General features: G+C 47.2%; 1 protein-coding gene, 1 long non-coding RNA gene and 1 other non-coding gene across 4 annotated transcripts in view; 2 read left to right on the top strand and 1 right to left on the bottom strand.

Annotated features, from left to right (window-relative positions):
* Positions 1–11,329, bottom strand: part of LOC135814135 (uncharacterized) — a 14,068-nt gene extending 2,739 nt beyond the window's left edge. The window contains exons 1-12 of the mRNA XM_065327201.1: positions 11,062–11,329; positions 10,025–10,116; positions 8,542–8,640; positions 7,913–8,198; positions 6,523–6,788; positions 4,217–4,339; positions 3,775–3,890; positions 3,335–3,410; positions 3,095–3,144; positions 2,583–2,678; positions 2,123–2,206; positions 1,607–1,694 (exon numbers count right to left, since the gene is read on the bottom strand). Of these exons, the coding sequence (XP_065183273.1) occupies positions 1,607–1,694; positions 2,123–2,206; positions 2,583–2,678; positions 3,095–3,144; positions 3,335–3,410; positions 3,775–3,890; positions 4,217–4,339; positions 6,523–6,788; positions 7,913–8,198; positions 8,542–8,640; positions 10,025–10,116; positions 11,062–11,155 (1,470 nt within the window). The 5' untranslated portion in view covers positions 11,156–11,329. The remainder of the gene's footprint in view (positions 1–1,606; positions 1,695–2,122; positions 2,207–2,582; positions 2,679–3,094; positions 3,145–3,334; positions 3,411–3,774; positions 3,891–4,216; positions 4,340–6,522; positions 6,789–7,912; positions 8,199–8,541; positions 8,641–10,024; positions 10,117–11,061) is intronic.
* Positions 11,330–11,484: 155 nt separating this feature from the next.
* Positions 11,485–11,603, top strand: LOC135816240 (5S ribosomal RNA). The gene has a single exon (XR_010553367.1). It is a non-coding gene; the product is annotated as a 5S ribosomal RNA (ribosomal RNA).
* A 5,758-nt stretch (positions 11,604–17,361) lies between these two features.
* LOC135814134 (uncharacterized) lies at positions 17,362–60,585 on the top strand. 2 transcript variants are annotated; one of them, XR_010553158.1, is made up of 4 exons: positions 17,362–17,538; positions 32,438–32,841; positions 37,687–37,740; positions 59,753–60,585. It is a non-coding gene; the product is annotated as an uncharacterized LOC135814134 (long non-coding RNA). The 2 variants fall into 2 exon arrangements; XR_010553159.1 differs by lacking the exon at positions 17,362–17,538 and adding an exon at positions 31,193–31,498.
* Positions 60,586–72,089: the final 11,504 nt, after the last annotated feature.

Here is a 72,089-nt window from a genome sequence, read left to right as displayed (position 1 = left end):
GTTTTGGTCCGAAAAGGCTGCGATGCAGCGTTCCTCCTTTATTCCCAATCGAACATGGTTGAACAAGCGGTCACGTGCTCCTGGGTGCCCAAATCACCTTGTCACCACGCCAGCAGGCGACAACTTTCACACCAAGGTTCAACTCGAGTGACAGGAGTGCACCCAAAAAAGGTCAAACAGGCTAGTAAGTTGTACCCTGCAGACACGGTGACCAGGTGACTGGTGTACGCAGGAGCACGTGACCGCTTGTTCAACCATGTTCGATTGGGAATAAAGGAGGAACGCTGCATCGCAGCCTTTTCGGACCAAAACCAGTCGACTCAGCGTCCAAAAGACTACAACATATGGGCCAATCGGGGTCATCCGTGCTTTTATAAGAACGAAATGGCGCTTATAGTGACATTTTGCATACAAATCCCCATCTCGTAGGGCGCAGTCACCCAGTTTCAGTGGAAGTGCGCGAGTTCGATTGGGATTCAAGTAGGAAGGGAGCGTCTCAGCTTTCTCGGACCAAGACCATTCGACTCAGCACCCCGAAGACTACAACTGGTGAAATTTTAATTTTTGCCTTAACCCTTTATTACCGGCCTGCAGACTTTCGATCATATATGATCGAAAGTCTGCAGGCCAGTAATATCTTCGTAACTCCATCATTTCTTGTGCGAATTCAACAATCGAAAGGTCTATTTGGTAGCGGAAACTCCAAGCTATCCAATGCAACAATCGCCGAAGAGTTACGATGTCGGACACCAGAGATATCGCGCGCCGTATTCTCACCTCGGCAAATTCAAATTTTTGATCGATCACTTCGCCATTTTTGGGGAAAACCCCTTTTCGTGTGCTCTTTGAGTGACTAACCACACGATAATGACGTAGTCAGCTGACGTTTGAATCGTCTCATATAAATTTGAGCGTTCTACGATGAAGGAGAGTGGAATGGCGTTGATGGGACGAATTTGCTTGCATATCAGGCTTGGAGACGACTTTGCTGTGTTACCGCGCCTGATTTGTGGCGACTGGATAATGGAGCTTGGTACCCTGGCGTTCCTCACGCCAAGAGCTTTCCAACGAGCTCTAGATTGTGGAAATCAAGTGAAGGAGACCAAAGTTATGACCTGGTGAAGTTGGAAATTGTGCTGAAATTTGTAATCCTGGTTCATGCTGTGCAAGTAATCCGGTAATAAAGGGTTAACTTCCCCTTTAACAAGGAGAAATCTGTCGTTAAAATAGAAATCGTTATAAAGAAATCGATACATATACAGTCCTATTGAGCGTTGAGAATGAGTGAGAATCGTTACCTTTCGTACACGTAAACTAGTCAATTTTGGGAAATCGTTATATATATGCGCCTCGTTGGAATAATGGCTTTTACAGTACATCAAGTAACAACAAGGACAGTTTGTAGAAGCCGGCACTCACAACAAATCAAACATGTCATTCCACCGACAGTGGTTTAGTCTCTGAAGTGATCCTGCTGATACATGTACATTAACATTGCCACATCACAGAACACTGCTGCAGAACGCTTGGGAGAATAGTGAATGGTGGCCTACTTGTAGTTCACAAGCATCGCCCTCACAATTACATCTCCCAACTTCGTACTTACTCGCTTCACCAAGTCATCGTCAAGTGTGCTGAAGGTGAGACCATGGTCATGCTCCTCAAGGTCATCATACACATCAGGAGCAGCGGGTCTGTGATCACAACAATATACAGCCATGAACAAAGTAACCAAAACCTGTTTCAAGAGTGCAACATTGGACGTCACCACGCTTCCTACAGATCTGCATGTGAAGAGGGCGTGCGCTAGAGAAGACATAACTTGAATTAACTTCACAGGTTCCCAATGATAGATCAATGACAAGAGGGTGACACGGAGAGAAAGTCATGATTGCATACGTACAGTGCTAAACGTTAACCTCAAGCAACAAAAAAGGATCCAAGCCATGCCCATGCAATCAATTACAACGGACCACGTGCAAACCTTGCCTGTTCACCAATACAGGAATGGAAAGGCCGGGCCAGGAAAGTGCCAGCAACACTCACTTGCACTGGCTTGATCATGTGCACACCAGAGCAGAACAAGGTACAGACCAACGTACAATAACACAGTAAACTGTACCTCGGCTCTTTGTGAAACACTGTCCAAGCGTCCCGTAGCTGGTGGGTTGAGCTGCCATCAATCTCTGCCAGACCGGCCAAGTACCTGACCAGGGCAGAGCAAGAAGACAAGACCTTCTCCGGTCAGATTCACAAGAGCATAGCCCAGTGAAGCAAGCATACCTCCCAGCAGGACTTCCAGCCTCACTCCTTCACGCATGCGCACAATTCATCAGATCCCATACACCCGCTGCCCTCAGCATGGCCAGGCAAAAGTTCAGTATGATTATCATAAAATCATGGCAGCAAGAACAACAAGAACAAGAGCAATGTGAAATCAGCAACAACATTCATCACGTTATCGCACTTGTCAACTTGAAGTTAGTTACCCAGGTAGTTTGATCACTGACATAGAAAGGAGTCGCAACTTATGCACCGTCCCCCAAAAGAAGGTGCTGAGATACTCTAGCTTGAATACTCACTGCATCGCTGCCGATTGTGGCTCAGCATTCAGGTCACCAGCCAGGATTAGAAGACCATCAAACTGCTTCATGTACTGCCATATCCTCACCACAGATCTGAAGATTAAAAAGCAAGAACAAAATCCAGCAGTTGGTATCATACTTGGCGACAAACACTTATCGTATGAACTGTGTATGCACTTGGCTCCAAATCCCACTAGTGCACTATACTCAAGAAAATTAGTATGTCCCAAATGCACATTAACTAGTCCAAAAAGATTCACAAGAAGAACTTTTGCAGTACACTTACTGCGAAGTACACTCCAGCAAATATGTTACATGTACCAGACAGGGGGGGGGGGGGGGGGTGTTTAAGCCAGCTGAAAAGCAGCAATGCTATGGTTGTCCCTAAAACGCAGTGTATAGCCCCGGATCCAACCTTGAAACATGTTCTATTATACATGTAGATGAAGCAGAATTAGAAAACTCAGACACAAAAAGGCAAGCACACACTTGGTCACTTAGGTACATACCTATTGCGCGCAACTTCACTTAGCGAAAGGTGGGTTACAAACAAATGTACCTTTTAAAACAAATTCCACATGCACAGACACAGAGACATGAGTGAGCAGATACACAACATACGTGTGTGTATGTGTGTGGGTACACAACCACTAATTAAATACACGAGATCATGAACTGTAGAACACCAAAGCTAGCCTGCATCACATTTAGCTTGCTGCTAAAAACACCCCGCACTTGGCGTTTCTTACCAAGCCGACTTGAGGTGTGGAGATCTGTGCATGGAGCAGAATACGCTGATGTACATCTTGGTCATTCTCCAGGTCCCTGTGCAAAGCCAGCGGCAAGAGATTACAGCACAGAGAGATATGATCAAATATCAGACTGAAGATATCGCATTTCCCCGAATATAAGTCGACCTTTTTCGACCTAAAAACGGAACTAAAAAGGGGGTAGTCGACTTACAATCGGGATTTAACTGCCATTAAACGGGGAAATCGAGGTCCCAAGTATGGGGCTTCGACTTATAACCGGGGTCGACTTATAACCGGGGTCGACTTATAAACGGGAAAATACGGTAGGCCAAGACAGATGCATCAAATAACCAAAGCCTGCACAAGCTGGATGCATAGCTACTGCTGGAGTGAGTGGCATGCAACTGGCATCAGAACTCACAGCAGTCGGTTTATACCTGGGTAGGAAGATGTAGTCACTGGAGATGATAGGAAACGCAGAGAACACTGCTGGTCCTTCTTCCACACGGCCATGAATTCCTTCCGGATACGTCATGGCTGCTTGGAACACAAACTGGTAGCGACACAGAACAAAAAGGCACACAAGTACGACGAAAGAGAGCGTAGAGGAAAATCAATTCCGACCTCATACCAGTCCACCAAGGCCACCGCAGTATGCATGGCTCCCTAAGCTTGAATATTCATCACCTCGCCCTTCTACATACACTGCACCCAGCTCACTTGAGTATTCGTATTAAAGGATTCTCCAAAGGTTGTTCGTCTGTTGAGGGGGTTTCCTGTTGAGCACAAGACTCGACTACTCACTCGACTACACCACACGGGGTGGGGTGGGTGGGGGGGGCTGTAACCAATGTCTCGGTGTTCTACTCATGCACATACCTGAAAGCCCTTCAGCTCAGCGGAGAGGTGGTCAACTTGGCTGGGCCCGAGATGTCCACCACGGCCGTAATCAAACCGTACTTCTTGGAAGGCAATGATCGCTGCACCAGACTGGCGCACAAGCTACAGAAACACAGCATTCAAGGAATATTGTTCTGTCAAGCAGTATTCATTGGTTTGAGGGAAAGAGGGTAGTTCACCAATTTCCACATTGCAGGGTACCGTAGGTGATACATAACCAGAGTTATCGCTCCCCCCTCACGTGCCTGCGGACTCCTGCATGTACACTCACACAATAACCACACAACTGTTTGGGGATAGCGTGCTTCTTGTATTACCAGTATGCCAAACTTGACACGCTGAGTCCCTAACTGCTATTTACTGCTCTAACATGAAGCCACGTCTGGTAGAAGGGAAAGAGAGAAAAAATGCTGGCCTTCTGCAAGCTACAACAAGTAAGAAGTGCTGGCTGTGTAAGGCCACACAACCACGAGGTCGGCCGGATGACGGTGAGCTTCCGGCACACATCTTGCCCTGCTGCTCCACCTGCGCATATCTGATTGCCCCTTTCAGCATGGGGCGGTTGCACGCGGTGCCTGCGCAAGCGCACTTCGAGGCTAACCAAAGAAAGTTGAGGGCACTCTTGTCTCCTGCTTGTTGGCACCGCAGCAACTCTTTGCCCTTGCGCCCTTTAAGTTTTTTTTGGTTTTCTTGTCATCATGGAGCTCTCGCAGACTCAATTGGCTGCCATTAAGGAGACAACGGCCACCGCAGTTTCTTCTGCTTTAGCTCAGCTCGCGCCAACCTCGCAGGAGCAGCACGCCGCAGCGCACCCCACACCAACGGCGGAGGACCAGGCCGCGGCGAGTGGTGTTCAAGGTACGTTTCCTGTGGCGACCAGGCTGCCTGCCCTCTTGCGTGGCCCACGTGTCGGTGGATATCACGCGAAAGATTAACAGTTTCGAGTATGTTGACCTGGCTTCGGTCCTGCCCAGTCATGTCGTCTCGTCTGAACCTCCGGCCAAGCGTATTCGCCTGGACGAGAGCGCAGATTCGGCAGTATGTATTTCAACAGTGTCCACACCAAGGAGGAAGATCGAGACACTCGCGGACTGGACCGAGGCCTGGTTGATGTATAGCATCATTGCCTGTGACGGCGCTCCTGGTCCTTGCGGTGACCTCCTGGAGCACCAGCTCAGGATTATCCAGGCCGCGCAAAAATACCGCTTTGCAAGTGTTCGACAACTTAGGCATTCCAGTGGCGGAAGGCGCAGAGAGACAAGGTGGCGGGTCCCAATAGCACGTCGGCAGTGCTCGCCTTGGAGATCGACACCATTGCCATGGAGATACGTCTCCCAGCGCCCAAACTGCAGAAATGCGGCACCGGTTTGCTAACTGGAGTACCACGCAGCATTGTTCAAAGCAGGAACTGCTATCTCTTATTGGACTCCTGGCATTGGCTGCAAAGGTGATTCCGGCCAGCAGGACATTCCTGCGCAGGTTTATTGATCTCAGCTCCTCGGCAACCGCTTGCAGGACGTCATAGCTCTGACAGCAACTGCGCAAGAAGACATTGTCTGGTGGCAGGAAATGCTCCCATTCCGGAACTGCAGTAAATTATAGTATAGTGTTGACCTGCACACAAATTCTACCTTTACTTCACCAATATTCGGCGCTGATTGATTTCCAACAGCGAGCAGTCAGCAACACTGCTCAAAAATACACAAGCATACTTGCAGGTAGAAGAAGGAAAGAGCACACAGAAATATAGGAGAGAGAGAGAAAGAGAGAGCGAGAGAGAGAGAGAGAGAGAGAGAGAGAGAGAGAGAGAGAGAGAGAGAGAGAGAGAGAGAGAGAGAGAGAGAGGGGAGCCATTCAGGTGAGATAGATCGGCAGATAGATATCGTAAAGGCCCGAATTAACGCCCACCCAGTATAATGCCCGCGTACTTGCCCAGGTGTCGGGTGTCAACTCTCTTGTCCCATTTTCTAGCCCACCTGTACGAGTACAGTACACTGTGCTAACCCTGTACATAGGATGGCATGTTGATGTGAAAATCAGTCTGATCTCGCTTATCCAACGTAACGCCCGGGCCCACATCAGCGCCCAGGCTCAAGTCGATGCCCATGTTCTAGACCTTCGCTAATGTTTCCGCCCAGGACCTTACTACAGGCCTCTACGGTAGGTAGATAGATAGATAGATAAATAGATAGGTAGATAGATAGATACAGTAGATAGTGGTGCATTATCATGTCTCGCTTTTTAATACATGGCAGTGCATTGAGAGAACATACTCAGGTACATACTCTTCCTATTCGTTTCACTCTCTGAGCGTACTCATCATCATATGCATCTGCCGGGTTGAAGTTCCAAATGTTGTAAGACAGCACGGAGAGAGTGGTGGCAGCGTGAAAGCTGGATGGAAGGTGCCCGTGCTGTTGACACTGTTTCCATGGCTGCAGTGAGGGCACTGGTTCGCCAGTGCTTGAGCCGGTGGCAAGTTGAGCAGCTGTTGACATAAGCGACGATGTACTTTGCCGCTCATCACAGCCCGACTCTGCACTGCAGGCACCTACAGAAGACCAACAGTGAATTGGCACGACGTTGGAGGAAAATTAATCATTCGGCCGATAATGAATATCGTGTAAACCCCTTTTCCTCCATGGGACACCACCACCCGCTGCAGCAATGGCAGAGCCACCACAAATTATACCTTCAAATAATCATACCCCCATATCTCTCTTATCCGGATCTCAAAATTACAATCACCTTGGTCTATCATGCAGGGTGAGTTCTAGTGGAAATTTCTACTGCTTCGCCAAATTTCGTGGAGCTACAAGTGACGTCAACTGCAAAATCTCTGGCCCTTCACCATTGAAACAGATGTGCTTCAGAGTTACGGACATTTGAAAGTTATGGGCAGTGCCTGGCGCAGGACCGCCCAGATGAGCGAGATATGAGTGGAGTTTCAGTCTGATTTCCATAATTGTGAGCTTAAAAACTATGCTAGAACCCAGAAAATGCGTAAGTTCGACTTTCCTCAATAGACCTTTGGCTCATTAGGTTGGATAAGAAAGGACTGAAAGAAGACTGATCGACTGATCGTTCCTTGGCGAACAATATTATACATGTATGCACTTGCGGTAAATGGTGTAAAATTCAATTCATTCTGCACAAGACAGAGCAGCGACCAAACATGATGGCGCGTCACACTAGTACCGTTGTGCCATAGGCCTATTAGGAATACCAAGACTACACAACCCCAAGAGTGTGCAACTGCCTGTACAACCTCTATATAGTGCTGCGACGCCAGAACTCACATCACAAGACATGGTTCAAAAGATTACGCTGGAAAACAGTGCAAAGTGACCACAAGAGAGATGAACCCTGTATCTATCATGCTCAGGGTGCAAATAATGTGTCTGGGTTTGTCACGTGATGCGAAGTTCATAGTTTTGCACGCTTTTGGGTGGACTGTTGGTGACAGGTAACACCGTCCTGTTGTAAGCCTGTCACGAAAGCTACAACCACACACAAGTATGCACTACCCAAGCAGACTGGAATACCGCCACGACACAAAGACCGGGTTAGAAACTTCACCAGCACTACGCACACAAATCAATCTGCAATACCTCAAGCACGAATATGGGAGTGCAAGAAGAATGCAAGAGAGAGCCGTGCCAGTAGACTACGTACCACCGATTGCTGCACCTCCTGTGCAGAACACACGGTGCTTGAACAGGTAGAACTTTTTACGCAGGTCACGGTTGACAGTAAAATGGTGTGTGATGACAAACGAGGGTGACTCGATACCACTTCCAAGATCATGAGCGCTTACGGCCGGCAAGGCCCAAGACAGCGTGAATTCGTAGAGGACACCAAAGAACATCTGCCGCCTGAATCTGTGCATCCTGCCATCCTTGCCCCGTCCCTGGTGCATGTAGAATGACGGAGTGGAGCCATCATGCGTTGAAATCAATTTCTACAGCAGAAAGCCAGCAAGTAGGGCAGCAACACCAGGCATAACACATTATTGCTGAGGTTCCTTGACGTGCTCCTTGCAATACTGACAATAAGTTCTACAAGTAATACAAGTACAGCAATCGGACGTACAGCAGTACAGCATGACTGCAGCAGTGCACATGACAGCCTACTACTAGTACTAGTATTAGAAACCTGTCTGTACAAACACACACGACATACATATCCATATGTATACGCTGGCATTGACATGCGAGTGAACTAAAGACAATAGTAAATACACATGGTCCTGGTGCGAGAGGGTGTATAACTCTCGACCAGCAGGACAGTACACAGGCACTCACTAGTTTGGTAACGTTGCTGGCAATGGCATCGCGTAGTAGCTGTTCATCAGTTGGTACATAGCCTGCCAGGCCACGCTTATCAGCAAGCTTCAGTGTTGCCTGCAACATGAGAGAACCACACTGGTACTGTTCTCTTGGTACAGCCTATACATGACATATCTTCAAGCCGCGGCTACTAGGTCGTTGACACAACCATTTCATAGGTGCGGAAGGCGTAAAGCTTCATCCTATGAATTGGAGAGCCAGAAACACCAGTGGATGTTCGCCATGTCCTACGTTAACTAACCTCGCCACATTCACCCTGCCAATAGCATGACGCCACTTGCTTGGGCTACCAGTAACAAGTCTCTGTAGCTCCAAAGGAACACGGTCCTTGTCTACACCACAACAAAACAAGAGTCAGCACTTCCAGTGTTATGGTGAAAAGGAGAAGGACAAAATGTTGCGAGTTATGACTAACTGTCCACCAACGTAACCAGATCATATACAGTCAGCGAGTGTGACAAAATGGCACAAAACTGACAAGGAGTACTGAGACATTCGGCGGGGTTCCCCTCTTGGACCTTTCCGAACCTGAGCCTTCCAAATTGGAAGGTTGTTGGTTTGCGCCTTGGAGAAGTGTTGGAGCTAGGTGTCAGGTCGCCGAATGTCTCAGTACTCCTTGTCAGTTTTGTGCCATTTTGTCGCACTCGCTGACTGTATAAGATCTGGTTACGTTGGTGGACAGTTAGTCATAACTCGTAACATTTTGTCCTTCTCCTTTTCACCATAATTTAATTGGCTCACCATCCGAGTTGAACTTCCAGTATTGATTCTCATTTAGTTGCGAGGCAGCCAATGGCTGTCCTAGGGTAGAGGAGAGGAGAATCCTAACTGCTCCACACCCCAGCTACATACGGCAGTGGGTAATTTACGTGTTCCCCCCCCCCCTTTGATTAGCAGACGAGCGCTGGGCGAGAAGTGACAAGCAACTGCCCACTTTCATTAGCAGTTTGGAGAAAGAAAGACGGACTTTCAGTCCAATAAATACTTGATGACTTGATGGTAGTGTGCCACCATACCAGGGTATGACAGGCACGGATTCACCCATCACTGTGTTGTGTACACTGTACATGCATAGTCACACTGCATCATGCCACACACGATCGTAATACAGTAAAACCTGTAACTAAAGACCACCGTGACTAGTGACCAGCCTGGTACTACAGATCACTTTGCCAGGCACGGACGGTCTCACATTCATATATTATTATGGTTGTGCAGTGCAAACCTCTAACTAAAGACCACCTGCCACTAAAGACCGCTTTCTCTGGCCCCAAGGGGTGGTCGTTAGTCACAGGTTTTACTGTATTGATGAAGGAATTTGTTTGCCTTTTGCTCTTGAAACTAAATCTGGAGAGCAATCTGCACAAACAGATTCGCAAACTGCCATGCAAATTCAAATCAACTTATTCCCCGTATTTAAGTCAGGTAAAGAACTAACATTTATAACAGTGCTTGCTTCGTCCGAAGTACTATACAACTGCTCCGCTTCCTTGACAAGAATGCCACCGTACAGCAGCTTGAATGTTGGCCCTGGGTAGGAAATGCAAGAATTAAAACAAAACAAATAAGCTGGGGAAAAAACTACGCAATCGACTACAGTACTGCCGAGCGCCCAAGAACGAACAGGCTAGGATTTCACACAGCACAGCATACCGATATAATTATTATGTGACTGTGGCTCAACTGTGCATAGACTTGTACATGAAAAATAAGAAAGGCCTAGGCTACGTCTCTGCCCCCCCCCCCCCCCCCCCCCCCGGTTCTTCGGCGCTCGACAGTCCTACATGTATGCAGTGTATGCCGAAACTCAGCCACTGTATTTCAGCCCTGGAGACTGGCCCAATCATACACATACACTCAGACGCCTCCTATCCGGACACCTCAGGTACGGGCACATCTCTCTACCGCGCACTTTCAGCCTGAGTTGCTATGGCAAGAATCGGGAGGGTTAATATTTTTAAACTCTTGTCACGGCCAAGCTGTGTAATCCACACATTATCATTCATGGATTTTTAATTTTTTAAGCTGTACATGGCCAATATGTGCCACATAAACTTCATCAAAAACTGATATGAACATGGCAGGTAGATGAGTTATCCTCAGCTACAGGCAAATCGGACATACGGGCAATGCCCAGTCCCAAGACGTTCGAGTACCATTGATCTGCTACCATTCAGGTTCTTTGGTGAATACTGAATACTGTGAATAGTAACTGGAATTACACTGGTACTGCACCCCCAATGATGTGCCACAAATGTACCTGGCGGTTGAAAATATATAGGGTCATTGGTGTTTGCTGTCACAGTATGTACTCAGAAATAAGACATTTCGAATGTGTAACTTGAGTGTCGACATGACATTGTCATGAAACTGTTCAGAATCACGAGCAAAATTGCGGAGAGCGATGAATGTTCTGGTGACCGTGTGATGATGCCTGTACTAGTTACACTAGTGTGCAACAACAACTTTACTTACCATTTGGGTTAGACTGATCTCCACAGAACACACAATAGAAAAAGTTGACTGTGATGAGAAGAAGAAGGGACGATCTTGAAGCAAGGGAAAACATTTACGACAGAGGCACTTTGCCCGTTTGCAATCTTGCCCTTCCCTTCGATCGAGCTTCACCTATGCCTATGGTGACGCTTCACATGATGTTAAAAATCTTGACAAGAATCAAAATGATAGGTACAAACCCAAACCTCATTGATCGTGAACTATTTTCTGTAGATGATGCTAAGATCTTGAGCAGCAGACTTTTCGAACTATAATTAGTATAAATTATTGTACATCAAAGCACGCAGTTGTCACATGTGCACGTAAGTGACGAGTCGTAAGTCGTTCTGTTGTGTACTCGAGTACAACAAAGATATGAACCTCCGTAGAGCAGGTGTCATTGTCTACGGCCATACCACGTTGAAAATACCGGTTCTCGTCCGATCACCGAAGTCAAGCAACGTCGGGCGAGGTTAGTACTTGGATGGGTGACCGCCTGGGAATACCTCGTGCTGTAGACTTTTTATTTTATTATTATTTTTTTATATTTTTTTTAACTTTTTCCCGCGTTCGTCGTTCGATCAGCGCTGCATGCAGGATGTAGAGTGCTCGTGGGCCTGGGCTGGGCCATGCCGCTCGGCGCTCGGACAAGACGGCCGGGTACGGCTGGACAAATTACAATGTTGTAACGAGACTCTCTTCGGCCAGCACTTCTTTTTCGATGTTGACGCGGCTGACGAAAAGGCCAAGTCAGGAAATTTCTAATGGTTTTGAGGTTTGCGGAGCGGTCAAGACAGTACAGAGGGCACTCCGCGGGTTGATGGCGACTAGCGACACTGCATCGATCCGACACATCCCGCCACTGGCAACGAACAAACAGGAGTGGAGAAGACATCCCGCCCTCAACCTGTAACGCAACTAGGCCTAGTCTAGGGTCCGCAACAGCTTGGATGTGTGGCTGCACGCCCAGAAGCAGGAGGCGAAACGACTCAGCTCTCTAGTTTCACTCTCCGTGACAGGTGAGTCCTAGAATTCCGCGGCGCATGTCCATATGCATGGCCTGTTCTTACAATGAGGCATAATAATTATGTCCTCTACACGGCATACGCGAAGCAAGCCACGGTCGCAACCACTATTTCGAATTCGCGAAGCATTGAAAATTTCATCGAAATCTCAACGAAATCTCAACAAATGACTTTGCCAGGACTGAGGTGTCAGAGAATGGATCAGTACTATTAGTATTACACGAGGTTGATGGCACCCGCAAACGGTCAATACACACACCACATACCGTATTATCTCTCTTATAAACACAGGTCTCCATTATAAGCACAGTCTCCATTATAAGCACAGGTCGGAGGGCTGTCGAGATTGCAAACGCACAGTCTCCAACATACTCGCTTAGCTTTCTTGGTTCTGAAAGTTGGAATGCGCTTCCTGCTGATATTCGCACAATCTCCTTGCTCAGAAACTTCCGTTCATCTATTCAACAATTCATAGGGTACCCTGTAAAAAGGCCCTAGGCCTGTGGGACTGCCCTATTCAAAATTTAATAATAATACGAAGTCTGAAGAAAACGTTGAACGGTCTCTGCTGGGATGACGACTACACCATAGCTCAGTGGTTAGAGCATCGCTGGCTACAAGCGAGGGTCCCTGGTTCGAGTCCTGGTGGTGACAGTCAATTTTTTCTTCAGACTTTTCCCGTTTGTCTCTTTCCCTCAAACCAGTTAATAAAATAATAATAATAATAATAATAATAATAATAATAATAGTCACAGTGATAATACTGGAATGCAGCTGTGCGCAGTCATACAGTCATATAAAACATAAAAAGACTTAAAGTGCTCCACGTGCGTGACTTCCACTTCCGCATCATTCTTTTTTCTTCTCTCTGTTCTCTAATCATGAAATCTGAGTTAAATTCCAATTTGTGTGTGTTACCGGTATGCAACTTTCTTGACTTTTTCATGGTTGAAAAAATATAAACACGGTCTCCAGTATTATCACGGTCTCCTCTCAGTCAGTATAAGCACGGGTGCGAGGTGGGTTGAAAAATATAAGTACCGTGTTTATACGGGAGATAATACGGTACGCACATACACACTTGTACTTAATTGTTAGATTGACAGCATGAAACAAGGAGCTGTCAATCTAACAATTGCGTGAACTACAACAAGGTTTATCTAATACTGGTTTACCAGTTTTGGATTATATCATACACTTGTACTTGCACAGTAAAACCTGTAACTGAAGACCACCGTGACTAGCGACCAGCCTAGTACTACCGACCACTTCCCAGGCACGGACGGTCTCACATTCAAATTGCAGTGTGACTAGCGACTACCTACTGAACGCGACCAGCAACCGCCTTTTCTTGCCCCAAAGACGATTTTTGACCCGTAACTAGCGACCGCGATATAGGAAATCAAATGTTGCTCGAAGCTCCTTCTTGAAATTTTGCTGGTTTTCCATGGTCCTGAAAGGATTTCGATACTACAGCTGAACAAACGGACGCAGGTCATTTTGACTGTGGAGTCGGCGTGGACTGCACTACACCTGCCAACATTGCAAGCGCTGTCAAGAATAAACATGATAGGAAACGTCTTGGAGAGCGCATCGAAAGCGCTCTCTGATCGATGTTACTACTCGGAGGAGAAACGAAGACTGAGCGGCTCTGTCACTCCAGTCATACAGGCGAATCGAGGTTGGCACCAAGGAATCCAGAAACAAAGCAGCACCACAAGGTCCTGATGCCTGAAGGATCGCGTTCAAGCGATTGAGAAGTCACAACAAGGACAGTCGGTACGATTGATCGCATGAACAACTTTGAAGCCCAGCGTAAAACGAAACTTCTACAGGGAACGTTTGACTCCTGGCTTCAGAAGTAGCAGCTGAATTTGATGCCTGCAAAAAATTAATCTTCTCTCTCTGTCTCTCTCCGTCTCTCTCTCCAAGTGTTGTTTGACCTGAAATAAGAATGGCATTACGCAAGTCCTGGGGAATTGAATTAGCTGCATTTTGACATACATATCATTACGGGATCCTTATATGGTCGCGCGGTGCAAACCTCTAACTAAAGACCACCTGCCACTAAAGACCGCTTTTGCTGGCACCAAGGGCAAGGGGTGGTCGTTAGTTACAGGTTTTACTCTACATATACTTGTACTTGCTCTCTGCCATGACTGGTCACGTGGGTCTCCCCTTGGGACTTTTGGGAGAGCAGAGAGAGAGACCCAAAAGGAATCTTGGAAAGATGACTCAATAGGCTATTGAACCGCCCAATGGCCGGCACCCCCTGAAATCCCCCAAAACTCTGGGATTTAACCCTTTCCGTGTTGGCCCCCTTTCCTCCAGCAAACTGCAGTTCCAGCGCACTGACTCTACTGGTGTCGTTTTCGCGCATAGGTCCGAACGAATTTGTCTCTCAATTCAGTTCACCTTGATGGATTTTCGTCAACCTGGGCTTGTTGGAAAGAACAAGACCAAGCGAATCCATCCTGGTAGCTATCATCTCAATATGCACGACGGTGCAACTTCTACGTCCTCTTGAAACTACCTCACGATGACTCGGAAAGGCACAGGAACTCGATCTCACATTCATTTTCGGTTACTTGCTCCAGTTCAGCCGATTTTCATGATTCAATAATAATAATAATAATAATAACACAGTTGCGCGTAATGGAACATTAATATTGTACAACACTAATGTTCGGTCCGCTGCTATCTCTTGATGAATCTTTCCGTTGTTCTAGTTCAGTATCATAAGTTGTAGACCATCGCTCTCCATGCCGGTTTGTCCCTTGCCCGCTCAGTCGCCAGGCCGAGATCCCGCACTGTGGTGAAAGTTATTCTGGCCTCTCTCATGTCCTCCACAACGCTGGTTGCCAACGTCCTTCTTGGGCGCCCTGGCCGACCTCGGGAGTCTTGGGTCAAGTAGATGTTCATGGCTTTGCGGGCGGGTGTGTTGGGGGACATTCTCAGGATGTGTCCTGTCATTCTCCTCCTTCGCTGTTTAATCAGGGTGGATACTGGGCAGGTTTCACAACGTTCATACAGGCGTTCATTGCTGACTTTGTCTTGCAGCTTGATACCCAGGATGCATCGAAGTTGCTTTCTGTGGAGCACGTCAACCTTGGAGAGGTTTCCTGCCGTCAATCCCCATGCCTCACAGTTGTATAGGAGACTCGGGAGGACAATGGCATCGTACAGACGTAACCTTCTCGTCTCTGTGATGTGCTCTCTCCTCAGCAACACCGTATACATCCGTCCGAAGGATGTTGACGCTTGACTCATTCGTCTGCCACAGTCATCCTCCTCCCCAATCAATGATCCAAGTTGCTTCGAAGTCTACCAATCGTGTGAGTCCGCTGTCAGATGTATCCACTCAGTCTTCGATTGGTTGACATTTAAGGACCCCGTACCGAGAGTGTCCGATAGTATAGGCAGACTGGCCTCCAGCCACTTGCGGTCCCTTGAATAGAAATTGATGTCATCCGCATATCCGGTCTCGTGGGGGAGTAGGTTGTCTGTTGCTGGTCTGCTTGGGAAGTTGGCTCTGCACTCACGTAGTGCAGCCTCGAGGTAGCATATAAATAGCACCGGACTGAGGCCATCCCCTTGTGGGGTACCAATCGTGCTGCAAAACGGTTGCGATGTGGCCGACCCAATCTTGACCGTTATTGTTGTATTGTGTAGCAGGTGATGTATAAGGCGAACTTCGTCAGGACCCGTAATATTCTTCATGGTGACCAGGAGTTTATCTCTGTTAATCGTGTCAAATGCTTTTGACATGTCTAGGCCGAGGATGTGGAAATCCCAACGGTACCGTATCGCCTTGGCAGAGAGATATCTCTGCGTCCACACTACATCTGCTGTGCTGCGACCAGCTCTGAATCCAGATTGCGTGTCGCCAAGGTACCCGGAGACTTGCCCGAAAATACGGCTGAGTACGACCAGAGCTCGGAGAGGAGTTTTCGTATGGTGTTTAACAGAATGATGGGACGCATGTTAGCGACTGGGCCCTTGGTCTTGTTTGGTTTGTTTAATGGAATTAGCGTTCCAGTACCAATGACGGATGACATATCAGTGCCGTTGTCGATGCAAGTGTTAATGAGGGAGGCGATGATCGGTCCCAGCTCGTCCGTGGCATATTTGAGCAATTCTCCAGGAATATTGTCTGGTCCATGCCCTGCGATTCCTCAAGCGAGATGCTGCCTTCGAGATTTCACTAGGTGTGATCGGGTTGTTCGGGTGGCGTGGAGTTAGTGGAGCCACTGGGGTGGTCGCTGGGTCAGCGAACTGGCTTGCAAAATGCTCCCGAACGCGGTCTGCTTTGTCAGTGTTCCTGAGCAATGAATGCCCATCCTGGGAGTGAACTGTAAGCGATGGCTTCTTGCCAGCTCTCATAGCTGACGCGGCAATGAACATCTTGGTGGAGTCAGGTGCATTCTCTACGTGCTCAGCCAGCTCATCTATTCTTTTGTTTGCTTCATCACGTTGAATTCTGCGAATCCTATGCGACAGCTGGTTTATTTCGTGTTTTAGCGTTCAAACTGCGCTGCAAAGCTGAGATCCACGTGCTTCCACTGGTGTCCATTACGCTTGCGCGGTGCCAAAGGGAAATCCCCTGGCACGCAACAGAAAACTGCGAACGCATTAACAACAAAATTCACGATCGCTCAGTGCCGTGAATTTCGTGTTCACACCGTCGCCGCTCCGTCCATCTTTCTCCTATCGCGAAGAACTTTATATTGCTGGAAAGCTGAGCTCAACACCTTTCCAACGGTGTATCGATTGTCGCTATAGACTTATTTTTGACGGCGTTTGTACACTGATCTATGCACTGCGATGTACTGCGCAAATCTCATGACGTCTATAGACGTCATGACATTAGTCGTTTGGCGTACAATGCGCATGACGTCTATCGACGTCATTAGCACGGAAAGGGTTAAACCCAGGTGCGTGCCTGTCCAGAAAACTCTTTTCAGCTACAGATTGCAGAAGAAGAGTTGAGCCCTAACTTTCTCCCCTTGTCACTGCAGATGGTCTTGCCAAACCGTCTACAATCTATAATCGAGAGCTGCCTGTGTCCTTGCCACTGGCATCCTAGGCGCATGGCAGACGCCCATTCTGTCCTGTGCCACACACGCGATCAGTGCGTGGGCTACATGCCGCTGTCATTCGGCCGCATGGCTCGCCAACCTGCCACCGCAGCAACAATCGTATACAGCGCCAGTGACCGTCGATGTGTGCTCTCACTAGCTCGAGCTCTGTTCTGCTAAAAATGCGGCATTCAAGGCTCGCCAGACGGTGTTGTGTTGTTGTCAATGAGACTCAGCACGTGACGTTCGGCTCTCTGGTAAAGATTATACCTGGGAGTCAGCATAGTGGAAGAGGAGGATTCAAGTTCATTCAAGAAGATGAGGAAGGGTCAAACAGGAGCCTACCGTGAATAGTGAGTAATAGATGAATGCATGCAAATGCTTATGCTATATGTGCATGTACACTACAGTGCTGGCAACTGAAACCCGACCCCCTTGGCGGCGCGGCGCGCCACCAAGGGGGTCGGGTTTCAGTTGCCAGCACTGTACATACATTGCGTATATGTGCACTGCAAAACACAGGAGACAAGAGACTATTACTGCTGTAAATTCCACGCGCGGAGCGATCATCTGATGAGACATAACCGACTGATTGCTTCTCAGCCAAGTGAAACAAGTGTTAAATTAAAAATCACGTTCTAATGTGATATGTAACTCGGATAATGAGCTAGTAACTAATGTAAAAATAATAGAAGAAGAAAACACAAGGAAACGAGTTAGGAAGCAGCTATCCACGACTGTAACAAGATAAAAAAGCAGTCAGAAAGTGCGATAATAGGGCACACAACTGACAGAGTATTGAGACATTCAACGACCTGGGACCTAGCTCTAACACATCTCCAGTGCGCAAACCGTGCAACAGCCTTCCAACTTGGAAGGTTTATGCCGGTTAGGTAGGACCGAAGAGGTATTGCTGACCCACCCAAGTTGTGTGGTGTGTTGCTTTGCTGCTTCAAACTTTGGTTAGACCGCAATGTCATGTTATTAACTGGTCTCGTCATCGTCCTGTAACAGTCGGCATTCTGTGTTGATGTGGGACTTAGCTTGGGCACATTTTCACTGTGCTCACCTTCCTAGCTTCGGTCCTACCCAACCAGTTGGGAGGCTGTTGGTTTTCATGCTGGAGGTGTGTTAGAGCTACGTCTTAGGTTGTTGAATGCCGTCTCAGCAGCCTGTCAGTGTTGTGCCCTGTTATCGCACTTTCTGACTGCTTATTATCTTATTACAGCCGTAGATAGTTGCTTCATAACTCGCTTCCATGTGTTTTATTCTTCTATTATATATCTAATGTGATAGGTTGCGTGAAAGGAATTCGGGTAGACACACCCATTCTCATAGCGCTGCAGATCCGCTATGGGAATGGGTGTGTCCACCCGAATTCCTTTCACAGATAAAGCTGCAAGAAGCCTCAGCCCTTGTTCAGGCGTGATATGTTTCACTAGCAAAACGTGTTTGTACGTGTTTACAATTAGTGGTGTGCGCGGGTAGTCGGGTACCCGTGCTACCCGTGAGGACCTCGGGTAGACGGGTACCGAATAGTACCCGAAAACCCGAAGTCGCAGATGACATCATTAGAAAGAGTAGAGAGAGAGGTATACAGTGCATGTGTGCAAATAATTCACGCATGTCTACCCAGTGCGTAAGGGAAGGGGCCGGTGTGCATTGTGGTCTTACCATGGGAACATTACCCGATCGGGTACCCGTGCTACCCGTGGAAACTACCCGGACCCGATACCCGAAGAAAATGCTACCCGACTCAGCCCTATTTACAATACCAGCCCAGCAATGATGGTGATAATGGTACTAGTGTTAGTTAGGGTAAATTGCTGAAGATTCATATGGTGCAATGAAGTTAGATGTGCTGACATCATAGGCGCGATTGCCAGGGGATATTTAAATTTGAGAAGTGATGGTAGAACTATACAGGTCAATATAGCCGGGTTACACACTCAATACATCAATTAACCCACATGCATGCACCTGCCACCGCACACCCAGGTGTGTGTGCACACACCCGCTAGGCCCTGTGGCCAAGCATAATAATATTATGTACACACGCAGGTATTCCACATTGCAATATGCTTGCAAAACTTGCTCGCACCAGCACACCAAGCATAGAACCTAGTTGTGGGGGTTTGCCATTATCTTTTTTTCACATTTGTCACTCTTTGAAATATCACCAATGATAGCAAATTGCTGTGTTAGCAAGAGCCATTGGCATTGGGCACAGCAAGCCAATACATGGCTCATAATTCTTATCACCTCATAACGCGCACAGCACGGCAATTTGTAACAAGCACAATTGGCAAATATGTCACCCGGCAACAGCAAACGGGAACATCGTTACAAACATGGTGCCCCGGCAAACTCAACGGGAACGCACCAACACAAACACGGCCCCGGCAACAGCAAACGGGTACGCCGTTACAAACATGGTGCCCCGGCAACAGCAAACGGGAACGCACCAGTACAAACACGGCCCCGGCAACAGCAAACGGGTACGCCGTTACAAACATGGTGCCCCGGCAACAGCAAACGGGAACGCACCAGTACAAACACGGCCCCGGCAACAGCAAACGGGTACGCCGTGACAAACATGGTGTCCCGGCAACAGCAAACGGGAACGCACCAATACAAGCTGGCCTGGCAACTTAAAACAGGCACAACTGACAAACTACGGTATCCAGCAACAGCAAATGGGTACACTGTTACAACATCAGTCCATCACATCAAGATGCCGCTGCCACAACATTGCAGCAGCAACACAGCAGCCATGTATACGTCCAAAGGAAAAGACAACCAAACTGCATTCGACTAGCTACTGCAGCGCACATAAAGGCAACAGTAGCAGCAGTGCAAAAAATGCAAATTACAGACCATACTCGGCACAGAATAATAATTAATGATATGCATCATGAGACCATCACTACGCATGTGCCCGCGTGGGCTAACTTGGCTTTGATACTCAAAGCCGGCATTTATCCCAGCACTCCCATCATTAGCACTGTTTTTCTTGTGATAGTATTACCACTTGTTCTGAATCTCATCAGTGGTCAGTGGTGCTAGGTCAGCAGTGTAGTAGTACAGTATGTGTGTGTGTGTGTGTGTGTGTGTGTGTGTGTGTGTGTGTGTGTGTGTGTGTGTGTGTGTGTGTGTCCCATATGGTGCAGTGGTATGTGCAGTCGATTTCCAATCGAGAGGTTGCGGGTTCAATTCCCGACGATTATGGTCGCACACGTCTTTCTTCTCTTTCTCGGACTCTTCCTGACTTTCCTTTCATTCTCCTGGGTGGTTACCAACAGCCAGTGTATGCCGGAGTATGTGGTGTGGTGTGTGTGTGTAGAAAAAAATGTAAAAATGAAAAATAGGGATTCACTGGCCAGAAAAAGTCACTTCAAACAGCTGTGTGGTGGATACCAGGCTAAAAATAGTGGCGGTCAATTCATCAGCCTTGCAAGCTGTTGAATGGTGTAATCCCAGCACAAGTTGCTATGTCTAACATAGCTGTTCGCTATCATCGCTTCCGCGATGGGCATGTCTGAGGTGAGGAGGAGGTGTGTGTGTGTGTGTGTGTTTGTCGGTGTGTGTGTGTGTATGTATGTATGTATGTGTGTGTATGTGTGTGTTCCAAATGAACAGAAGAAGTGTTACAGTGAAAACTCGTTAGGAAGAACACTGATAAGGCAAATGTTTGCTTAAGAAGAACTAGTATTCGTAACTCCATTGGATAAATCACTGTGTATTCACTGGGTATAAAATACGGATAAGAAGAACTCCCATTATTGCAAACAAATATCATCGGTCCCTTGGTGTTCGTACTAAAGAGGTTTGACTGTACTATAACTAACTTGAAAAACTCAGATGCTGAGCCAATAGTAATATGTAAAGAGAAAAGAAGTTGATTGTTCCAACTACAAGTAGGAACACACGCTTCTTGCCGAACTTGACACTTGACTGACTCACGACTGCCATCCGGAGCACACGAGGAGCACGTCGCACCTTCCAGTCGGCAACCTCGTAAAGAGAAAAGGACCTATTAACTACTAGTTATGACTAACAGTCCACCAAGGTACAGAGATAATATACACTCAGAACTTATCATGGAACTTTCTGCACCTGAGCCTTCCAAGTTGGAGGGTTGTTGGTTTGCGCTTCGTAGATGTGTTGAAGCCAGGTGTCAGGTCGTCGAATGTCTCAATATCCTTGTCAATTTTGTGCCTTGTTGTCACACTATCTGGCCGTACATTATCTCTTCACCTTGGTGGACTGTCAGACATAACTAGTAACGTATAGGTCCTTTTCTCTTTAAGAAGTGCTATTGACACTGTTTCCCGGGTGTGATTGTTTTAATCACACAATGACTACAGTGGAATACCACGCCAATGTGATATGCGGTAGAGCTATCACCAAAGAGAATTCATAGTGGTATGAGTGCACAGATTGTTTCAGTAAAAACGTTGTGGACGTACCTTGCAGTGTTCCTACAATATTCCTGGTTGTTTTGGTGTCCTAGTGAGTTTTGTATTCTGAGCATTGCCTTGCATTGCATAGTCATTTGGGGAAGCAGCTGCTGTACCCAGCTGGGTAGCTGAAAAATCTGTGTAATGAGGCAGGGATTTTCCAAGTGTTTTCGATCTTAGTGGAAAGAAGTAAGATATCGCCAATTCCAGGTGTCATCCGCCTGAATCCATCACAATGCTAAGAACGAGCAGGAAACCGGAGAAGAAAGGGGAACGGAAGGCTGCTGCGGACGTGGACCAAAGTTCAGCGGAATTGGCAAATGACCATAGTGTGGAGGAGTTTGAAAAGGCCTGCAGTCCAGTGGAGTCTGTGTTTCCAGCTTGCCAGCAACGAGACAAAGAATTCCTAGGCTTCAGTTTCGAGCACACCGCCAACTTCCGGTCGCTCTATTTGCTACGTCGCTATAGTATGCAATACATATTCCCGGATAGTGATGGTCTGGTGGACGAGGCAGAGCAACAACCCCAAGGTGAGAATAGTAACTACCGGCCACTTATTCCTGGGCTTTTCAGCGAGCCTGAAGTGGCACAAGGACAATCCACTTTCATAAGTGTTTTGCAGAAGAGGCTTTCGACATTCGATGGCCTATTTGAGGAAGTGTTTGGTAATGAGCCAAGTAGATTCCACGTGAAAGTACCCGCTCAGTTTCATCTAGTGTTGGGGAATGATATCCTAGAAGAGTATGGCTTGCAAAAACAGTTTGGATGCATGGCACAGTTCTGGCATATCTTCCACAGTCTACAAGATATTGTTGACAACATTGCAGCTCATGTACCTGAATCAAGGGAACATCTCTGTCAAATTGCTTCAATGGAGATGGTTGAGGTCTTGGAGATGTACTGTTCCTGCTATGATGGTGATCTGTTGCTGTTGAAGAGTGAGGAAGGACACGAGCATACGGATTTGAAGGAGTTTAGTGTGGCAGCTGCAGACCTCTTCAATGTCAGTGAGTTTTTACCATTCTTTGATGATGCGTACACAATACTGGCTCAATTCTTCCTCATCGTGGATATGTGTGTGGGGAAAGAATTGAGTAGTAGTGCTGTGTCCCGTAGTAGTGATGAGTGGAAGTCTGTTGTGTTGGAGGCAAAGAGAATGTTCAACCCATCGTTCTACAAATGTGATGTGAATGAGTTTCGCCGTCGAGCCGTGAAACCTGTACCACTACAATGCTCACACGTTCAGCCATCGAAGACAGAGCATCAGTCCATGTCAGTGAAACCAACACCACCATCACCATCACCACCCGGACCACCACCGTGTATTTCCACACACTTTATCTGTAGTGCACTGCTGCTACAGAACCTGGAAAAGATGTTCGCTGTGATTCAGGTCTGTGTTAGTTTTGTGTCAGTGAGTGCAGCCAATGAATCGGGTAGATTTGAGAGTGAATCAACCCAACCAACAAGTGTAGTGCATCGTCTCTACCAGGATGCTGCTGTAATGTTCTATGCTGTTTTTAGGCGTATTTGCATCCTTTTTGATCTAGGGTATTACACTGGATCTTGTCAGTTACAAAAATGCACATTGCCCTCAGGCGGTCGTGATGATGTTGATGGCGCTTTTAGCCTTCTTTATCAGTTTTCCTCTTATGACAAGGACCTTTGGGTTGTAGATGGAGATTCAGTTGATTCAGTGTTATTAGGAGTGGCAAATAGAATGATGAATTGTATTAAACAGATTTACTCATATTTAGAGCATGACATTGCAGAGTATTCTAAAATGCTTGGCGAATGTACAGCTGTGTTACCAGCTGATCAAAGCTCCGTAGGAAGGTATTTGGAACACGTCCGAGAAGCTGTCCGAAGGCCGGCTGAACCATTCCATCCACGGAATGAGACAACTGCATCTAGTTATCCGCAGTTAAAAGCGAAGTCTTCATCATCAAAATGTGCGTCTTCGTGTGCTGCTTCTATTGATGTACTGCTGACTGAATTTTGCCGACTTTTCAAGGCTGAGAAATTAGGCATGGACTCTGCAAGTACAGCATTGGACAAAGAAGCTGAAAATGCTGCTGCAGAGCAAAACGAGTGCTCTTTAGCCAGGGGACATTCATCAGTTCCCTATCGTGAGAAGTTGAGGAAATGTTTATCCAGTTCAAAATGAATGGTTCAGTATCGTTACCCACTTGTACTGGAAAAGTCGGTAGAACATGCAGACCACCCACTCACGTCTCGAGTTTAGACTAAACAGGCACTCTCAGTTACTCGCATCATGCACTTGTGCTTTGTCTCTTATTTTCAGTCATCCATTTCATATCACCTGTCTGCATCGTCAGCAACGTGTATTTGATATGCAGATAGATCACCACCAATGGACGTTATTATCACCGCCGCAATCAGTAAGGTTTACCTATGCTAGCCTCTATTTTGTTCGGCAATAACCAGCCTCTGTTTGTTGAGTTTTTTTGTTTTGTTTTCTGTTCTTTTGTATAGTTTTTTGTTTGTGATTGAAAAGCCGGTCTTGTCCGACTATGTGTCAATTTGTTATTGGCTACCCATTGCTTTTGGATTTGTATTGCACTACAACTTTAGGTTCAACTATTCGTGCGGACATAATAATCTGCCACCACCAATATTCATGGGATAAGTAAGATCAGGTTGAATTCGGATGGCGAGCCAATTTAATTATTTAATTATGGTAAAAAAGGAAGCAGATCTCTCCGTGGAGAGCGCTCTCCAAGCTGCAGGAGATAGACTAACTTGGCTTGACACTGTTGACAGATGCGTCGACTCTGCTCCTGTCTAACAGGTTGAGGGAAGATGCGAGCTGTGTTTATGATTATTATTATTAAAAAAGGAACTTAGAAGTTGCGACATCGGCGGTATTAGTTATGAACTTGGTTTTTCCAATGAAGAACACACGTTCCTGCCGAACTTGACGCTTGACTGACTCACGACTGCCATCCGGAGCACACGAGGAGCACGTCCCCTTCCACTTGGTAAACCTGCAAGAAAGCACCACTCCCTGCTCAATACACAGTGTTTCAGGGTATTGAACAGGGAGTGGTGCTTTCATGCACGGGTATCGGGTTCGGGGCACTTTTCCACGGGTAGCGCCCGGGTACCCGATCGGGTAATGTTTCCATGGTAACACCACACTGCACCCCTTCCCTTAGGGTGCGTTCTTAAATCCTCTCGGAAAAGTTGGAGACTCTCCGAAAAGTTCGAGAGCTGTTCTTATATCCTCTCCGACTTTTAGGAGGCTCTCCAAAGCTCTCCAAGCTCTCCAAGCTTCAGAGGTGGTTGAAACTTGGAGATTCCCGCGGTTTGGGATCAGCGCATGCGAACTACGACTAAAAGCCATGTGTTCATCATGAGTATACGCATTTTCCTTTTCGCATACGCACACGTGCATTACTACATTCATCACTCAAGATCGCGGCCCCTTTGGCGCTTCATTTTGCTTGACATGTGCAAAATATCTCCGAATTCTTCGAGACCCGTTCTTGAGTAATCCCAGTTTCTTCGACTTCTCTTTTCTTCTTCTTCTAGAAGCTAGAGAATATAAGAACGCACCCTAACTTGGCATTTCCCTAATCGGCTGGCCAAAAAATTCGCTGAAAACAGTGGTTTTGAAAAATCATCGATCTTTTCGCCGGATATGCAATTTTTCGCCCTGAATTTGCCGACAATCAATGTTTTGCTGCCTCTACAGCATAAAAATACAATTTCTGTAGCCATTTTACTGCAAGAGATGACTGTGACTTTAGGCATTCCCGAGATCGGTCAGCAGAAAAAGATGCCGACATCAATGGCTGTCAAGAAATCGCCGAAAATTGCGCCGAATTTAGAAATTTCGCACTGAATTCGCCGAAACTTGATGTTTTAGTGGCTCTATAGCGTGAATGTAAAATGTATAATGTTGTATACTGCAAGTGGTGATTTCAAGTACTGCATGCTTTGAGCCGAATTCTGACTTTGGGCACTTTTGCGTTCTGACGACTTGACTGTTCACTGGTTTGTCCGTCAGTTGTCAATTTCCTACATTTTCCTGCCTCAACGGACATGCCAAGAACACGGAGCACCTCACGGGGTGCAAGCGCTGCTGGCACTGACGCTGACGGTCCCCCAGCTCTCTACCCGTATCCGCAGCGGGCTGTGAATTCTGCGAATTCTCAAGACCATCGGAGAGCGAGGTCCCGTGTGATCCATGCTCATGGGCACATTTCAGCCAATGCGGACCAGGTGACTTCTCCTGCGCCGTCACAACCAGCTCCTCTCACCCTGAGCGACCTGACTGGTGTTATCCAGCCCCTCCTGGAGCGCGTGGAGCGTTTGGAATCCAACGTCGTCGCCCCTACCACCTCGCCCATTGCCGCACCAGCACCAGCACCAGCATCAGCTCCTCTCCCGCTGGGGCAGCCTTCCCCGATGCACTTGGCTTGCGCAGCCGGCTCTCCAGGACTCCCCGTCATCCCTCCACGGCTACGGGAACGTATCACACGAGGTGAGTTTGTCGAATTTGGGGACTTGTTGCCTGAAGCCATGTCCGGCAGTAGTGATGTCCTGCAGTTGTCGTTGGTGAACGGCAGGTCCGTTGAGCTGGTGCAGAGCTCGTCCACTCCCCAGCCCTCCAAGCGCCGAGTCCATGACTTGGCGACGTGGTTAGAGGCCTTCACCTTGTTCACCAGAGTCCTGGTCGATGCGTCGCCGGACCAAGCTCCAGATTTGCTGGCGTACCAAGCCAACATCATCGAGGCCAACAACAATTATCTGACCGACGCGTGGCTGACCTATGACCGTCGTTTCCGTGCTGGTCTTGCTGCCATGCCGCACCTGTATTCCTGGCGGCAACTGGACCCTAACCTCTGGCAGTCCTGCTTCACGAGCCGCGGGCGCCCTATCTGCTCGCGTTGTTCTCTCGTGCACCCATCTCCAGCCCCGCATTGCCCCTTTCGTGCCAGTCAGCCACCAGCCCAGCTCCTCGTCTCGATGGCCGCCAGATCTGCCGGAATTACAACAACGGCGCCTGCACATACCCGTCCTGCATACGGGCCCATGTCTGTCTGTCATGCCGCGGCAAACACCCAAAGAAGACTTGCACCCGAGCGGCCTCTCAGTCTTCCCAGTGACGTCGTCACTCCAGTCAACGTGCCTCGGCTAACTGCACTGCTAGCTGCTCACCCTGATGCCCTGTTTCGTGATTATGTATGTGCTGGCATGTTTAACGGCTTCTCGATTGGTCACACCACTCCTCTGGTATCATGCATTCAATCTGTCAATCATCCGTCTAGTCTCTGCAATAAACAATTTGTCACCCTGTACCTACAGTCTTGTTGCGATGCTGGGGAAACAGCTGGTCCGGTTGCTGAGCCGCCATATCAGCTGTTTCAAACCTCGGGTTTGGGCCTGATCCCAAAATCCAATGGCAAATTTCGCCTCATCCATGACCTATCCTCCCCCACTGGCCGCAGTGTCAATGATGGTATTTCCCGGGAGTCATTCAGCTTGGAGTATGACACTGTCGATTCGGCTATCTCCTATATCATGAAGTTAGGCCGTGGTTGCTACCTGACCAAAGTGGACATTCGAAACGCCTTCCGATTATGCCCTGTTGCCCCCTCTGACTGGCACTTGCTGGGTATCTCTTGGGATGGTCGTTACTATTTCGAAAAAGTCCTCCCGTTCGGCCTTCGGTCACCTCCGTACATATTTGACAAGTTTGCATCTGCCCTTCATTGGGTTCTGGAGGACACATGCCGCCTTCCCCATCTCATTCATTATCTGGATGACTTCCTGAATGTATCGCCTCCCAGTCTTCCTCTTGCCCAGCACCAGAAGTCACTACTGCTCGACCTGTTTGCATATTTACAGGTCCCAGTTGCACCTGAGAAGGTTGACGGCCCCTCTACGGTTCTCACCTTCCTGGGCTTAGAGCTGGACACAATGGCTCTGGAGATCCGCCTTCCACCCTCAAAGCTGACTAAGCTATCTACCACCGTGTCGGCCCTCGTCCAATCCGGCCGGGTTCAGAAACGCGACCTCGCCTCCGTATTGGGCAAACTCTCGTTCGCGTCCAGAGCTGTACCAGCTGGTCGCACATTCCTGAGACGCCTGTACGACCTGGACAGAGCAACTCGATCAACACCATTGCACCAATGGCTACGCATTTTGGCATCGGCAATGGCAGACCTGTTGTGGTGGGCAGAGGCCCTGACCATATGGAATGGGAAGTCATTCTTCCTGGTGGATGAGTGGACGCCAGCCCCCGACATGCAACTACAGACTGATGCCAGCGGCACTCACGGTTATGGTGCCTTCTACAACGGCCGGTGGCTGAGAGGAGAGTGGACAGCCTAGAACGAGAACGAGAACATTGAGTTCAAAGAAATGTATGCTATCATAGTTGCCTGCGCGACCTGGGGTTCGGAGTGGAGCAGGCGACGCATTCAGTTTCAGTGTGACAACAAGGCCGTGGTGGACTGTATACGCTCCGGTACCTGCCGTTCACCGCCAGTCATGACACTTATCCGGGCATTGTATCTGCTGTGTATTGAGCATGACTTCTTGGTGTCAGCTGTCCACATTCCTGGTGTCACTAACACTGTCGCCGATGCATTGTCTCGCAATTTGCTGCAGGTATTCAGGCACCAGGCCCCGGAAGCAGCAGCCGAGCCAGATCAGCCAGTCTTGCCAACTCTCCGTTGACAGACTCCGTGCTACAGCTAGCAGCACTGGCAATAGCACCATCCTCCCGCCGGACGTATTCTACCGCCGAGACCCGCTACTTCCAGTTCTGCCAAGTGCATGCCTGCAACCCATTGCCGGGCGACGACATTACTTTGTGCTATTTTGCTGCCGAGTTGTTCAGGACTCTTCAGCCTCGATCTGTCCGTGTCTACATGTAGGCAATCCGCAACCTTCATGTGGAACTTGGCTTTGCTTACCCGTCGGGCCCAACAACTCTCCTCGCTAGGGTCCTGCGGGGCATCGACAGGTCGTCATCGACACAGCGTCATCGTCTGCCGATAACCACTCCACTTCTCAGGGAGATCTGCCGGCATGTTGCCGTTCCACGCATGCGGCACCCTCACGACAAGGCCATGCTAAGGGCAGCTTTTTCCTTGGCGTTTCATGGGTTCTTCCGTTGTGGAGAACTGACTGCTGGCCTGAGGCGATGTGATGTGACGATCAGTACTGACCCGCGGTCGTTATCGGTAAACGTGCGCTCATCTAAGACGGACCCCGACAGCACGGGCCACACAGTATTGGTTGGAGCCAGCACGGACGCACTGATCTGCCCAGTGCAGGCCATGGCAAACTACCTGGCGTTTCGCCCCGGCGGCGACCATCTGTTCACTTATGCTAATGGCCAGCCGCTTACAAGAAATGCAGTGTCCTCTGAACTGCGCAACCTGCTGCCACTCTGTGGGGTCACGGACCCGAGTGCATATGCCAGTCACTCTTTCCGGATTGGCGCCGCAACATCAGCGGCCATGGCAGGTGTCCCCGAACACATCATCCGTATCATGGGTAGATGGCGCAGTGATGCGGTCCACCGCTACATCCGGGCTGCTACAGCTGACACCCTGCGAGTGTCACGTCAATTAGCTGCAGTTCAAAGTCATCAATGGTAGCTGCGGGTTAGTGACCACACCATGCCTGAACTGCTTAGGTTTAGCTTTACATTGCTGCTGTCAGCACAGCACAATACACCAGTCGTATTTCATTATTACTCTCATGCCATATTGGGGATATTGGGAACGGGCAGTCTATCTCCGCAGCTGGCTCATTTCAATCACTACCGGTCGCAGCTCCTGCCCACGGCAGGCCGACCGTCTCTCGTTCACACTCTGTGTGCTCCAGGTCACAGCTCCTGCGCAGAGCAGGCCGACCTGTCTGTCTCTCTCTCACACACACTATGTGTGCACCGGGTCACAGCTCCTGCGCAAAGCAGGCCGACCTGTCTTTCTCATGCACGCCAGCTGCTCCGCCCAATATCCCTGATATGCCAACCAGAAAACAATGTGTTCTGAGCCGGGTGCATGCCTGTATGTGGAGAGTGCGTTAATGGCTCTATAGCGTGAATGTAAAATGTATAATGTTGTATACTGCAAGTGGTGATTTCAAGTACTGCATGCTTTGAGCCGAATTCTGACTTTGGGGCTCATAATATGGCCGAATTTGGACATTCTCCCAGCCGATCGAAAAGCCGACTATGCGAGAAATCGGGCCGATTTGGGAAATTTATGTATTTTATTTATTTATTTAATGCGGCACCTCGTAGCATGTCAGGACAGCCAATTGAATTGAGGAGAGGGTGAGACCAACCACGGAAGAAGAGAAAAAAGAAAAGAAAAGCACGTACACAAAAGGTGTAGGGATTAGCAAGTTACACAAAGCAATGGGATGCCCAGCGAGCTATGCAGCAAGGAAATGCCTATCCCTTACACACTGGGTGGACATGCGGAGTATTATGGTGGTTTAGCGTGTGCGCTAAGCCCTGTTAACGAACGTGGAACATCTACCACTCATACTTAGTCTGATGATCATGCATCTGATTATGATGTCATTGCTATACATGCGCATGCGCAGCGCGCGTCACTCTCCCACGCGTGCTTTCCAAATCTTGCTTTAGAGAGAGAGCAAGAGAAAAGAGAGACTCCTTTGTCACATTTGCTTTCCGACGACTTGACTGTTCACTGGTTTGTCCGTCAGTTGTTAATTTTCCCCTTCCCTCCCAACCCCATTCGACTGGGGATCACTATTTCTCCGTCACTGTCACCATAATTTCCTCAATAACAGTGTCAGTACAACTCTTGTCAATATACTTATATCGGGTGAGGGCAGTCTATCTCCGCAGCTGGCTCATTTCAATCACTACCGGTCGCAGCTCCTGCCCACGGCAGGCCGACCGTCTCTCGTTCACACTCTGTGTGCTCCAGGTCACAGCTCCTGCGCAGAGTAGGCCGACCTGTCTGTCTCTCTCTCTCACACACACTATGTGTGCACCCGTTCACACTCTGTGTGCTCCAGGTCACAGCTCCTGCGCAGAGCAGGCCGACCTGTCTGTCTCTCTCTCTCTCTCTCACACACACTATGTGTGCACCGGGTCACAGCTCCTGCGCAGAGCAGGCCGACCTGTCTTTCTCATGCACGCCAGCTGCTCCGCCCAATATCCCTGATATGCCAACCAGAAAACAATGTGTTCTGAGCCGGGTGCATGCCTGTATGTGGAGAGTGCGTTAACATGAATTTGTACACTTGCACTGTACATGATGTCATCTGCGACTTCGGGTGTTCGTTTACTATTCTGTACCTGTCTGCCCGAGGGCTTCACAAGTAGCACGGGTGCCCGACTACCCATGCACACCACTAATATTAACCTTTGTTTATACCTAGGTTATCACATGTTATGGGGCGTTTCATGTGTGTCATGTACGAAATGATAGAAATGTTCGCTAGTGGAGGTAATGGAAAAATGGAAAAAAGTCTTCAGAAAAAATTGACTGTCAGCGTGACCAGGACTCGAACCAGGGACCCTTGCTTGAGGCTAGCAATGCTCTATCGAACCAGGGACCCTTGCTTGAGGCTAGCAATGCTCTATCGAACCAGGGACCCTTGCTTGAGGCTAGCAATGCTCTATCGAACCAGGGACCCTTGCTTGAGGCTAGCAATGCTCTATCGAACCAGGGACCCCCCTTGCTTGAGGCTAGCAATGCTCTATCGAACCAGGGACCCTTGCTTGAGGCTAGCAATGCTCTAACCACTGCAGGATACGATTGTCAGGCACATGTTTTTGTATTGCCTAGACATTGCTTCTACTCATTTCTGGAAAACCAGCACGGTGGTGAGTGTGATTGCTCTGGTAGACCACTACCCCATGTACTGAACAGTTGCTCTGTGAGTGAAAACGATATGATTATCGGGCGTATGTTTGTTTGTTGCATAGACGTTTCTAAGTTATCAGGTTGAACAACACACATGATGACCTGCATGTAGACAAGAGTACATACCGTAGTTCCGCGCATATAAGCCCATGGGCTTATGTGCGAAATAATGCAGTTTGGGGATAAAATATCCAGTAAAACATGTTCGTTGTTTAGCCCATGGGCCAATCAGGGTTCTAGCCAAAGGGGGGTAGGGGGCGCAGCCCCCCCCCCCCCTACTCCGTTTGCGCGCCCCCTGTGAAAAAGGGCCGCCCCCTACTCATTTTCCAATTTTTTGTTTTTCACGCCATTCAACGAAAATACAGTCGATAGTCACTACTAGAGGGTTCATAAAGGCACATTTGTGAGGGGTGAAGTCGGGGTTCACCCCATATGTTACATTTTGCATGGCAAGACAAGTTTGGACAATGGAAAAAATGGGTCATGGGGTAACTTTTTCCCATGCCCGCCCCCCCCCCCCCTACTATATTGGTCTGGCTAGAACCCTGCCAATATTCGAATTTTGAAGGTTCACGGAAAAGTGCAAGTCTGTGCTCATTGTGGGTGTACTATACTCTACTGGTAAACAGCACTGACCTGCTGTACCATGGTAGGAAAAGTCCACATTGTGAAGAATTCTTGTTGACACGCGAGTTGCATTTGTGTCTGTTTATAAGCCCATGGGCTTATAAACGGAGGTGGGCTTATATCCGGATATACATGTAGGCCCGTGGGCTTATATGCACGGAATTACGATAACCAGCTTATGTACTCTTAAACCTACCTGTCCAGAACACTCTTTTCAACTACAGATTGCAGAAGAAAAATTGAGTCCTAACTTTCTCCCCTTGTCACTGCAGATGGTCTTGCCAAACCGTCTACAGTCTATAACCGAGAGCTGTCTGTGTCCTTGCCACTGGCATCCTAGGCACATGGCAGACGCCCATTCTGTCCTGTGCCACACACGCGATCCGTGTGTGGGCTACATGCCGCTGTCATTCGGCCGCATGGCTCACCAACCTGCCACCGCAGCAACTATCGTATACAGCGCCAGTGACCGTCGATGTGTGCTCTCACTAGCTCGAGCTCTGGTCTCCTAAAATGCGGCATTCTCACCAGACAGTGTTGTGTTGTCAATGAGACTCAGCACGTGACGTTCGGCTCTCTGGTAAAGATTATACCTGGGAGTCAGCATAGTGGAAGAGGAGGATTCAAGTTCATTCAAGAAGATGAGGAAGGGTCAAACAGGAGCCTACCGTGAATAGTGAGTAATAGATGAATGCATGCGAATGTTTATGCTATACATACCGTAAAGTACCGCCAGAGCGTCCCGTCTCGCCAGAGCGTCCCGTCTCGCCAGAGCGTCCCGTCTCGCCAGAGCGTCCCGTCTCGCCAGAGCGTCCCGTCTCGCCAGAGCGTCCCGTCTCGCCAGAGCGTCCCGTCTCGCCAGAGCGTCCCGTCTCGCCAGAGCGCCCCACCTTGATTTTACAGCCAGGGAAAGGAAAATCGTATGGCAGAGTGCAACGAAGTTTGTACGGTGTGGGAACCTTAGTGTACTAAGGTAACACAAAGCAGGTTTTGTGTGGAGCTCGTGTCCACTGGAAGGTACGGCTTGTCTGCAGAACGTGCAATATGTGTACAAAGTTTGTGTCGTATGACCTACAGACAGGAGACTACCTCCACAATACGACCACGAAAGGACGAGATGGTGGGGCGCTCTGGCGGTACTTTCCGCTACATGTGTACTACATATACATTGTGTGTATGTGTGTACTGCAAAAACACAGGAGACAAGAGACTATTGCTGCTGTAAGTTCCACGCACGGAGCGATCATCTGACGAGCCGTAACCGACTGATTGTTTCTCAGCCAAGTGAATTTTGTGTTAAAAATTACGTTCCAATGCTGTGATAGGTTACACAAGCAAATCGTCTTTGTACCAGTCAGCGATGATGGTGATGATGGTACTGGTGTTAGGGTAATTTGCTGAAGATTCATATGGTGCAATGAAGTTAGATGTCCTGCCATCATAGGCACGATTGCTAGGGGATATTTAAATTTGAAAGGTGATGGTAGAATGAAGTTGGTGGTAGAACTTGAAAAATGCCTTGAGCTACTAAGCTAGAGGTGTGAACTTGAAGGTGAGTAGTAATGTGCATGACTGTATGTGTAACTTGTCAAGGTACTTGGGAACCTTAACAGGTCAATATAGCCGGGTTACACACTCAATACATCAATTATCACAGCACTCCCATCATAAGCACTGTTTTTCTTGTGATAGTATTACCACTTGTTCTGAATCTCATCAGTGGTCAGTGGTGCTAGGTCAGCAGTGTAGTAGTACCGTGACAGTGTGTGTGTGTGTGTGTGTGTGTGTGTGTGTGTGTGTGTGTGTGTGTGTGTGTGTGTGCATGTGTGTGTGTTCCGATTAGCTTCAATAAAAGTAGCGCTATTGGCACTGTTTCCCGCCGCGGTGTGATTGTTTTAATCAAGCGGTGACTACAGTGGAATACCTTGCCAATGTGATATGTGGTAGAGCTATCACCAAAGAGAATTCATAGTGGTATGAGTGCATACATTGTTCCAGTAAAACGTTGCTGTCGTGCCTTGCGGTGTTCCTACAATATTCCTGGTCGTTTTGGTGCCCAAGTGAATTTTGTATTCTGAGCATTTCCTTGCATTGCATAGTCAGTTGGGAAGCTGCTGTACCCAGCTGGGTAGCTGAAGAATCTTTGTAGTGATGCAGGGATTTTCTATATATGATCTTAGTGGAAAGAAGTGATATCTCCCCAATTCCAGGTGTCATGCGCCTGAATCCATCACAATGCCAAGAACGACCAAGAAACCAAAGAAGAAAGGCAAACGGAAGGCTTCTGCGAAAGTGAACCGAAGTTTACACGAATCGGAATGTGAACTTAGCGGGGAACAGTTGGAGAAGGCATGCAGTGCAGTGCAGTCCGTGTTTCCAGGTTGCCAGCAACGAGACAAGGAATTCCTAGGCTTGAGTATTGAGTACAAGCCCGACTTCCGGTTGATTTATTTGCACCGTCGCTATAGTATGCACTACTTATTCCTGCTTTTTGGTAATCTGGTGGATGAAGCAGAGGAACAATCCCATAGTGAGAGTAGTAATTACAGGCCACATATTCCTGGTTTTTTCGAGGGTGACAAGACACTGGGACCAGCCACTTTCATACACGTCTTGCAGCGGAGGCTCTTGACATTCGATGGCCTATTTGAGGAAGTTTTCGGCAATCAGCCAAGTCGATCCCATGTGAAAGTACCCGCACAATCTCATCTAGTTTTGGGGAATGATATCCTAGAAGAGTATGGCTTGCAAAAACAGTTTGGATGCATGGCACAGTTCTGGCATATATTCCACAGTTTGCAGGACATTGTTGACAACATTGCAGCTCATGTACCTGAGTCAAGGGAATATCTCTGTCAAATTGCATCAATGGAGATGGTTGAGGTGTTGCAGATGTACTGTTCCTGCTATGATGGAGGCCTGCTACTGTTGAAGAGTGAGGAAGGAGGTGAGCAAACCTATTGGAAAGAATTCAGTGTGGCATCTTCAGACCTCTTCAGTGTCAGTGAGTTTGTACCATTCTTTGATGATGCGTACACAATACTGGCTCAATTCTTCCTCATCGTGGATATGTGTGTGGGGAAAGAATTGAGTAGTAGTGCTGTGTCTCGTAGTAGTGATGAGTGGAAGTCTGTTGTGTTGGAGGCAAAGAGGATGTTCAATCCATCGTTCTACAAATGTGATGTGAATGAGTTTCGCCGTCGAGTCGTGAAACCTGTGCCACTACAATGCCCTCACGTTCAGTCATCGAAGACAGAGCATCAGTCCACTTCAGTGAAACCACCACCACCATCGTGTATTCCCGTACACTTTATCTGTAGTGTGCTGCTGCTGCGGAACCTGGAAAAGATGTTCGGGGTGATTGAGCACTGTGATAGCGTTGTCTCAGACTGTGCAGTATTGACTACATTTGAGACTGAATCCAGCCAACTGATAAGTGTAGTGCATCGTATCAGCCAGGATGCTACTGTGATGTTCTATGCTGTGTTTAGGCGTATTTTCATGCTTTGCGAATCAGGGCACTGCACTGAATCTTGTCAGCTACGAAAATGCACATTGTCCTCAGGTGGCCGCAATGATGTTCATACTGGCTTTGGCCTTCTCTATCTCCTCTCCTCCTATGACAAGGACCTATGGTTTGTAGATGGGGATTCAGAGGATTTTTTATATGGAATGACATTGGACCTAATCGACACCATTGCAAAGATTAAAGTATATGTAGAGAATGACATTGCAGAGTATTCCAAAATGCTTGGCGAGGACAAAGCTATGTTACCAGCTGATCATTTCTCCGTAGCAAGGAATTTACAACAAGCCGAAGAAGCTGTCCGAAGGCCAGCTGCACCACTCCGTCCTCAGAACGAGGTAACTGCATCTAGTTGTCCGGTGTTAAGCGCGAAGTCTTCATCATCAAATAGTGCATCTTCGTATGCTGCTTCTGCTGATGCCGCTACTGAATTTTGCCGACTTTTCATGGCTGAGAAACTAGGCTTGGATTCTGTGCGTACAACATCGGACAAAGAAGCTGAAAGTGTTGCTGCAGAGCAGAGCGAGTGCTCTTTAGTCAGTGGACATTTATCAGCTCCCTATCGTGAACAGTTGAGGACATATTTATCAAGTTCACAATGAATAGCTCAGTATTGTCACCCCGTGTGCTGTAATGGTTTATGTTACATGCTGAAGACCGACACTTGTCTCCAGTTTAGATTTGACATGTACGTTTTAGTCAAATCATGCACTTGTGTCTGAATTTCAGTCCTCCATTTCATACTGCCTGTCCGCATGGTCAGCAGCGCGTTGAAGCATACATGCATTTGGTATAGTTCACCACCCATGGACATTATTGTCACCGCAAGCAGTAGGTTTTCCTGTGGTAGCCTCTATTTCAGCAATAACCATTCTCTGTTTATACAGTTCTTGGACTTTTTTCTTTTCTTTTGTTTTTTTGGTATTTTTTGTGGTCACCGAATGAATGAATTGAAAAGTTCTTGTCCGACTATGTGTCTCTTTGCTATTGGCTACCCCATGGCTTTTGGATTAGCATTGTACACTGTACTACAACTTGAGGTTCAACTATTCATGCGAACAGTCACATAATAATCTGCTGCCACCACTATTCAGTGATGGGATCAGGTCAGCTGTTTGTCTTTCAACGTGAGTTCGCATGGCTTTACTCAGGTCACGGTGAACGTGGGTGTAAGCATTGGAACTAATGAAGAAGGAAGTAACGGTGGAGTGACAAGAGGAGGAGCTCGAAGACATCTAAGAGCGTACAATCTGTCCAGATTGCTCAGTTTGTCGTCTTGCAGCACACGTACAGGTACACAGGCGCGGGCTCGGCGATGGGCACGGGGGGCACGTGCACCCCCCAAAAAATTTCAATCTGGGTAATTGCAGTTGTAATGTATGCAAATATGCTCTAAAATTCAAGAAAGGTTGCAAACAAATTGCAGAAAATTGCCGGGGGGGGGGGGGGGCTCCCCTCGGCTCCCGTGCACCCCCCTAGTTGGGGGGGGGGGGGCGAGCACGCCCCTGTGTACCGGTACTTTAAAGGTTTAAATTCTCAGTTCAGTAGCCAGTGCAGGATTAGAATTGTGGTGTTATAAACACGTCAGTTCCTAATTTCTCCCCGCAAGCATGGGTTAAGGTAACATACTCAAAGTAGTCGGCCCTGTACTAGCATTGGAGACTTGTAGTTTTATTGATTCTGGCAATATTGATCACCTGTCTTGTGTGTCATACCGCTCATAATACTGATCTGTAAGAATATTGAACTCGGATACTGAACCAATGTATACAATTGAAATAGAAGAAATCGACTGCTTATTATCTTGTTACAGTCGTGGATAGTTGTTTCATTACTCGTTTCCATGTGATTTCTTCCATTTTAATTGTAAGAATATTGATACCTTTAGAAACACTATGGACAGTCGACGGTGGAACCTGTCGGAAAGGAAACTCTTTTCAGCTACAGATTGCAGAAGAAGAGTTGAGTCCAAACTGTTTCCCCTTGTCACTGCAGATGGTCTTGCCAAACCGTCTACAGTCTATAACCAAGACCGGTCTGCCATGAATAGTGAGTAATAAATGAATACATGCAACAGTTTATGCTATGTGTACCGCGAAAACACATGAGACAAGAGCCTCTTGCTGCTAAAAGTTCCGCGCACTGAGCGAGTGTCTGATGATTTGTCTTTGCAGCAGCGACAGCCTCTTGTCTTCTCGTGTCCGAGTATACTGCTCTCCAGTTCAGTGCATTGACCGATGGTGCTCGTGTACACTGGTTTGCAGTTCAGTGCACTAGTCAGTGTTTGGTGTTTGTGTAGACTGGTTTTAATGCTGGTGCGGTTACCCTTAGCTTCCCCGACTGGCCCTAATTGTGTGGTGCCGTGCATAATTTAGGTGTATCAATTAAAGCAGTGGAACGTGAGTAGATCATATCCACCACAAAGTGGTTAAATAACGAAAATTGAAAGGAAAGGAGAGTATAGGATCTGCATCTGTGTCTCTAAATCCTGGGGAATGGTGGTGTTCTCATGGGTGCAGAAACCTCAGCCTGACCGTCAGTTAGTCTCAGGCGAGCCAGACAAGCTGCCACTGCATGTGACAGCATAAAATAGAGAAGTTCGTTCTAGCCAATGGAGGATCAGAGGGTGCAGCGCCTCATACCTCACGGATACGCAGTTCTGTGAAAGGGGCTGACCTACCACAGCTGATGCTGTGCATTCAAAGTTCAATACAACAAGCATCCGGCAATGACCGTATTCGTTAGTATGTTTAGGCCATTGTACTGTATAACCTTGGTCCAACAGTCTCCAGTGATCAATCTCGTTCTTAACTGAACCTTAAATGTTTTTTTTGTCTGCTGCCACGCCGGGCGAGAGAGCAGACTAAGCACCTGATAGTGTCGTGATTTTCAGCATCAAAAGCACAAGCTTGGGGATCAGCCTATGTTGCTGGACAATTCATTTTGCAAACACAGTAAGATTAAGAAGAGGAATCCGCTGTCAATGAGAGTACTTAATTAAGCATACCAACCACCAATCAGCTTGCTGAGTATGCTTAGTTGGTCAATGTCAAGGTTGGCTCTTGATACCTGCTGGATGCATTCCAGAGAACCAGGTCCCGACTTCTTGCATGCAAAGCATACGGTGTCCTCTCGTCACGGTCCGATGTTGCTCTGCTGGAGACAGTCGATAGGATCTGTTTGACGTAACACGTACAAGTTTCCCCGGGGACTTTGACCATTGTAAGCAGATTGAGAGAAACCCAGAGCTATAGCCTTGATCTTTCCTAATGGGCTAATGGCTGAAGACCTGCATGAGTGTGTCTCTTACACGCTCTGGCCAAAGTCTTACCCCTGAATCCGGTGTTGAGAACTGCAGATTAGCCATCATCTCGCCATGGTCAGCCAGGCCGCACCTTTCCATATGATCCGCGATCAGAGCTGAGTGGTTGTGCAAGCGCAGTGCTATGTTGATTGAGAAGACTCCCATCGCTCCTGGAAGTGTTGACCGGGGTCGGGCTGCCAGAGGTGGGAGGCTCCTTGGTACACTTGTTACTTGATGACAATTGTGGTGGAGTCACTGAGAGGAGAGGCACGCACTGATAGGCACTGATACTGGCTTGGTAGAATGCAGGACAAAGCACTCAGTTGGTTGTGCTGATACACTGATCATGAGTGCAAAATACGGAAGCCGCAGCAAACAGGAAAGCATGACCTGGGCCAGCTAAGTAAAATAGCCGCGGAAAGCTGGAACAACATCCTCTTGGTGCCGTTGCAGGGAGCGATAGTGATTGATGGTAAAACAACTTCCATAAGCAGGGAATGCTGGTTATAAGAGCAGCTCAGAGAGAGGAAACAGTGAGGAGATAGAGGGGGGGGGGGGGGGTGATATGTGCAGGGCCAGGTGTGAATTATAGTGGTAGCAGCAGGCGTAATCTAGTACTATACATCAATTGATTAAAGTACATTTCAGTTGCGAATAACATGTGGCTGAGAATTTCATAGCAATCACCCACACCATACAGGCGATAAGACGGACAACAGTAATGAGCGAGATATCACCGTGCTGCTTGTATCATCTATATGTAGTGTTTTTAAAAGGGTATTGAGCTACATGTACAAGCACAAACTGGTTGTTTCTTTTCAGAACATGTCAGCACATGTTTTTAGTGGTGCATTCTTACTGTGCTGTGCTACTGAGCAAGACGTGACACTAATTATTTCTCAGCCAAGTGAAACAAGTGTCAAAACTCACGTTCTAATGCTGTGATAGGTTACACTGGCATACATGTACTTTCTTAATTATTTGTACGTGTTTACAATACCAGTCAGCCAGATGATAATGATAATGATAATAATATGTAGGGTGTTTCGAAAATAAAGACGTGTGATTAAAAAAAAAAAAACTGTTAGGCCAGCATCTATACTACTGTCGTGGACATGGAAATTCGGTCGCATGTCTAGCGGCCCCAGGGCGCTGGCCAAGTAGCCGTGGGTAAGCAGTACACACGCTGCAGCGCACTGGTCGCATCAGATCAACATGACTGTGCACAACGTTCTGTACGCGCTGAGGGCGCTGGCCCAGTCAATTGACTGGATTTCCATGTCCACGACAGTACATAAAATCTGTGATCACTTTGTGCATAACATTTCGATATTGGGCGATTTCTATCCGATTGCTTAAAAATCATTATGAGAGTAATTGCGGGAAGGACCGGAGCAATATTCCGTCACAAAATTCTCAAAAAGCTCCAGCCATAGTTGAAATATTTCAAAAAATACCATGCGTTTATATTTTTGAAATGGACTGTAGTGTTAGGATAAATTGCTGATGAATCATGTAGTGCAATGAAGTTAGATATGCTGCCATCATAGGCGCGATTGCCAGTGAAGTTGAGAAGTGATGGTAGAACTTGAAAAATGACGTGAGCTAGTAAGCTAGAGGTGTGAACTTGAAGGTGAGTAGTAATGTGCATGACTGTATGTGTAACTTGTCAAGGTACTTGGGAACTGTACAGGTCAATATAGCCGGGTTACACACTCAATACATCAATTATCACAGCACTCCCATCATAAGCGCTGTTTTTCTTGTGATAGCATTACCACTTGTTCTGAATCTCTTCAGTGGTCAGTGGTGCTAGGTCAGCAGTGTAGTAGTACAGTGTGTGTGTGTGTGTGTGTGTGTGTGTGTGTGTGTGTGTGTGTGTGTGTGTGTGTGTGGGTGTGTGTGTGTGGGTGTGTGTGTGTGTGTGTGTGTGTGTGTGTGTGTGTGTGTGTGTGTGTGTCACGTGTGTGTGTGTGTGTGTATGTGTGTGTGTGTGTGTGTGTGTGTGTGTGTGTGTGTGTGTGTGTGTGTGTGTTCCAAATGAACTTCAATAAAAGTAGCGCTATTGGCACTGTTTCCCGGGTGTGATTGTTTTAATCAAGCGGTGACTACAGTGGAATACCACATTAATATGATATGCGGTAGAGCTATCACCAAAGATAATTCATAGTGGTATGAGTGCACAGATTGCTTCAGTAAAACGTTGTTGTCGTGCCTTGCAGTGTTCCTACAATATTCCTGGTTGTTTTGGTGACCTAGTGAATTTAGTATTCTGAGCATTACCTTGCATTGCATAGTCAGTTGGGGAAGCTGCTGTACCCAGCTGGGTAGCTGAAGAATCTTTGTAATGAGGCAGGGATTTTCCAAGTGTTTTTGATCTTAGTGGAAAGAAGTAAGATATCGCCATTTCCAGGTGTCATCCGCCTGAATCCATCACAATGCCAAGAACGACCAAGAAACCAAAGAAGAAAGGCAAACGGAAAGCTTCTGCGAAAGTGAACCGAAGTTTACACGAATCGGAATGTGAACTTAGCGGGGAGCAATTTGAAAAGGCCTGCAGTGCAGTGGAGTCTGTGTTTCCATCTTGCCAGCAACGCGACAAAGAATTCCTAGGCTTGAGCTGCGAGAACACTGCCAACTTCCAGTTGATCTATTTGCTACGCCGCTATAGTATGCAATACTTATTACCGCTTGATGAAGACCTGGCGCGTGAGGCAGAGCAACAACCCCAAGTTGAGAATAGTAACTACCGGCCACATATTCCTGGGTTTTTCGAGTTTGAAGTGGCACACAGTCCGTCCACTTTCATAAGGTTCTTGCAGCAGAAGCTTTCAGCATTCGATTGCCTATTTCAGGAAGTGTTTGGTAACAAGCCGAGTAGATTCCATGTGAAAGTACCCGCCCAATCTCATCTAGTTTTGGGGAATGATATTCTAGAAAAGAATCACTTGCGAAAAGACTTTGGATGCCTGGCACAGTTCTGGCATATATTCCGCAGTCTACAAGATATTGTTGACAACATTGCAGGTCATGTACCTGGATCAAGGGAACATCTCTGTCAAATTGCTTCAATGGAGATGGTTGAGGTCTTGGAGATATACTGTTCCTGCTATGATGGCGGTTTGCTACTGTTGAAGAATGATGAAGGACATGAGCATACGGATTTGAAGGAGTTTAGTGTGGCAGCTGCGGACCTCTTCAATGTCAGTGAGTTTTTACCATTCTTTGATGATGCGTACACTATACTGGCTCAGTTCTTCCTCATCGTGGATATGTGTGTTGGGAAAGAAGTGAGTTGCAGTGCTGTGTCCCGTAGTAGTGATGAGTGGAAGTCTGTTGTGTTGGAGGCAAAGAGAATGTTCAATCCATCGTTCTACAAATGTGATGTGAATGAGTTTCGCCGTCGAGTCTTGAAACCTGTACCACTACAGTGCCCACACGTTCAGCCATCGAAGACAGAGCATCAGTCCATGTCAGTGAAACCATCACCACCACCCCCACCATCACCATCGTGTATTCGTATACACTTTACCTGTAGTGCACTGATGCTGGAGAACCTTCAAAAGATGTTAGCTGTGATGCAGCATTGTCTTATTCATGAATCAGAGCGTGCAAAATCGTATGGATTTGAGCGGCGTGAATTGACCCAGCCGATAAGTGTAGTGCATCGTCTCTACCAGGATTCTGCTGTGATTTTCTATGCTGTTTTTAGGCGCTTTTTCATCCTTTGTGACCTAGGGTATTACACTGGATCGTGTCAGTTGCAAAAATGCACATTGCCCTCAGATGTGCGTGGTTATGTTCATACCGCTTTTAGCCTTCTTTATAAATTCTGCTCTTATGACGGAGACCAGTGGACTCTAGATGGAGATTCAGATGGTTTGTTATTAGGAGTGACAACTGGAATGCAGAAATGTATTACCACGATTAGATCATACTTAGCGCATGACATTGCAGAGTATTCCAAAATGCTTGGTGAGTGCGCAGCTATGTTACCAGCTGATCATCGCGGCAAAGAATGGAATTGGAAACATGTCAAAGAAGCAGTCCGAAAGCCGGCTGCACCACTCCATCCACAGAAGGAGCCAACTGCACCTAGTTGTCAGGTGTTAAAAGCGGAGTCTTCATCATCGAAAAGTGCGTCTTCGTATGCTGCTTCTGCTGATGCCGCTACTGAATTTTGCCGACTTTTCATGGCTGAGAAATTAGGCTTGGATTCAGCAAGTACAACATTGGACAAAGAAGCTGAAAATGTTGGTGCAGAGCAGAACGAGTGCTCTTTAGCCAGTGGACATTCATCAGTTCCCTATCGTGAACAGTTGAGGAAATATTTATCCAATTCACAATGAATGGTTCAGTACTGTCACCCACTTGTACTGGAATAGTCTGTAGAACATACTGACGACCCACTCGCGTCTTGAGTTTAGACTAAACAGACACTCTCAGTTACTCACATCATGCACTTGCGTCTGGTCTATTTATTTTCAGTCATCCATTTCATATTGTCTGTCTTCATGGTCAGCAAAGTGTTGAAGTGTACATGTATTTTGTATGTAGATAGATCACCAACCATGGACATTATTGTCACCGCCGCAATCAGTAGGTTTACCTGTGCTAGCCTCTTCTTTGTTTCAGCCTCTTGTTAAGGGGCCATCCGTAAATACCGATATTTATTTAGAAACGAAAACTAGTCGTTTCTCTTCAACCCCCCTCCCTCAGAAACGAACACATACAAACGATGCATAGTATCAATATTTTTTCTTTTCTTTTCTGGACGTGCCCACACATACAAACTGTGCATCGATATTTTTCGAGAAATGAACAGGCGCTCAACTCCCTCCCCCCCCCCCCCCTAAACGACTAGTTTTCGTTGCTAAATAAATATCTATATTTACGGATGGCCCCTAATACAGTTATTGCGTGTGATTTTTCGTTCTTTTGTATTCTTGTTTGTTATTGAAACGTTTTTGTCCGAGTATATTGTTGTGATCTCGAACTCGTCAGTCACTGAACTGATTTTATTGTAAAGAAGACACGAACTTATAGAGTGTGAAGAAGAGGATAGCAGATAGAGAGCGGTGGAAGGAGAGCCGCTGGACAGCTGGATAGTGTATCAATAAGAGCACAAGGGGAAGGCTAGACAGTATGTCTCTAGACACAAATAGGTATTGGACGAAAGGCCAGTCAATAGTGCTAAAGAGTGAAGTCAACCACAACACAGACAATACCTTCAGACAATTATGACAGACATGATACAGAGGATACAAAATATATGTCTCTTCGTAATTGACGACCCAATGGCTTTTTGCACTTGTGATGAGCTACAACTTGAGGTTCAACTATTCTTGCGAACATAATGATCTGATACTGCCAATATTGATGTCATCCCGTCAGGTGTTTGTCTTTCAACGTGATTTAGCATGCCTTTTAATACTCAGATGGTGAATTTGGGTATTAACATTGGAACTGTTGAAGGAAGAAGTAGTGTGGAGTGATATCATGTCACTGTTTTCGCCGGCCGGGTGCAGGGAGATAGGCGAGAAATGATTTCTCGCACAACATGTTCGGTTGCAAATATGGCATCTGGTGTGTTGTTTATCGTCGTTTCTTTTCCTGGCTTCTTCAGTCAGTTGTGAGTCTCACCAGTGTCCCTGTGCCCCCACTTTTCATTTCTGTGCATATTTTAAAAATGCATCATTTCAATCACAAAGGAACTGTTCAGTACATGGGGTAGTGGTCTACCAGAGCGATCCCGCTCACCAGCGTAGTGGTTTTCCAGAAATGAGGAGAAGAAAACCACACTCGCAGCCACATAATGTACCAGAAAAACCTCTAAATCAGTTGAAGAACCGCCAGCATGCGGGAGAAAGGGCCGTAAAACCAGGAGAAACAGCATGGTCAGTGGTGAACATGGGTGACTGGGCAGCAGGGGAGCGCCTGAAACAATGACTCCCTATATTTCTAGCCGCGACCGCTCAACCGGGCTAGAGGAAAAACACGCCTTTCTGCCAAAAGAAACTATCTATTTCATTACTTCCTGTCCGCTGCCAGTTGGACCCAAGAATAGAGATAACAAGAAACTGTATGCAATAAACGGGGTATGTCATAATCATAAGCCACGCACATCGGCGTAGAATATCCAGAAGAACATCGGAAGACACCCATGAAACCGGGGTGGGTGGCGCCTAGTGCGACAACATGGCACAAAACTGAAAAGGAGGTGGACAGTTAGTCATAAGTTATCTCGTAACATTTTTGTCCTTCTTTTTATACACGAGAATCAGGTGAAAAGTGGAAGGTAAGCGCCATAGAGCTGAGCACAAGCTACATTCCAAGGCTTCATGGAATGCTGGCCTGGTACGATATGGGTTAATACAGTAAAACCTGTGACTACCGACCACCCCTTGGTGCCAGCAAAAGCGGTCTTTAGTAGCAGGTGGTCTTTAGTTAGAGGTTTGCACCACGTCACCATATATGGATCCCATTATATGATATGTATATCAAAATGCAGCTAATACAATTCCCCAAGACTTGCGCAATGCCATTCTTATTTCAGGTCAAACAACACTTGGAGAGAAAGACGGAGAGATGGAGAGAGACAGAGAGAGAGAGAGAGAGAGAGAGAGAGAGAGAAGATTAATTTTTTTGCGGACATCAAATTCGGCTTCTACGTCTGAAGCCAGGAGTCAAACGTTCCCTGTGGAAGTTTCGTTTTGCGCTGGGCTTCAAATTTGTTCATGCGATCAATCGTACCGACTGTCCTTGTTGCGACTTCTCGATTGCTTGAACGCGACCCTTCAGCATCAGGACCTTGCGGTGCTGCTTTGTTTCTGGATTCCTTGACGCCATCGTCGATTCGCCGGTCTGTATGACTGGGGTGACAGAGCCGCTCAGTCTTCGTTTCTGCTCCGAATAGTCACTGTTGAAAACATCGATCAGAGAGCGCTTTCGATGCGCTCTCCAAGACGTTTCCTATCATGTCTATTCTTAACAGAGCTTGAATTTCTGACAGGTGTAGTGCAATCCACACCGACTCCACAGTCAAAATGACCTGCGTTCATTTCTTCAGCTGTGGTACCGAAAGATTCCTTTCAGGACCACGGAAAATCATCAAAATTTCAAGAAGGAGCTTCGAGCAACATTTGATTTCCTACATCGCGGTCGCTAGTTACGGGTCAAATATCGTCTTTGGGACAAGAAAAGGCGGTCGCTGGTCGCGTTCAGCAGGTAGTCGCTAGTCACAGTGAATTTTGAATGTGAGACCGTCCGTGCCTGGTGAAGTGGTCGGTAGTACCAGGCTGGTCGCTAGTCACGGTGGTCGTTAGTTACAGGTTTTACTGTAGTTTAGTTGGTGGACTCGATCGTAGAACTTGTGCCCACACTTTTCCATACAACAAATTTTCCTTGGGTCACCATCTGAGTTCTTAAAATCAGGTGTAATAATGCTCCGCCATCATTGTGCTGCGCCTTCTCGGCTGGCTAAAGGGAACCTCTTTGTGACACTTGCCTTTAGATTGTCTGGGATTGATTACTGACTAAGGAAATGCCGAGCTCTTAGGATTTTATCATTTTCATCGCCTACGTTGTAGTCCTGATTGTAAACGACTGTAAGACATGTATATATAACGAGGAAGCAAATCTAACGTTTTAACTGATGACATTTCTTCGTTATAATAAGATCTGTTGAAGCCGTACTGCTTCATATATGTTGTGTGTGGACATGCCGGAATACTGCAAGATCGTTAACATATTTTCTCGTTAACCTATGAATTTTGGACAATCGTTAAATTTGCGACTCGTTAAAATCACATGTCTTACAGTATACCAGTTTGCACATGTTGTTTTCCTGTGGCAAGATAATATAGAAAAGTTAATCCCCCCCCCCCCCCCCCCCCACACCAGAGCTCACGCTTTCACCCCGACTGACTTGACACTTGACTGACACACGGCTGCCACCCAGAGCACACGAGAAGTCTATCGGACCGTCGACTCGGCAAACCTGCAAGAAAGCACCACTCCCTGTTCAATACGCAGTGTTTTTCTGGTTAGAATTCACCCCTCATCAGTTGAGCTTGACTAGGCTGAGAAAGATTGTGTCTGAAGAGCACCACTTATATAGGGCTCTCCGGGCCAAGCCATCACCAGGGATACAAACTTACATAGACGCTCCGTTCCCAGCGCTACAAACACCTCTTGAACACCAGACAGCAGCGTGAGTAAGTGTCGCTTCTGGACGGTGATAAGATAATATGATTGTTCAGATACTAAATACGAACTTATACGAACAAATACGAACAAGTGTCAAGTGTTGGCCAGAAACGTGTGTTCCTCTTTGGAACAACCAAGTTCAGATATTAAATCCCGTTTTATCTGGTGGTAAACATGTTCCCTATATTGGCGGACTCCTTAACAAAAGTAGCACATTCTTGCCTTAAAATTTGTCGCTACTCCGACTCCATCCTTCGTGACGTGACAAAGAACTTTTCATCAGTGGAAGGCTGGGGTCAAGACCTTGTTTGACAGAGTGATGAAAGGTTGTAAAGTGTAAACACATCTCTATAACTGTGGCACGATACTATTGTGAAGGTGGAAAGTGAAAACACCGTGTCCAAGGCATAGCAAGGTTTAACTAGGCAGTTCACACATCCATAGAGTGAAGAGTGCATAGTGAACCTTCGGGTGGGGGGGGGGGGGGTTATGGACACTTGATGGTGGGACTGGTCGGAAGGGATTTCAGTGTAGTCATGGTCAGCAGGTCAAGAGGGGGGGGGGGGGGAGGTTGGGGAAGTCCTCTGGAATTGTTTTGAGGATATAACCAGAAATATCTTTTTTTTCTCAACCATCCGGGATTTTTTCTTCATTTTCTAACTTTGACGTCCAAAGTGTTATTTCGGCAAGCAACAAAAACTGATCTTTAGATTAAGAATGTCAGTACAAATGGCGGAGGCTTGAATATGCTACGTCATAGCCAGCCTGGAGTCATAACAGTGATTACTTCTGGATCGACTGAGGTCCAGGTTTTGTATGGATCCATTCATAATATACCTTATAAATATTACTAGTAATTGCCACATGATGTCACTTGCAATTATCCAGTGTCACCTTCTCTGAAGAGCCTTTGACAGGCAAAACAGCTGTCAGAAGGAAGTGTTTTACCCATGACCATTCGTTCGTTGTTTGAGAATAATGGTGTGAGTAATGGTTACAGAGGGTAGAAATGGTCGGCTTTAGAGTGCATGGAGGAGGAGAGTTAGTTTGTTGTATTTAGAAACAGCCAAATGGTACCGTTCACAGTTTTATTGATAGTCAGCCAGCTGATAGTGATAACAGTACTAATGTAAGGGTAAATTGCTGATGAATCATGTAGTGCAATGAAGTTAGATATGCTGACATCGTAGGCACGATTTTTCAGGGGATATTTGAAGTTGAGAAGTGATGGTAGAAGTTGAAAATGACTTGAGCTACTAAGCTAAATGTGTGAACTTGAAGGTGAGCAGTGACGTGCATCATGGCAACACTCCCATCATAAGTCCTGTTTTCTTGTGATAGCATTACCACTTGTTCCGAATTTCATCAGGGGTCAGTGGTGCTAGGTCAGCAGTGTAGTAGTACCGTGACAGTGTGTGTGTGTGTGTGTTTGTGTTTGTGTGTACGTGTACGTGTGTGTGTGTGTGTTCACTTCAATAAAAGTAGCGCTATTGACACATTTCCCGGGTGTGATTGTTTTAATCACGCGGTGACTACAGTGGAATACCACGCCAATGTGATATGCGGTAGAGCTATCACCAAAGAGAATTCATAGTGGTATGAGTGCACAGATTGTTTCAGTAAAACGTTGTTGTCGTGCCTTGCAGTGTTCCTACAATATTCCTGGTTGTTTTGGTGTCCTAGTGAATTTTGTGTTCTGAGCATTGCCTTGCATTGTATTGTCACTTGGGAAGCTGCTGTACCCAGCTGGGTAGCTGAAGAATCTTTGTAGTGATGCAGGGATTTTCCAAGAGTATATGATCTTAGCGGAAAGAAGTGATGTCTCCCTAATTCCAGGTGTCATCCGCCTGAATCCATCACAATGCCAAGAACGGGCAGGAAACCAAGGAAGAGAGGCAAACGGAAGGCTTCTGCGGGCGTGGATCAAAGTTTACCGGAATCGGTCAGTCAACTTAGCGGGGAACAGTTTGAGAATGCCTGTAGTTCAGTGCAGTCCGTGTTTCCAGGTTGCCAGCAACGAGACAAGGAATTCCTAGGCTTGAGTTGTGAGGACAAAGCCGACTTCCAGGTGATCTATTTGCTACGCCGTTATAGTATGCACTACTTATTCCTGCATCGTGGCAATCTGGTGGATGAAGCAGCGGAACAATCCCATGGTGAGAGTAGTAATTACAGGCCACATATTGCTGGTGTGTTCGAGGGTGACATGACACTGGGACCAGCCGCTTTCATACACGTCTTGCAGCAGAGGCTTTCGACATTCGATGGCCTATTTAAGGAAGTGTTTGGTAATGAGCCAAGTAGATGGCATGTGAAAGTACCCTCACAATCTCATCTAGTTTTGGGGAATGATATCCTAGAAAAGCATCACTTGCAAAAGGAGTTTGGATGCATGGCACAGTTCTGGCATATATTCCGCAGTCTACAAGATATTGTTGACAACATTGCAGCTCATGTACCTGAATCAAGGGAACATCTCTGTCAAATTGCTTCAATGGAGATGGTTGAGGTCTTGGAGATGTACTGTTCCTGCTATGATGGCGGTTTGCTACTGTTGAAGAATGATGAAGGACATGAGCATACGGATTTGAAGGAGTTTAGTGTGGCAGCTGCGGACCTCTTCAATGTCAGTGAGTTTTTACCATTCTTTGATGATGCGTACACTATACTGGCTCAGTTCTTTCTCATCGTGGATATGTGTGTTGGGAAAGAATTGAGTAGTAGTGCTGTGTCTCGTAGTAGTGATGAGTGGAAATCTGTTGTGTTGGAAGCAAAGAGGATGTTCAACCCATCGTTCTACAAATGTGATGTGAATGAGTTTCGTCTTCGAGTGGTAATGCCTCTGCCACTACAATGCCCACACGTTCAGCCATCCAAGGCAACGCATCAGTCCATGTCAGTGAAACCACCACCACCATCACCACCACTATCACCACCATCGTGTATTCATATACGCTATATCTGTAGTGCACTGCTGCTGCAGAACCTTGACAAAATGTGCGGTGTGATTCAGCACTGTGCAAGTGTTGGGAAACAGTTTGCAAAATCGGATGGACTCAGTGAGAGTGGATCCACCGAACTGATAAGTGTAGTGCATCGTCTCTACCAGGATGCCGCTGTAATGTTCTATGCTGTTTTTAGGCGTATTTTCATCCTTTGTGATCTAAGGTATTACACTGGATCTTGTCAGTTACAAAAATGCACATTGCCCTCATGTGGGCGTGACTATGTTGACACCGCGTTTAGCCTTCTTTATCATTTTTCCTCTTATGACAAGGACCTTTGGCTTCTAAATGGAGATTCAGATGATTTGTTAGAATACGTGACAAGGGTAATGCTTAAATGTATTGTAAATGTTAAATCATATGTAGAACATGACATTGCAGAGTATTCAAAAATGTTTGGTGATTGCAAAGCTATGATACCAGCTGATCATCGCTCCATAGAAAGGTATTTGAAACACGTCGAAGAAGCTGTCCGAAGACCGGCTGCACCATTCCATCCACAGAATGAGACGACTGCATCTAGTGGTCCAGTGCGAAAATCGGAGTCTTCGTCATCGGAATGTGCGTCTTCGTATGCTGCCTCTGCTGATGCCGCTGCGGAATTTTGCCGACTTTTCATGGCTGAGAGACTGGACTTGGAAGCTACAAGTACAACGTTGGACAAAGAAGCTGAAAATGTTGGTGCAGAGCAGAACGAGTGCTCTTTAGCCAGTGGAAATTCATCAGCTCCCTATCGTGAACGAATGAGGTCATATTTGTCCAGATCACAATGAATAGTTCGGTATCGCCGGTTACTCACTTGTACTGGTTTAGTCTGGGGAACCTGCTGACAACCCACTCACGTCTCTCGCGTTTAGACTAAGCAGGCACTCTTAGTTCCTCCCATCATCCACTTGTGTCTTTTGTAAGATTTTCAGTCGGCCATTTCATATCACCTGTCTGCATGGTCAGCAAAGTGTTGAAGTGTATATGTATTTGATATATACATGAAGATCACCACCCATGGGCAATACTGTCACGGCCGCAATCAGCAAGGTTTGCCTATGGTAGCCTCTTCTTTGTTCAGCAATAACAAGCCTCTGTTACTCAGTTACTGGAGGTGTGTTTTCTGTTCTTTTGTATTTTTGATTTGCAATTGAAAAGTTTTTGTCCGACCATGTGTCGCTTGGTTTTTGGCTACCCCATGGCTTTTGGATTTGTATTGCACTACAACTTGAGGTTCAACTATTTGTGCCGACGTAATATTCTGCTACTACCACTGTTCAGAGTACTGGTACGTTTCAGGTCAGGCGTTTGTCTTTTAACATGATTTAGCATGGCTTTACTCAGCTTGTGAACTTGGCTATAGTCATTGGAACTGTTGAAGGAGGAAGTAGTGTGGAGTGACAAGAGGAGGTGCTCTCTGACATCTCACAGCGTACAACAGGCTCTCCGGATTACTCAGTTTGTCGTCTTGCAGCACATGCACACGTACATGTACCGGTACTTTAGATCCGCATTTCACTAGGGCGTATTAGGATGGTGTTGTTATACGATCGCAAAAGAGGCCGGTTCCTAATTTCTCCTGGCAAGCATGGGTTAGGGCAGCACATGTATACTCAAGGTAGTCCACCCTGTACTTTTTTATTTTTTTATTATTTTTTTATTCCAAGCAATACATGGCTGGGGTAGCCAATGACCACTTTGCATGGCGATTGCAGGGTTTTTATAGCCAACCACGGCTAACAGTAACAAGGAAAAGAGTAAGAAGTCAAAAAGAAAAGGAAAAGAAGAAAGAAGCAAATATGGACTGAAATAATTGTGGTCTACTGGTAAAGCAAGGCGTTCCTGAATGCTGTTAAAGTAGAAAGGCCCTTTGTCTCCTGGTGCAGCTTAAGCCAATGCAAATAGCCATTGAAAAGGGGGGAGTGTATTGGAGACTTGTAGTTTTATTGATTCTGGCAATATTGATCACCTGTATTGCGTGTCATACCGCTCATAATACTGATCTGTAAGAATATTGATACCTGACAGTAGAAACTATCCAACTAGGGCACTAAACAGTGTAGATAGACACAAGGCTGGTAAGCGAGTAAGCACACTGAAGTAAGTTTGATCCTAGTACCTGCATCGCAGTAATGCCCATCACATCATTGTGCCATGTACACGTACTATCATTAGTGACATGTATTTATATATTTGAGCTACATACTCAAACATGTACTAATGTCGTCGGGGGGGGGGGGGGTTATGCCTCGACGATAGCCGTTCCGATTACTCACTCATGCACCAGTACATCCCACGTACACCACACTCAGAGGACAGATATTTGTTCTTACTCCGGAGATTCTCAGGAAGAAGGCAACAAACAACAAGAATGCGTACAAGAACATGCAGGCATGCGCAACCCGTGCAGTCCACACACCGACCACGCGGACCCAGCACACACGTGCCAAAAGGGGCACATACCCTCCAAAAGGGGCAGGGACAACAATAATATTCAAGACGTACAATGTCATGTACTTGTATTGGAGGCTTGTGGCCAGGCACAAGGGGTACATGGATGCAGCTAATGGGGTCGTTCTCGGCACTTGTGCCAGTGGTTGTGAGACTTATCCACTCACCCCCACCGTTAGGCGCTGCATCTGCCGCTAGGGTTTACCGGGTGTTAGCGGCCGTCGTGAGTTCCCCTCGGGAACGGACACGATAATTCACTTTTTTTGTATTGGAGGCGTGTATATTTATTGGTGAAAATAAGGTAGAACAGGCAAGTGGATGTTAAAGGGGAAGTTAAGGCAAAAATTAAAATTTCACCAGTTGTAGTCTTCGGGGTGCTGAGTCGAATGGTCGTGGTCCGAGGAAGCTGAGACGCTCCCTTCCTACTTGAATCCCAATCGAACTCGCGCACTTCCACCGAAACTGGGTGACTGCGCCCTACTAGATGGGGATTTGTATGCAAAATGTCACTAAAAGCGCCGTTTCGTTCTTATAAAAGCACGGATGACCGCGATTGGCCCATATGTTGTAGTCTTTTGGACGCTGAGTCGACTGGTTTTGGTCCAAAAAGGCTGCGATGCAGCGTTCCTCCTTTATTCCCAATCGAACATGGTTGAACAAGTGGTCACGTGCTCCTGGGTGCCCAAATCACCTGGTCACCACGCCAGCAGGCGACAACTTTCACACCAAGGTTCAACTCGAGTGACAGGACTGCACCCAAAAAAGGTCAAACAGGCTAGTAAGTTGTACCCTGCATTTCGTTCTTATAAAAGCACGGATGACGCGATTGGCCCATATGTTGTAGTCTTTTGGACGCTGAGTCGACTGGTTTTGGTCCCAAAAGGCTGCGATGCAGCGTTCCTCCTTTATTCCCAATCGAACATGGTTGAACAAGCGGTCACGTGCTCCTGGGTGCCCAAATCACCTGGTCACCACGCCAGCAGGCGACAACTTTCACACCAAGGTTCAACTTGAGTGACAGGACTGCACCCAAAAAAGGTCAAACAGGCTAGTAAGTTGTACCCTCAGTGCAGGCACGGTGACCAGGTGACTGGTGTACGCAGGAGCACGTGACCGCTTGTTCAACCATGTTCGATTGGGAATAAAGGAGGAACGCTGCATCGCAGCCTTTTGGGACCAAAACCAATCGACTCAGCGTCCAAAAGACTACAACATATGGGCCAATCGCGGTCATCCATGCTTTTATAAGAACGAAATGGCGCTTTTAGTGACATTTTGCATACAAATCCCCATCTAGTAGGGCGCAGTCACCCAGTTTCGGTGGAAGTGCGCGAGTTCGATTGGGATTCAAGTAGGAAGGGAGCGTCTCAGCTTCCTCGGACCACGACCATTCGACTCAGCACCCCGAAGACTACAACTGGTGAAATTTTAATTTTTGCCTTAACTTCCCCTTTAAGCCAATGTAATCATGGATAGGGCCACACAAAGTTATTTGTATGTTTCGCGTCACCGCTCGCGTACCTTTTCAAATCGTTGAAAAAGAAGAGAAGAGAAACGAGACGATCCAATCGATGGCTGTCATTCTGGCGAACATTCTCTAGCCAGTACTAGTATGGCAGTGTCTCAAAAGGGATAGGTGTGCGAGCGGATGGCAGAAATAGGCCATGGTACAGAACCACTTGGGACCATCAGATTAATTTTCCTGGACCCAGCCAGCCAGAGGAAAAACCCTCGCGCCAACGTACGCAGTAGTGAGGGGAAGAATGGGTGTATATTATATCCCCTATGGCGATTTGGCATAATTGATTGATATTTTATTTTGAAGGATTCTCCAGAGGCAAATAGAGGGCTATCAAAGAGAGTCTTCTGGAGAAAGGAAGTGAAGGTGGCTATTATGAGAGAGGGAGGAAGAGACATTACAAGGATAAAAAATAATGTAGGCGTGGCAAGCACGTCTCGGCAAAAAGTCTTTTGCATAGCTTCGGGAATTAGATCTTAATCTCGGTGTACTGTACTTGGTGTCAGAACATGTTGTGCATGCGTACTGGCTGTCAAAGGGAGTCTCCTGGGGCCGAAAGGAAGTGAAGGTGGCTATTATGAGAGAGGGAGGAAGAGACATGACAAGGATAAAAAATAATGTAGGCGTGGCAAGCACGTCACGGCAAAAAGTTTTAAAAAACAATGAATAACTGAGATGCACAGAAATGAAGTGTGGGAGGGAAGGGACACTTGTGAGGCTCAAAACTGGCTGAAGAAGTCAGAAGAAGGAGCGACGATAAAGAACACACCGGACGCCATATCTGCAACCGAAAATGTTGCACAAGAAATCATTTCTCGCCTATCTCGCTGAGCTCAGCCGGCGTGAACTACAACGTATAATTTCTTTTAGTTAGGTCATACCATGTTTTAACATGTTTCACGTCGGACATTGACTGGAAAAGGCATGTGGGCGGGCAACAAAAAGAGGAAAAAACAAAATTCCATTCTGTGTACTGAGCCATATTGCACACAGAATAGCACTAATAAACTGTCACTCATATCCTAAACGTCAACAAGTCCCCACAGGACAGCAGGCAGACTGGGTTGGAGCGAAAAAAAGCGTCTTTTGCATAGCTTCGGGAATTAGATCTTAATCTCGGTGTACTGCAATTGGTGTCAGAACATGTTGTACATGCATACTGTACTGTGCCCAGCATGTAGTAACACTGATTATTCCTGTAGCTATGCAATAGACGTTACTTCAGTAATGTCTGGCGCTAGCCAGGGTCCACATAGCTTTAATTCCGTGTTTGTTTGTTTGTGCCATCGGCATGCCTGGCGCTATCCCGCACCTGTCCCGTACCGTACGGTGTTGTACGGTATACCGATGCCGTATAGCATGTCGTACAACAGTACGATGAAATTGTGGGAGAAACCAGCGACCGCTTGGGAACAATGAACATTACAACAGCCTTAGTGTGAGTGATAGTCAGGCCACGTTTCCGAAGATCAGTAGCGAGTGCTATCCCGAGCAGTATGTTAGCATTACAAAGCATAGACAGGATGCGTATTATAGGTGACCGAAGTTGCTGAAGATCATTAGAGTCATTGCTGATAACGTGCAGAAAAACTAAATCCGCAGCCTCTTTTGCCGTCGGACAGGATGCCTATTATAGTAGACTGTAAAGTGATGTAATGTGCTCCACAGGCAACCGTGCATTCGGCCGTCAGCAACAGCAACTGTTAAGCACAAGTACACTATCAAGGCAAGGACATTATTGTATTACCGTAAAATTCCGTTAATAAGCCCCGGGCGTATGCTTTGCAGAGCGTCAAAAACCGGGCGTATATTTGGGCATGGGCTTATTTTAGGGTATGGGCGTTATTTCGGACGCAGTCTGCAGAAGATCAATTTATCAGCAACCCACTAGTTTCAGTGAACCACCATTCACACTGAGCGCGGTACAGGTACATCAAACCGCAGCTGGAAATTTGGTCGTAACCAAGAACGTAGCGATAAATTGCAGATTTGATAGGTAAACCACTTGCTATGGTAAGTACAAGGCACAACAGGTACCGGCATGGCTACAGTTTGTACGCGAACGCACGCTCGCTCGCTGGTCATTTTGGGTCCACTTTACGCCCTGGGCTTTTTTTGGGCATGGGCGCTAAAACGGACTTGAAGTGTACACCGCCTAAAACTGGGCTTATTATCGGACATGGGCGTTATTTAGGGTGGGCTTATTTATGGAATTTTACGGTATTGTATTGTATCGTATTGTATGAAATCTAATTTTACCTCATTGGCTCAACAGGTCAATTTATTACTACAAAAAGGCCAGAAAATCCGATTATAAGGAGATAAAAAGGAAAAGAAGGAACAAACCAAAAGTGGATGAAGTGAGAAAATAACAATCCCCCATAAATTCTGCAATTACTATTGCCTAACTCATATTCAAACTGATTGAAACGTTTTTTGCAATACAATGATGTGCCAATCAATGGAAAAAACATTTCCATCAGTTCTAATAACATGCATGATGAACTAGGCAAAAAAGCATAGCGGGGCCCTGAGCTTCCAAGCACTCTCGTTTATCAGCTAAGTGAAGTGAAACAAGTGGCAAAAATCACGTTCTAATGCTGTCACGGATAGGTTTCACAAGCTTTCCTTCTAAATTTGTATGTGTTTACAATACCAGTCAGCCAGTCAGCCAGTCAGCCAGTCAGCCAGCTGATAAGGATAACAGTACTAATGTAAGGGTAAATTGCTGATGAATCATGTAGTGCAATGAAGTTAGATATGCTGACATCATAGCGGCGTGATTGCCAGGGGGTATTTGAAGTTGAGAAGTGATGGTAGAACTTGAAAAATGCCTTGAGCTAGTATGCTAGAGGTGTGAACTTGAAGGTGAGTAGTAATGTGCATGACTGTATGTGTAACTTGTCAAGGTACTTGGGAACTGTACAGGTCAATATAGCCGGGTTACACACTCAATACATCAATTATCACAGCACTCCCATCATAAGCGCTGTTTTTCTTGTGATAGCATTACCACTTGTTCTGAATCTCATCAGTGGTCAGTGGTGCTAGGTCAGCAGTGTAGTAGTACAGTACGTGTGTATATGTGTATATGTGTATAATTATGTGTATATGACTGCAGTGGGATACCACGCCAATGTGATGTGCGGTAGAGCTATCACCAAGGAGAATTCATAGTGGTACGAGTGCACAGATTGTTCCAGTAAAACGTTGTTGTCGTCGTGCCTTGCAGTGTTCCTAGAATTTGCTTGGTTGGTTTGGTGCCCAAGTTCGTCGTTAAAAGCCTTAGGTGGTGACGGAAATACATGGAACCTGAAGGATTTTGTGAGATTGAATTTCGTAGCACAAGCGTTGCCTTGCATTGCATAGGCATTTGGGTAAGCTGCTGTACCCATCTGGGTAGCTGAAGAATCTTTATGCTGAGATAGGGCTTTTCCAAGTGTTTATGATCTGACTGGAAAGAAGTGACATCACCCCAATTCCAGGTGTCATATGCCTGTATACATCAAAATGCCAAGAACGAGCAAGGAACCAGAGATGAAAGGCGAACGGAAGGCTTCTGCGAAACAGGACCAATCTTTATTTGAATCGGCGTGTGAATTTAACGTGAATCTTTTGGAGAACGCCAGTAGTTCAGTGCAGTCTGTGTTTCCAGATTGTCGGCAACGCGACAAACAATTCCTACGCTTACGTTTCATGTCCATACCCGACTTCCGGTTGATCTATTTGCAATGTCGGTATAGCATGCACTACTTACTAGAGCTTAATGAAGGCTCGGTGGCTTGGGCAGAGCAACAATTCCAAGGTGAGAATAGTAACTACAGGCCACATATTGCTGGTGTGTTCGAGTACCCAGTGGCACTGGGACCAGCCTCTTTCATAAGGGTCCTGCAGTACAGACTATCAGAATTCGATGGCCTGTTTGAGGAAGTTTTCGGTAATGAGCCAAATGGATGCCATGTGAAAGTACCCGCACAATCCCATCTAGTTTTCCTGAACGATATCCTAGAAAAGCTTCACTTGCAAAAAGAGTTTGGATGCATGGCACAGTTCTGGCATATATTCCACAGTCTACAAGACATTGTTGACAACATTGCAGCTCATGTACCTGAATCAAGGGAACATCTCAGTCAAATTGCATCAATGGAGATGGTTGAGGTCTTGGAGATGTACTGTTCCTGCTATGATGGTGATCTGTTGCTGTTGAAGAGTGAGGGAGGGGGTGAGCATACCGATTTGAAGGAGTCCAGTGTGGCTGCTGCAGACCTCTTCAGTGTCAGTGAGTTTTTACCATTCTTTGATGACGCGTACACAATACTGGCTCAATTCTTCCTCATCGTGGATATGTGTGTTGGGAAAGAATTGAGTAGAAGTGCTGTGTCTCGTAGTAGTGATGAGTGGAAGTCTGTTGTGTTGGAGGCAAAGAGAATGTTCAATCCATCGTTCTACAAATGTGATGTGAATGAGTTTCGCCGTCGAGTCGTGAAACCTGTTCCACTACAATGCCCACACATTCAGCCATCGAAGACAGAGCATCAGTCCACTTCAGTGAAACCACCATCACCACCATCACCATCATCACCACCACCATCACCATCATCACCCCCACCACCATCACCATTACCACCACCATCACCATCACCACCATCACCATCACCATCGTGTATTCGTACACACTATATCTGTAGTGCACTGCTGCTGCAGAACCTTGAAAAGATGTTAGCAGTGATTGAGCTCTTTGATAGAGTTTTCTCAGAAAGTGCAGTATTGGGTAAATCCGAGAGTGAATTCAGCAAACTGATGCGTGTATTGTATCGTCTCTCCCGGGATGCTAATGTGATGTTCTATGCTTTATTCAGGCGTATTTTCGTGCTTTTTTGTCTCGGGTACTACACCAGATCTGATCGCTTACAAATATGCAAAGTGCCCTTAAGTAGCTGCTTTGATGTTATCACCGGTTTTAGCCCTTTCTATCGGCTTCGATCATATTACAAAGGCAATTGTACTATAGCTGGAGGTTTAAATTATTTTTTAAATACAGAGGCCAGATGGAATTTGTCGATTGGTATTAAACAGATTAAGTCATTTGCAGAGCATGACGTTCAAGTGTATTCCAAAATGCTCGGCGAGTGCAAAGCTGTGTTACCAGCTGATCACAGCTCCATAGACAGCTATTTGAAACACGTTGAAGAAGCTGTCCGAAGGCCGGCCGCACCACTCCATCCACGGAATGAGACAACTGCATCTACATTGTTTAATGAGGACTCAGCTACCCGACCTGCTGATTGTTCCTCTGCAAACGATATTCAGGAGCAGGTAAAGAAATCTGTTCTGAACAAGGCTAGCACACGGACTCTACAGAACGTTACAAGTGCTATTGGCTCTCCTCAGCTGGGAATGGAGCCCTGTGTAAACAACCCTGATACCACTAACGCTGAGTCTGCACATGATGCAGATAAGCACAAAAGTCAGGTGGCCATTGACAATGTCGATGATTCTTCCACTGCAGCTATGGGCTCTCCTCAGCTTGGAATGGAGCCCTCTGTATCTACATGTTTGTCTCCGTGTGCTGCTTCTGCTGGTGCTCAGGAGCATAGTCCAAGGCGTATGGCAAGTTGTTCTCGGTCCACAAACTCTACTAAGCGCCGATCAAGAGCCCGTCCGAAAGTAATGCATTGGCACTGGAAGACAATGTTTCCGGAGTACCGCATTCCCGGACATGCTATGGAGAGCCATCCAGGGTATTCCCCTAATGCCGCTAGTTCTGCAGACAAAAGGGAAAGGCACGACGTTGTTAATGCAACAAATTGTGTGCATTCAGCATCCTCCAAAGATGTAACCACGGTTACCGCAGAGCTGGACAAGTGCAGTTTTAATTGCGGCCTACCACCAACTATATGTACTAGGTATCGAGAGCGGTTGAAGGATTTTCTTACCAGTGGAAGTTGATGAACTGATCAGGATTGATAACATGTAGCATTGTTTGTGGATCATAGGCTCTAGCTTAAATGTCGTGTCTTGTATCTTGACAATCTATGCATCAGTCTCCATGTATATGTGCCCTAATATCATTTGCTTGTATATATCAGCATTGGCTATCCTTGTAAATGTTTTTTGTTGTACACCAGTATCTGGCTGGTCAGCAAAGTAGTGTGTTGTACTAGGTCTTGTCTAGCTTGCAATGGTTGTGGCATACTGAGCACTGCACTCACTCCATTCCAAAATCAGCACTGTTTTTGTTTGAAATCTGTCTGAAAATACGTAAAAATTATTTGGGGTGGTGTTTATGTTTATGATTTCCTATTTTTCACTTTTGCTGTCAAAATGAGAACCAACATTTCTGCGGGGTGTGCTGCTGCCAGCCTTGATCACTCAGTGTTGAAGAATAGGCGCGGCAAATGAGTGATTGTATGGCAAGTGAAACGGGCGAACAGATGTAACGTAACACTGAGCTTTTCCGTCTGTATAGCACACGCACGGATGCTCGTGCCGCGACACATGCCGGATGCTCGTGCTATACACGCACACAAACACACACATACACACACACACACACACAACACCATCAAACTCAGTGCAGAGTAAACTGGCTTAACGTCCATCCCATATGGTAAGAGGGACGCCATACTAATAATAACAGGCACTTTAACAGGCGACAGGCACTTTGGGGTAATAGTGGAAATCTTTTTTTCTTGTTATGGTAACAGAGAGCTTGAGAAAGTGTTGGGGAAGTCTAAATACAGGGCCTAGGTAGCTATGGCCGGTATGGATGTTGGGCGCATATGCAGCCATCCAGGGCATTTGGACAATACTATTCGGATGTTGTTGTTGTTGTTTGGCTTTATTTAAAGTGGAGTTCCAAAACAGGCCTAAACCTAATGACAATGGTCCCACTGATAATAAGAGAAAAGAAAATATAATAATAAGCGGACAAACAGAAGAGAGAGAGAGAGAGAGAGAGAGAGAGAGAGAGAGGTAGTGAAGCAGATGAGTTCATCCTAGTTGACGGTACTGCCTAACAGAAAGGCCAGGCTTAGCGATTTGAAAGTGGAGCGCTTTCTTTCGAGGCGTGCTGTGTCTGGGAGCTGGTTCCACAGGATAGCTCCAGCATGGCTAATGCGCTTAGCTGAGGATGCAGTGGGGGAGACAGGAATGATGAGTAACTTGCTGTTCCCTCCTCGTGTTCGGAGAGAGGGACTACGGGTGAAAAAGCTTGCAAACAGAGTACTTGAAGATTTGTTCAGGCAGCGCCAAATGAATACAAGGATGTGCATGTGGGTGTATATGCTGAGGGTATGGGCATTCATGCGTTCAAGTAAGGGAGCCGTGTGAGTGCGAGGGGCTGCCCTGCACACCGAGCGAGCCGCACGTTTGAACAAACTATTTAGGCGCTTATCCTGATAAGACGATAAGAAAGGGGCATAGGCAGCAGATGCATAGTCAAATTCTGATAGTATAAAGGACCTGAAAAACTGAACACGGCAAGAAAAAGGCAAACATGCTGCACTTCGATTTAGTAGCCCAATCTTAGCGGCAACGCGGCGTGCAACATGGCTTGTCATGGTGTTCCAGCTCATGTCTGAGTCGAAATGTAGGCCAAGATACTTGGCCGTTTTCACAACAGGCAGCGTCTGCCCATTACAAATGACATGCAGCTCAAGTGCTTGAGATGGGGATGGGGGAATAGGCAATATCTGTGTCTTTCTTTCATTAAGAATTAAACCACGGCCCTTCAGCCAGGTGGCCAGGTGCTGAACAGCAGCTGAAAGGTGTGCAGAAACAGCTTCCGCAGACTCCCTGCTACATCGTATAGAGATGGATGGAAAACAGGAATGTGGGAAGCTGTGATTTCTTTGTGCAGGGTCATTGTACTGCAGGTATCAGTTGGGTAATAGAGACGCGAGGGGGGGGGGGGGGGGGCTATGTCATAGTATGTGTGTGGGATGGAGTTTACTGTGATGCTGTGGAAGGGATCAGGGCATGGTGTATCTTGCACATCTGTAGTGTGGGGACCATGTACCGCTAGCAACCTCATAGTTGCCATTTGGCCGCTTTTGACTTGTGAAGATCTAATCACATCTGGTTGCAATTAGCTGAGTTAGTGACGGGACTACGCTGACTATACATGAGCTACATGCCTGGGGATACAGGGGAAGTACAATGCGTGGGATCACAAAAGTGCAGGGTGCATGCAGGGGAGAGCAGGTGCGGGAAGGCTATCTACGCAAAGTGCATGGGGACTTAGCACTTTAGTTAGTAGTACAGAAAAGCATAGTAACTGCCTGCTTTATGTCATCAATGTTCTCACCAAGGGGGCCTTTCAGAGTTTAAAGCCCGCTCAACCTTATTAATTTTTATTAAGGTTGAGCTGGCTTTAAACTCTGATAAGGCAGATTAAAATTTTACTCTTTGGTGACGCGTTCATGTCCTTGGATTAGTAGCCTGCTCAATGCACTCTGAACAAGTCCCATACAACTATATGTCTCATTATAGCATGGTGCAAGAACGTAAACCAGCTTGCGATTGCAGCGATGGCTTACCCAAGTCTGTCTCTGTATTATGAATGGACCTAAGGCCGCAACCACACTACGTAAAAATCACAGTACAAATTTTCATGCATATCTCAGTGCAAGTCGGTACGCAACCACACTACACTTTTCGGTCTGCATAGATGACGTTTTCACGCGACCAGCACGTGACGTTGTCGTACCAAAGCGTGGGCGCCATGCGCTGGAAAAGACCGGGAAATTCAAAAACAATGCTGGTGCTGATGCTATGTACGATGACCCGGTACAAAAGCAAAGTTGTACACAGGATAAGGAGCGCGAAAACGACGAAAACGACAAACGTGGCTTTCTACAGGGGTGCGCCAGTTGCTGAAAACCTACAAAGCGCATTTTGCATTTCGCACGCGTCGGCATGACGATTTCTACTGTAATGCCGTTTGTACGTGATTTTGTACCTAGTGTGGTTGCAGCCTAAGGTCAGCGAATCATGGGTGGTGTCAAGGAGATTACTTACCCGTGTGTGACTCAATTCCCAAAGTACTTTCCCCCACTATCCTGCACCGGGAGTTTCTTGGTTCAGAGTATAAACTGCCAGCTCTTCCGATCCAGTATGACTGGGTGGTATGGGTCTCATCGACCCCACTAATACACTAGCCATGTCCATATCTCGCTCGAAGCATCGTCCGTTCTTCAGCAGGCCATCCGCTGATCGGGTAGCCAGTTCAGATCGCTGGCTTTCTTAGCCGGCACTGCTGCCGTGTCACCCAGCAAGCCAGTCTTGACCGTGATCACTCGCTCGGTGACATGAGCAAGGCTCACTCAGCTGCCTAGCCACATCCAGAATGACGACCGCTGACGTGGATCACAGGGAATGTGTCAACTTGGCTTACCTTCATGCCTCTGAGACAGAAGGGCTATGATATGTCGGCTACCCAATTCCGTGTCCACCTTGCCATGGTATGGACAACAGCCTCATGCCTTGTCGGCTAACTGCAATGGCTGAGGCACCAAGTTTTCTATGCAACATGGTGTCGATTTCGCTAAGGGTGGTGTCATCAGAGAGGGCGCAGCGACCTGAGAGATAGCGATGCCACACTGGCTCAGTAATCATGCCTTGTATTGCTTAGCCGCAATATGCATTGTAATCAGCGACAGCCCTACATGCAACCCCAACAAGGCTCAGTGAATGCACCATTTAGACACCTACCCCCACCCTTCATCCCCGTTTCGTGAAGTGTTGCATATATTTTTATGAACTCGGTGTCCTTATAGTTTTAGTCTTTTTAAAATTCCAGAACTAAATATTGCGACAGAGCTTTCGGCCATATTTTCAATTCATTCCCAACTCATCACAACCACGCGCTCTTCAGCCGAACCATACAGACACCAGCAAGGACACTTCCGTTGAGAGATAATATTGCTCCACGCCTCTAGACAGCTGTTTCGCTCCCTGTCGGAGCTCATCAGTAGAGGATAATAATGATGATAATGGAGGAATGATCATTCTTATACACCAGAAATGGCGCAAATGCGCGCTTTCCACATATATCAATGGCATATGCAAGCTGCTAAAATGGTAAAGTGTGAGAACAGCGATAAATAATCATAGTACTCGCTCATTGGTAGAGAAACACACCACACAAGCGACGAAAACCTGACGCGGAATACTGATGCCAATGGAAAGTACATGTATGTTGTTTATTATTATGATGTTGCAATGTCCATGTATGCAGGCGAGGCGTGACTCACCGCCGAGATCCCCCAACGCGACAGGCTCGGTTGCCGTTCAGGATTCACACCGACCTGTCCGCCCGTCAACAGGATCGACAGCGGGAGGCCCCACTGATGCCGATGTCGATGCACACCAGGAAACTTGTAGTCGTGAGTGTGATACTAACAGGTCTAGTAGCAACCACTGACAAACGAGAGGCCAGCTGGGGCATTCACTCCAGTCAGGGATGCTTGGTCGACGCTTCGTATCAGCAGCTCAGCTCAGTTTGATCAAAGATGTTGCAGATGTGTCTTGCTTTCCTCCTTCCTTCTTCACCGACTCGTCTTGTCACCTCTCCTTCTTGCTTCACCGACTCTTCGTGTCCACTCTGCTCTGCCACTAACGGCGCATTAAAACTTCAGAACTAAATATTGCGACAGAGCTTTCGGCCATATTTTCAATTCATTCCCAACTCATCACAACCACGCGCTCTTCAGCCGAACCATACAGACACCAGCAAGGACACTTCCGTTGAGAGATAATATTGCTCCACGCCTCTAGACAGCTGTTTCGCTCCCTGTCGGAGCTCATCAGTAGAGGATAATAATGATGATAATGGAGGAATGATCATTCTTATACACCAGAAATGGCGCAAATGCGCGCTTTCCACATATATCAATGGCATATGCAAGCTGCTAAAATGGTAAAGTGTGAGAACAGCGATAAATAATCATAGTACTCGCTCATTGGTAGAGAAACACACCACACAAGCGACGAAAACCTGACGCGGAATACTGATGCCAATGGAAAGTACATGTATGTTGTTTATTATTATGATGTTGCAATGTCCATGTATGCAGGCGAGGCGAGACTCACCGCCGAGATCCCCCAACGCGACAGGCTCGGTTGCCGTTCAGGATTCACACCGACCTGTCCGCCCGTCAACAGGATCGACAGCGGGAGGCCCCACTGATGCCGATGTCGATGCACACCAGGAAACTTGTAGTCGTGAGTGTGATACTAACAGGTCTAGTAGCATATGCCATTGATATATGTGGAAAGCGCGCATTTGCGCCATTTCTGGTGTATAAGAATGATCATTCCTCCATTATCATCATTATTATCCTCTACTGATGAGCTCCGACAGGGAGCGAAACAGCTGTCTAGAGGCGTGGAGCAATATTATCTCTCAACGGAAGTGTCCTTGCTGGTGTCTGTATGGTTCGGCTGAAGAGCGCGTGGTTGTGATGAGTTGGGAATGAATTGAAAATATGGCCGAAAGCTCTGTCGCAATATTTAGTTCTGAAGTTTTAATGCGCCGTTAGTGGCAGAGCAGAGTGGACACGAAGAGTCGGTGAAGCAAGAAGGAGAGGTGACAAGACGAGTCGGTGAAGAAGGAAGGAGGAAAGCAAGACACATCTGCAACATCTTTGATCAAACTGAGCTGAGCTGCTGATACGAAGCGTCGACCAAGCATCCCTGACTGGAGTGAATGCCCCAGCTGGCCTCTCGTGTGTCAGTGGTTGCTACTAGACCTGTTAGTATCACACTCACGACTACAAGTTTCCTGGTGTGCATCGACATCGGCATCAGTGGGGCCTCCCGCTGTCGATCCTGTTGACGGGCGGACAGGTCGGTGTGAATCCTGAACGGCAACCGAGCCTGTCGCGTTGGGGGATCTCGGCGGTGAGTCTTGCCTCGCCTGCATACATGGACATTGCAACATCATAATAATAAACAACATACATGTACTTTCCATTGGCATCAGTATTCCGCGTCAGGTTTTCGTCGCTTGTGTGGTGTGTTTCTCTACCAATGAGCGAGTACTATGATTATTTATCGCTGTTCTCACACTTTACCATTTTAGCAGCTTGCATATGCCATTGATATATGTGGAAAGCGCGCATTTGCGCCATTTCTGGTGTATAAGAATGATCATTCCTCCATTATCATCATTATTATCCTCTACTGATGAGCTCCGACAGGGAGCGAAACAGCTGTCTAGAGGCGTGGAGCAATATTATCTCTCAACGGAAGTGTCCTTGCTGGTGTCTGTATGGTTCGGCTGAAGAGCGCGTGGTTGTGATGAGTTGGGAATGAATTGAAAATATGGCCGAAAGCTCTGTCGCAATATTTAGTTCTGAAGTTTTAATGCGCCGTTAGTGGCAGAGCAGAGTGGACACGAAGAGTCGGTGAAGCAAGAAGGAGAGGTGACAAGACGAGTCGGTGAAGAAGGAAGGAGGAAAGCAAGACACATCTGCAACATCTTTGATCAAACTGAGCTGAGCTGCTGATACGAAGCGTCGACCAAGCATCCCTGACTGGAGTGAATGCCCCAGCTGGCCTCTCGTTTGTCAGTGGTTGCTACTAGACCTGTTAGTATCACACTCACGACTACAAGTTTCCTGGTGTGCATCGACATCGGCATCAGTGGGGCCTCCCGCTGTCGATCCTGTTGACGGGCGGACAGGTCGGTGTGAATCCTGAACGGCAACCGAGCCTGTCGCGTTGGGGGATCTCGGCGGTGAGTCTCGCCTCGCCTGCATACATGGACATTGCAACATCATAATAATAAACAACATACATGTACTTTCCATTGGCATCAGTATTCCGCGTCAGGTTTTCGTCGCTTGTGTGGTGTGTTTCTCTACCAATGAGCGAGTACTATGATTATTTATCGCTGTTCTTTTTAAAATTGTTCAATCATTCTCTATGCAGCCCTGTTGAGGGGGGGGGGGAGAGATGAAAACGTTTGACAATTTTCACTAGTGAGATCGCTCTCCTACTTGATTCTGCTGCTCCGGTGCATGCCTGAATTTGGCATCGCCAAATTTCGGAAATGAGCAATTTCGTGAAAACTCTAGCAAATCCAGGAATTTAGAGTTTTTAAGCTCTGGATTGTAGGTGTCTATTCATTTGAAGTGAACTGATGCCGGCTTCGTGGACCACTATATGACCAGTTGTGGACACGCCTTTTCTGTGGCATTTTGCCTTCCTTTCATATTGCAGCGTGTGATAGGCTGGTATGGGCTTTAAGGTGGCCATTGTTTGCTGTGTCTTCCTCTTCCTGCGCTACTGGGGTCGGTTCCTGGAGTGCTGTAGAGAGGCAGTATGGCGCTAGAGCACACTACTGATCTGGCAATCCTGGAGTTTTCGCAGCTTCAGAGACCAGCTGAACGGAATGACATACCTAATTCGTGTGACCTAGCGCGTGCAGACGTAGTTGCTACTCTGCACGCAAATGGCATTGGCACTTGCCCCCCAGGTCCAGTGCCCAGCCAATTCCTTGCCTGTGGTGAGAAGTGCCTGCCATCAATGGTACCTTGCCTTAAAAAAACTTCAAGATTGCATCACCATTCTAACACGGGAACTTGCTACCGTTCCAGCAACCAGGGATGCAGAGCTAACAAGCTTGCGAAACGATTTACTATCCACACGGGAAAAGGTGAACCAGTTGGAGAGCGTTGCTGGCTGTGGCTTGTTAGCCCAGCCTTGCAGAACTCAGAGAAAACCATAGACCCGGGTGGATCAGCTCAAATGCTCATATACGTCATCCCTCCAAAGCGACAAAGCATCAACAGTAAATGAGAATGAACAAAGAACTCAAACAGAAGACGTTGGTGCTCCATATCATATGCCCAAGGTCTAGCAAATGGGTTCATGGCCGACACTACGAATGTAGTAGTACCAGTATTGCCAATACGGATGGCGTGTCCTTTCAGCCGGTCATGTCAACAAATCTTTTCAACAAATCAGCGCCGTCAAGCCAAGAAGATGACACGGACCCAACCTCAACCTACTGAAATAGAAGAGGTCGGACTCCCTGCAAACAAACAGGTAAAGAAAGAAGCCCACAAAGAAATCCCATCCGTCCCCAGGTATCATCACGTTACGCCAACCCGAAGCAGAATGTCCTCGGTTCTGTTCCGTCCCTGGATGCTGCCCCCCCCCCCCCTCGCGGCCCGCGAAATGTCTTCTACTTGGGAGATATTCCGTATGGTTGTGAGGCAGAGAGTGTCGCAGAGTGGTGTAAGGAACGCGGCGTTGAATTTGTGCAGTGCAGAATATACTCCTCCGAGTATTTTTGAACTGCCTCCACCAGCATGACTGCTGCGTGACTGTTGAAGGCAAGGATGCCGATTCTGTACGCCAGCACTTCTCCTGGCCAAACACAATGGGCCATACCGTTAGGGAATGGTGTTTCAATTCTGACCAGCGCATCGGATAATATATCTCGCAATGAACACCTTGGAACTGAATGTGTACTGAGCCATGTTGCACACAGAATAGCACTGATAAACTCTCGCTTGTATCCAAAACGACAACAAATCGCCACAGGACAGCTGGCAGACTGGGCTGGAGCAAAAGAAGTGTCTTTTGCATAGCTTCGAGAATTAGATCTTAATCTCGGTGTACTGCACTTGGTGTCAGAACATGTTGTACATGCATACTGTACTGTGCTAAGCATGTAGTAACACTGATTAATAGTGATTATTTATCAGCCAAGTGAAACAAGTGGCAAAAATCACATTCTAATGCTGTGATAGGTTTCACAAGCATACCGTCTTAACTTGTATGTGTTTACAATACCAGTCAGCCAGTCAGCCAGTCAGCCAGTCAGCCAGTCAGCCAGTCAGCCTGTCAGCCAGTCAGCCAGCTGATAAGGATAACAGTACTAATGTCAGGGTAAATTGCTGATGAATCATGTAGTGCAATGAAGTTAGATATGCTGACATCATAGCAGCGTGATTGCCAGGGGCTATTTGAAGTTGAGAAGTGATGGTAGAACTTAAAAAATGACTTGAGCTACTAAGCTAGAGGTGTGAACTTGAAGGAGAGTAGTAATGTGCATGACTGTATGTGTAACTTGTCAAGGTACTTGGGAACTGTACAGGTCAATATAGCCGGGTTACACACTCAATACATCAATTATCACAGCACTCCCATCATAAGCGCTGTTTTTCTTGTGATAGCATTACCACTTGTTCTGAATCTCATCAGTGGTCAGTGGTGCTAGGTCAGCAGTGTAGTAGTACAGTATGTGTGTGTGTGTGTGTGTGTGTGTGTGTGTGTGTGTATGTGTATGTGTGTGTATGTGTGTGTGTGTGTGTGTGTGTGTATGTGTGTATGTGTGTGTGTGTGTGTGTGTGTGTGTGTGTGTGTGTGTGCATGTGTGACATAGCTATTCGCTATCATCGCTTCCGCGATGGGCAGATCTGAGGTCTGAGGTGTATGTGTGTGTATGTATGTATGTATGTGCCCTTGCCAACATACTTAATGTCGCGTCCGTGTTTGACCCAGAGGAGATTGATCAGCTAGAGGCCAGGGATCCAGTCCCAGAGCTCGATGACCTGCCAACTGCTGAGGAGCTACAGCGAGCTATAAGCAAACTACGCAATGGAAAGGCGGCCGGTGAGTCAGGCATCCTACCGGAGATGATCAAGTACAGTGGCCAGAGGTTCAGTGAGTCTCTGTTGGAACTCCTCCATCGCGTCTGGAATGATGGCACAGTACCGCAGGAATGGGTCGACTGTAATCTTATACCCATTCCCAAGAAAGGCGACCTGAGTCGTTGCGATAATTGGCGAGGCATTTCCCTCTTGGATGTTGCCGGTAAAGTACTTGCCCGCATTGTGCAGACTCGCCTGCAATCTATGGCTGAGTCCTTCTTACCAGACACTCAGTGTGGTTTTCGACGAGGGCGATCCTGTACGGATATGATATTTGTGGTCCGCCAGATGGTGGAGAAGGCATTTGAACATCGAGGGAAAGCTTTCCTCCTGTTCATCGACCTCCGCAAGGCTTATGACTCTGTCAGTCGGGATTGCCTGTGGCGCGTACTGGAGAAAGCTGGTGTTCCTCCCCGTCTCCTATCCATTGTTCAGTCCTTCCACACCTCTATGCAGGCTACAATTTGCGTTGATGGTGATAGACTCGATCCATTTGCTGTGAGGAATGGCCTCCGTCAAGGTTGCTCCATGGCTCCCACATTATTTAACATCTTCATGTGGGCAGTCTTCCAACGGTGGTATGCCCGCGTCGCAGATATCCCCGGAGCTGGTGTTCCGATTCATACTAATGCAAGGCAACGTCTGTTCTTCCGACGACACCGCACAGACACTAGACGTTCCATCCTTGACTGCCAATTTGCAGATGACTCTGCCCTGATGGCCACGCGTCGGGAGGCAATAGAGACTTGCCTAACGGCATTTGTTGAGGTGGCAGGTGCATTCGGTCTCAAAGTTAACCTAGAGAAAACCAAGCTCATGGTCACCGGTCATCATGTTACTGAAGAGGATGTGCGCCCGCTGATGTTGAATGGCCATGCGGTGGAGGTGGTCTCTGAGTTTCGCTACCTCGGAACTAATATCCACGCTGATGGCCGCTGCTCCCGGGATATCGAGTCCAGGATAGCTGCTGCATCACGTGCCTTTGGCGTTCTGAGTCGCCCAGTGTTTCGGGATAACAATCTAACGCTGGCCACCAAGCGAACAGTGTTTGAGGCGTGTGTGCTGAGCTTGCTGCTGTATGCGTCTGAGTGCTGGGTACCACTCCAAGCCGATATTGCCAAGCTGTCATCTTTTTACATGAGATGCCTCCGCACCATCATGGGTGTGTCACGCTCTGACGTCTGGGACTTCCACATCAGCAACACCACCATCCTGGAGCAGTGGAATGATGCCAGACCCCTGCCCATCAAGGACCGGATTGTGCAACGCCGTTTGGAATGGTTTGGCCACGTTATGCGCATGGATATGGAACGGACACCCCGGGTTGTTCTGTTCGGCTGCCGACCGGAGACCCGACCTGCATGCGGCCCACGAAAGCGCTGGCGAGACGCTCTGAGTCCGGATCTACAGCGATGTGACGTACAGGACTCTTGGCCAGAAGATACCCAGTCACGACCAGGGTGGAGGAACATCTACCGTGAGCTGGAACCAGCTTCGTCACCAGTGCGTAATGTGCAATGTCTTGTCTGCCGACGCGTATTTAGCAGGCCTTCGGACAAGCGCCGTCACAAGTGCTTGGATGAAAGGGCCAAGCCCATAGCAGAGCAGCGCGGTGCAGTGCAATGTCCCCAATGTCAACGGTGGCTACGCAGCCGTGGTGGGCTATCGCGGCATAAATGCACACCCCATGATCCTCAGCCCCGTGAAGACCATCCCCAAGCTATTGCAAGGGACTGTTGCGCAGCTCACTGCCCCACATGTGACCGCTGTTTCGCCAGACCGTCTGACAGATCACGACACAAATGCCACCGTAGTACGCATCGCCCGACTGCAGCAACACGATTGACATTTGAATGGTCCTGCCCCGACTGTGGCCGCCGTTTTCGCCGCGGGAGCGACCTCACCCGACACAGATGCCAGCGGCCTCCCTCCTCCCCGGTTCTCTCTTAAGGAGAGCCACGTGGCCCTTGTGGCAGTGCTGAACAGGAACAGGAACAGGAACAGGTATGTATGTGTGTATGTGTGCGTGTGTGTGTCGTGGTGGTGGTGGTGGGGGGGGGGGGGTTGTGTTCTAAATGATCTTCAATAAAAGTAGCGCTATTGACACTTTTGCGGTGGTGATTGTTTTAGTCACGCGATGACTCCAGTGGAATACCACGCCAATGTGATATGCGGTAGCGCTACCCCCAAGGAGAATTCATAGTAGTATGAGTGCACAGATTGTTCCAGTAAAACGTTGTTGTCGTGCGTTGCAGTGT

This window comes from Sycon ciliatum, chromosome 4 (genome assembly GCF_964019385.1).
Source record: "Sycon ciliatum chromosome 4, ocSycCili1.1, whole genome shotgun sequence".
Lineage (NCBI taxonomy): Eukaryota > Metazoa > Porifera > Calcarea > Leucosolenida > Sycettidae > Sycon > Sycon ciliatum.
The sequence above is the reverse complement of the archived record's forward strand: the minus strand, read 5'-3'. Positions and strand labels throughout refer to the sequence as shown.